The sequence below is a fragment of the Anopheles marshallii genome, chromosome 2 (genome assembly GCF_943734725.1).
Source record: "Anopheles marshallii chromosome 2, idAnoMarsDA_429_01, whole genome shotgun sequence".
Classification (NCBI taxonomy): Eukaryota; Metazoa; Arthropoda; class Insecta; order Diptera; family Culicidae; genus Anopheles; species Anopheles marshallii.
Window position 1 is genome coordinate 74,256,837 of NC_071326.1, and position 72,089 is coordinate 74,328,925.

Here is a 72,089-nt window from a genome sequence, read left to right on the forward strand (position 1 = left end):
TGATCAACCACACCATCCCGCAACGGGGTGGAATGTATTGAACATCTTCGACCCGACCTCGGAACTTTTGTTTTCGGGGGGGTTTGTGCAAGAGTTTTGGGTGGGTATTTTTTTTTTTGGCATCCCTGCACTGCTAATGCCGTACCGTACGTCAACTTCCCGGCGAACGAAAGGGTTACACAACGTCCACGTAGCTCGGTAATAAAAGCTTCCGGTAGGGATTTTGATGATGAATTAAAAATTTACCTACACCTCGGGGACACCTTGGCAACATCCATTACGGGCACTGGTTGAAGGATGCTCATTGGCTGCCGCACGGGCTAGTGACTCCTATCCATCAAAGTCCATTAAGAAAAGTCCGGGATCAGGGACCTTGCGGACGCTATCGACTGAGCGTTTTCGGGTCCGACAAAAGGCAAAGGCTTAATAGCAGAACCACTAATGGACAAACCGTTGGGCAGGGAGAGATGGATCCCGCTACTGATGCTCACCCCCAAATATCTATCACGATTATTTGCTGTGGAGGCTAATTCTATCGCTGCATTGGAGCGATACATTTACGGTTCACGGTCATGGAACTTCTTGATTACGGAAGGAGCGGAGGAGTATGGGGAGAGAAACGGGTGACATGAAACAAGTTCTATATGTACAGCTACGGAAATACTTGATTCTGCTCACGCATTACTTCCAGTTCTGCTAAGTGCTAAGGATCACCTTTGTATCTTGTTTTGAAAAAAAAACTTCTTCACTTGTTATAGACATTCGCTTAGTATATTAATTCACAAAAATGTTTGTTTTTTTTTTTGGTTTGTTTGTTTGCCTAAGGATACGTTGATTATTCAATTCGGGAAAGGATTTCGGTTTCGGTCCTGTCTCCTCTGTCTCTTCTGAACCATCTCACGATACTCTGTCACAGTTACTCACATAAAACACGATTCTTACCATTGTATACAGTTCATCCTACTTCTGGCGAGTAATATTTATACGAAGGTTACTAATGTAAGCCATTTACTCGGGGTCATTATTCGCTAGCTGGCGGGTGAGGGATTTTCAAAAACAACGAATTCAAATCACTGATACTATAGCTTCCTATCGACTATATCACCTTGTGTTTTTTCTCTCTTTTTCCCCCTCTCTCTCTCTTCCCTCGAACGACACACGACAGTTTGCCAATGACAGCTGAAATATTAGCTCACATTGGAGAGATTTCTCTATATTCAAAATGGCAATCGAATTCTAGCTGTGGGCTAATGACACATTCTTTACACACTTACGTTGAAATCTATTTTACAGTTGTTTTGAAGCTTACGGGGATGGGAAATTATTATAAATTGCTAAGCATTTCTTTTTTTTTCAAATTGCTACCCGAACCAACTTAACACCTTACCGCCGGCAGACTGAGAAACCCAAACGTAAGACAAGCGAGCAGCATTTGGACACTTGAAGCTCGGGAGAATGGTTTCCGGTGGCCACTGTTGGAGATTGAGCTCATGACGAACTCCAGCTCGTTTGGAGTAAGCTCAAAGTTACGCGTGTAGAACTGATGGATGTCACTAATCTGAAAGGAGGAACGTTTTTTAAGTGTTGTAATTGATTATTATTTTAGAAAAAAACAGTAAAACAATAGGTTGAAGGTTGGGAGTCTGTTTTGAATAATTGCATACACGCAGGCGTATAATTTGCGCTAGGGTTTAATCGTAGTTTCGTAGTTAGACTTAGTAAGGTTTAATTGATGGTGTTTCTACAATTGATCTTTCTTTTGTTTTTTGACATACAAGCAGATTTTAATTAGTTTTAAACAAACACAAAATAATCATAACAAAAATAAATATTTTTTCAACAAATAATTTAAACAATTGAACATAAATTTAAAGTAATAACTCACCTAACGCACATATGTGATGGCCATTAAAAATGTGCGAAGGAAAATGTATCAAGAGATAATACGGCAAATGCCGTCATTATGGAGTAAATAAATAAATAAAATGTATCAAGAGCGATTAGACCCTGACAAAATTTATCCGCCTAGATTTATGCAATCAAAATCACGGCCATATAGTGGAAGCTTTCCAATGACTTTCAATATAAAACCACATCGAAATGATTTCTAATTTAATTTGAGCTTAAATCGTTAACAAATAGAACCAGACGTCTGCCAGTCTTGACTGCATCTTATTGACAAACGCACTTTAATGGACGAATACAGAAGAAGAACGCAAAAAAAAACCGACACATACAAGCTTAACCCACATTCTCATCTGTTAAAGTCATACGTAATCAAGCGACTAATGGGGCACAAACGATGGCCAATGAATCAACGAGTTAAAGATTCGATTAAGCGCGAAGTGGATCACCAACGCCCGGGCCGGATCCAACCATACTTTGGCAGATCTATCAGCACGTGCCGAGCGCTGCACTGCAAATCCGATTGTCGCTCGCTAGTGGCACGTCGGAGGCGAAATCGAATTAATCAATCCAATATACATATCGTTTATAATAGATATTTCACGCCTGTCTGAGAAACCATTACGCTTCTTCCCACGAGCATCATCGTCACTATTCCGCCGTCGTGGAGACTCGTGTTCTCGCCTGCCGGAAGGTATCCCGCGTTTGCGCCACTGCCACTGCCACTACCCCACGCACCATCACGCTTTGGATTAATGCCAGCCATGGCCTACTCCGCTGGTGATGAACAGAAATAATTAATTCAAGAGGATACTATTTCCAGCCCCGGCCCAGCTGCTTCAGGCCCCGCGGCATCATCGGCCACCATTCGAACACATCGGGGGCGCTCTGTTCGAAGTTTGGTCCGGATCGGCAAAAGGCGTAACAGTGCCGAATTTGGGTGCTCGCAAACGCCGACAAAAGGAGGTCGAATCGGGCCCGCCTAATGATAATCGGTTTAATAGTTGTTTAGCAGTGAACAATACGATTTAATCTATTGTGATGATGGAACAAGTTGAAATTAATGATCAGACCCCGAAAATTAAGTCTATTGTCGGGCCCACGGGGCAAAATGGTGTCTTGCGATAAGGTATAGAGTTTCCCACCGGTGAAGCGTGCGTAAAACTTTCCGTTTAGTTTACGGGCGAAAATGCATTATGGATTATCTATTATTGGAGATGTTTACGCTGAAAGCTCTGAAGATCAAGAAGCTTTACACGGACTAACCCTGTCCGGGCAGGGAGAGCATATATGCCTGTGATCTTATATTTCATTCATAACAAAAGATAATCGGGGGGCTCTGAAGCAGCAGCAGCAAAACGCCCTGTAATTAGCTTTCAAAGCGATGGAATATGACAATGCTTGCGATAGAGAGTTTATTCAATGACTGGCAAAGCTTAAATTTTCATGGTTTTGGTGCCCCCGGAGCGCCATTTCTGCATTGGCGCATTAATCCATTAGGTGAACCTATCCCAACCATCGGGCCTACACTGGCACGGGGCTGCAAATGTTGTCCTGTTCATTATTCTGCACATTACTGAAGCTATATTTAGATGGAAATATCTTGTTTTTATTTATATATCGTCCCGTTTTTTGTCCGTCCCGCCCGGCACGTACAGCACTATGCCGGCAAATGCTCCGAATGTTTTGGCCTGTTTGGTATTCCGCTCATCTGCTCGTCCGCGTCTAACTGCGGCGCGATGTCGATGCGAACCGGGAAGGAAATTTGAATTTTCTGTGTTACAGTGAAAATTAATGAAACTTTGTTGTGTCTTAGCGAGCACAACCATTCGACCATTCGCAAATAGGATTGTTTTTGTTTTGGACAACAGCACGAAACGATGCCATGCGCGCGCGAAAACTTGTTGGCGGCTGCTGAACTTTCTTAAGCTGGCTGGCGGGTTGTTTCCGAACTTTGACATCGTCCTGCGTTTGGCGATTTTGCTTGTGGTTGTATCAATCGGAGGGTATGTTTATTATGATAATAAGCATTAGCAGCCAGAAGCTACGCTGACCGTCTTTCTCCCCCTCATGCGGGAAGATGGTGTTCGGTTTACATTTCTTGCCTTTTCTTCGATTGAAGTGATGTGAAAACAAGCTGGTCCGATGGGCGGCTGCTTTACGGGTGCTTAAATTATTTGTATTGCAATAAACAAGCGATGGAAGCCGCCATTTTTCCGACGAATTCATTATTGTAATTCATTTATATTTGAATGACACCAGACAAACGTAATTTCGAATCAATTTCTACACAACGGATCACACCGAGCGAATGTGGCAAATCAACACACTGACGCACACTCACACACAGCAACAGTCCATTTTGCTGACACCGATAACAAGTAAAAGGATAATCTTCCAGCGTGCAAGATTTATCGACCATCACGGGAAAGAATGTGAAAATCATGCTTATAAATCACGATGGCTGGAATTACTCGCTACAAATCTGTGAGAAACTGGTCGCAAAATTCGCTCTCCTGCCCTGCGGAGAAATGAGCAACAAATGACCGTGCGGAATTTCTGGCCACATTCGCTCGTGCCCGCCAGCACTGGCACGAATATAATTTATATCTTACGCCGAGTCAAAACCGGGACGGACTTTTCTGCTGTCCTTCGTATAATGGATGCTGACAAATGAAGCCGGCTGATGAATGAAATATAAGGCTGGCTTGGTGTGTTTGATTTGATGTGCATTAAAAACTAATTTGCCAAATGCATCACCATCCTTGCTGGGTGCGATTGGTAGAGGTTAGTGATCAGAGACCGTCGGGCACTGATGTTGCTGGGATGCTGGGTGCGCTGGGAAAAGGAGCAATCTACTGCGAGCGTCCTACCAGTGAGCTTGCTTATGAGCTCTGACTTAAAAAAAACCCTGTACTACTTAGGTTGAGTGTAGGGACAGGCATTCTCTTGAGTCTTGTTGAAATGTCAACGACACGACAACTTTCTAAAATACATTCATATTTTCCAGTCATTACTATTGCTTCAAAGATTCAGTAAACCTGGCTTTACAATTGACTAGCCTGAATTGTTTTGTCATTAAAGCAAATCTTTCACAACAAATGCTCTAGTCCAAGATCCCAATTTTAAGCAAATGCCTTTAGCTCTGCTAGTGTGCAGGACACTTCTTTAGATTTCAATTAATTATGTTAGTGTTATGAGGTAGATTCTTGCAATCCAACTGCAATCGTTCTTCGATTTTTGTTGTTTGTACAATGAATGCCTACATTTTTCGAACCATTCCTGGGGATGTAGCTTCGTTTCCCTATGCACCTTTATTCTCTTGTATGGCTCTATTAATTGAAAAGAAAAAGGTTATTACTCTAGAAACAGAGCCAGACGAGGCAGAGAAATAATAATATTGATGAAATATTTCCCAGTACAGACCCATTGTACTATTACAATTGTTCTCCATTATAAATAGGATATGTGGTGTACAATTGGGATCTGAGAACTGTTTTACTGATTGCACGCTACTGTTTGCGCCTAAAGTTAGACAACCAAAATATCGTTGCGCCTGAAGTTAGATTATTTTATATTTCTAAGAATTTAGCAGCTTTCGAAGAATAACTGAATGTACTATTTTAGGTATTCTAAACCTTTTCCCTAATCGATGCTTGCCAGGTACGACAGAGCTATCGAGAGCTAGCTTTACTCGTCCTATTTGACGCAGAGCCACGCACGACGACAGGTTTTATTTATACTCTGATGGCATTCTTCGGCACATAGTGTTTGAAATTAATTTTTAAAGCTTCCACCAAGAGTGTCGAGACGGCGGTTGCACATGCTAGCGCAATAAAACACATTTCTGCACTAATAGTTCTTCACATTGTTTTTCCCTCAGCACACCGGGCATGACGCACGGCGCTAGAGTGTAGCAATTTACTTCCCAGGTTGATGAAGTTCCAGCAAAAAAACAGGTATTACTTGCCTTCGCAACAGGAAGTACCTCAACTATCAGAAACCACAGAAAAGCTTTTTAGCCTTCAGACTTCAATGCCTTAATTTAACCACCAGTCACACACTCTTCCACCATCGCGCACACGCTCCTCGCTACTTGAGCGGAGATACCTTCCTGTCTTTTGTTGCGTTGAGCTACCGAGTATTTATATCCCAACTGCCTTTACCACCCGTGAAGCTGTTTTATCTTCTAGCAGGCAACATGAAGATTATGGAGTAAATGTGACATATCTGTAAGCCTGGTCGGAAACGGTACCCAACGGCAAGGACGTGGACCGTGGTGGAAACGTGTAATGAAACAATTCATCAAAACCAACCGGAAGGATGAGGCTTTCAGCTCGAGTCGTAAATCGCAAACCGAGATTCCGGACGAAGGGACGGAACGAAGAGACAGAGAGAGAGAGTGAAAAAAGTATTATAGCCATACGTATATATGTAGGAAGTCAACGAACAACAACAGGCTGCGCTCAGGAAGAGTGCCATCACTGTTCGGGTGGTTGCGTTTTCACGTGCAGTGCCATACCGACTGGCAACGCGCCAGTTTGTAATGGTTTGAAATAACGGATCAAAACGAGATGGGAGCAAACAAAAAAACACACACACACACCCCGTACAAAACACCGAAGAACGTGGATGGGGATGGCGAAACATTTTACATTGACAAAAGCGAAACACTTACCTCGTTCCAGCCGTGCACGTTCCGCGCCTGGATCATTACCTCGTAGACGGAGTTCGGCGAAAGCCCCCTTATCACATGCGACATAATAAAATGTGTAGGATCGGATCTGGTTAATGTTGGCACTAAAATGGTGTCCTCCCAGCTGCCCGGATGTTGATATGTTTCATTCATCTGCAATACCACGTGCCAACGGGTGGGAGAGGGATGCAGGCAGGGTTGTGAGGTTTTTTTTCGGGATGCAGTCGTTTGTTAGCGGTGTTGTACGTGCATTGTTGCCACATAAAAAGCGCACACACACACACATGTCATCAGTATCCCGTGCGCGCGTACCATCATCATTGTCGTCAGAGTCGGTAGTCGTCACATCATGATCATCATTCGGGCATCAACACCGCCCGACGAGTAAATGAACGGCAGGTCCAAATAAGACAAAAAAAACGGCCACAGGTTCAACATCACGTCCCGGTACCGAGCCACGAAGAATGAATGTTCAATGTCGTTTCGTGTGGTTTCACGGTGCAGGGGCAGGAATGCGGCGCCAGCAGGTTGAGATTTGCGTGATGATCCGTCCAAACATTGTCCGGCGAGGTTGGAGTTCCGCAACCGTGGCCCGTTTGTGTTGACCGATGATAAATGATTGCCCGTGATGGTTCGGTTGGACAGCATCCAGAGATGGAGTGAAAATTGAAGTGCAAATGGAACAAGAAAAAGAGACACCGTTAACCGTGTGGTAAGGCCCCGTCATGTATGTGTGTAAGATGTGATAATGGAAGTGGGAAATTTAATTTCAGTCTGTGTGTGTTTTTTTTTGTTGTTGCTCTGAGCACTGACGCAGATCAACATAATGCTGGACATAAATATGTCAGCAGGTGTATTATGTGTGTAAACATATAATGATAATTTTATATTTATTACAAACGATAAAGCTTCATGTGAAGAAGCAAGATTTATTATTACAGCAAATGAAAATAGTTATAAGGAGATTATTAAATTAAAAAAGAGTTTTGCTCAATGAATCTTTTCTGCTAGCAGCAAAAAAAACCATTAGAACATTGCTCACAAACTTAAAGACCTTTCAATTCGTATCAATAATAAACACTTATCGTTCATATATGCAACTTGAAGAGAATGGACAGCTTTTAAAATGTCACTTGCATTAAAAATGTATGGCCATGCAGTGGTGTTGTGTCGTGTACAGCTTTCATCGAGCCCCACACGATGGCGAAGGTTTGAAGTGCAAACACTACAGCCCCTCCTCTTCTTCCGGCCAAAGTTTCGCCCCACGACTGAGAGGGATGAAAATCGTTAAAAATTGATAAACTAATGTATCTTTTTCGTTTTTACTGGACGTACCAACCCTAAAACCCTTTCATACACATACACACAGACGAACAGAGAAAGCTTTATCGTAATCAACGGCAATGCGATTATGTTCGTCTGTCGTTTTAAGCTTTGAAAGGGCTGCCCACCAGGACAATCAACTAGGGGAGCTAGGGGAATACATTTTACTGCCCTTGCAGGGCTGCAAGTGTATCGAACAAAATAAGCCGATTTGTAGGTGGACTTGGAATCGGAATGTTATCATCGGAGAAAAAAGTTAACGTTCACTAACATGTTTTTGTGTTAGAGCTATCAATTCGTGTTGTGTAGCGTATTTTTGTTGTTTTTTCATTCTTTTCAAATAGTCAGGAACATTTGGTTAAGGATGTAGACAATTAAATATCATAAACAACTCACAATAGACGTGAGATGTTTTCTATAGTCCATATTCCAAGAGGATGTTCCTAATTCTAGAGCAGAAGTAACCCCTGTTTGATGTCGTTGTTTACATCCAATGGTTGTCCATCAATCTTTAGTTCGTCGGAAGACTCTAAGTCGCCTTTCCGTGATCACCTTTCCAAGGATGCATATATTTTTGCTTATGCTTTGTTCCTTTTTTTGATGCTTATGTTGATTTAGAGAATCTGCAGATGGTAACAATGTGTTATCATACCTACAGCTTCCAAATGGACCAAATGGAAATATAGAATGGACATGGAAGGTGGCAAAGGTCACACCAACTCGAATCATTTGAACTTCCTATATTAGATCAATAAGGAGGGTCCTGTCACTCCACATAGGTATACGTGCTTCAAGTAGAAAAGACCATTATCAGGAATATGTCCAGTCGATGGACCAAATGATTAGATGATTTGACCAAATGATTAGACCAATTTTTAGGCATCATTATTAAAAAAACGCGCGATCTCCAAGGATACCAAAGAACCTAGTAAAGAAAAAAAACAACATTCGTACAACAACGTACTTTGAAATACACTTCGGACATATTCCGATTAGAATATGTCAGTATACTGAACTGCCAGTGATATATTTGGTTATATCTGCCTACGAAGTATTTTTATTGGGTTTTGGTGTGGCTGTAGACATCATTTGGAGGGAGATTGTAAGGGTACAATGATACTGAAGCCGTTTCAGAGGGACAAAACGTGACTTAAATGACGAATGGCAAAATTAGAAACGTTATTCCAAAACAAACTTGTACATTTTAATACAACATAGATTCGCACCCCATCAGTAGTCTGACCAAATTAAATCTTCCTACACATTTATACTTCAACAGATAATAATTAATAGCAATAAAAATGTTTTAAAAAAAACTAGTGTTAATGTGCATCAGTGAACAATGCGAAAAGCAACTCAAACGGCACAACGCTACCCACCATCAACTTTCGATAAAGTAGCTTGATCTCGTCCAGCGGTGGGATAGACTCTATCGTATAGGTGAGATTGTACCGGTCTAGATAGTTGCTGTACGCCGGCGACAGGAACGCTGCCGGGCCGGGTCGGCCGGAAACTTCGATGTACTTTTTCGTCCTGCCCAAGGCATTGTCGGCAACGCAGCTGCAAAAGTAGAAAGGGGGAAAAAAAGTGGTAAAGAGACGAATAAAACAGAACGATCATCAGCGATGAGTAACTTTTGCGCAACTTTACCCGTCAGTGGAGTACGGATAAAGCTGGGCATGAGCTGGGGAATAAGCGAACGAGGGAGCCCGTGTACCTAAAACCCTGAAGGCGTCATTAACACGAGCCACGAGTTGTTGCGGCCTGTACGCAACCCGAGGATTCGTGGGGTGCTTGTGGGTGTCTTTAATTCCAATCCTCCTTCTCACACACTTTTTTAGTGTTACCAGCAAGGCATGGCAACCCACCTCGCGGGCGGGCCCGACCGAGTGAAACTCGGCTGAAGACTTCCTGCAATTTTCATGACCGTAAATCATAAAATTAAGACGAGATTTATTATCTACGAGCTGGTGTAACTGTCTGTCGTAGGGTGTAAACGGGACTCATCCGGATGCCGGTACCAGATTTAGGAGCAGTAATCGGCTGGAAGGAGTACGCGAGTATAATTTTGCCAAATTTTTAGCGGTTTTCTTATGCTGCTTTCCCACTCTTTTAGTACATCCACCAGTATTATCATCATATTTTGGTGGGATCGAATGTCTTAACCCACGGGGAGTTTGGTATTAAGGACTAAAGTTATAACCTTCCAATATTCCGCACCAGGGGTAAGGCACTAAATCAAATTTTCATTGTTTTCAGATGAGTTTTTGTTCCTTTTCTTCCGTGCCGGGGGTGCAGTCGACTTCCTTTCCGATAGCTTATCCTCCGTTTCGAACCGTGACATTAAGTCCTGAAAGGCTGCCGGATGGGAAAACGGGCCTCGAGGACAATCGTCCAATGGGAAAGAGGTATGAATTTGTCACGAACCAATTTTCGAGCCTAATTAATCCTATTATAAGAGTCAGATCCCAATTGCTTTTTGCAAGTTCAGGTCTACCACCCCCTAAAAAAAAACCAAATACTTTTTTGTTCTTTTGCTTCACAAAACAACCGAAAGGATTGCTCACATTTTGAGGCTGCACTCGGTTCAATTAGTTTTCCCCGTGTTCACCTCACCTGCTGTTGGGGTGAAATATTTCACATCCGTCTGTGCGCATCGGGACGCGTACCGGTGTACAACCCGTGCCAGTCGACGCTTAGCGGCGGGAGGAAATTAGTTTCGATTTCGAAAAGACGCAAACCGAAAACCAGCTTCGTCTTGCTGGCCGCACGGAACGCGTCGACCGGGGTCCGAGAATAAATGGCCTTGCTCATTTCCTAAATCGGCCCAAAAACCCCGAACGGCTCACACCGGAGAGGTCATGCACAATTTTCGGCACGGCACGGAAATTGGGTTTTCAAGCGGGGGGGGGGGGGGGGGGGGGGGTTTTGCTCACTCTCTGGGTGACCGGCTTATACAACCCGAGATAACGTTTTACCCGAAATCTCGACTGCAATAACCGTCTGTATCGGTTGCTATTAAATCGTACGATGAAACGTGTCATGTTCCTGGAGCGTGGGTTTGTTTTGCTTGGGACGAAATTGAAAGCACATCAGAAAGGTCGCCGGAATGGTGGTAATGGCTCGGAGGAGTTGTGGCGAAATTGTTTGTTAATACTCTAGTCCTTCTAAAGAAGAAGTGGTTTAAGGTAAAGGTTTCAAGTGGGAGGACTCTCCGCGGGGTACAACTTCATAATAGATTTTATCGACATTTTAAGAGATCATTATTAAGCAAGCAGGCTCCAGATGCAAAGATCTTTTCTCGAATTCGAAGTCAAAAACTGTATCTCTGTGACCGCTTGTTTGGTATACACTTTGTCATCAATGCTTTACATAAAACATTCCTAGAGATAAAGTAAGGATCAACTCGAAGTTGCTGTAATCCAAAGAGTCAACAACATTGCATGTGTTCCCTCCAGTGGTACATTCAGTTCGGTCTATTAGGAAGGGTTCCGGTATCATTGCTCAATTCGCTTTATTGCGGTTCCTGCTGATCGAAAACTCCACCAGTCAAAAGGGATCTCTCATGTAAACTGTGATACATATTCAGATATAATGATAACAGCATTGAAAAGAAAGCTTATGTCAACAATAGTACATCACCTCAAATCTCTTAAACGATTCATCAACGCCAATCGGATCATTCAATCAAGCGCTTTGCATCAATCTTTGTGAGTTTCACGTTCATTCACCACATAATAAATCCAGCCGTTCTAAACCAGATCCGAAACAAAACCGAATTCCTAAAAGACATTAGTGTTATCGTTATAGCCCATCGTTCAAAAGCGGAAATTCAAAATGAATTTCCCACCCTCCGTGAACACAAATACACATGCCGGACGGAGCCGAAACTTACTTCAACCGCATCCATCTTTGCCCGCGTAAATAGACGAGGCTGAGGTTGGCGTCTGTTCCGAGAAGGACGAAGAAGGCACAATGTTGGAAAGTTTGGAAAATGGTTTAACTTCATGAAGAAAGTGGCCTGGGCCGAGGTTTGCGAGGCAGGGAGGCAAAGCCATCGGCACCGAAAGTTAGCCACTCTGACAAAGTGATGTCCAACAGCAAGGCTGGCAAAGCTTTACCGAACTCGAACCCGATGTGAAGGATGATTAAAATGATTTAGATTTGAATTTTTAAACGCTCTTTATGGCCTCGGAAGGTGAAGGTTGTACCTTCGGGTACAGCAGGCTTCCCAGGGGGGTTTGTTGGAGGGGTTGTGAACAGAGCGGTTCCCGTTTTTCCAACCGAATGGATCATCTGGCTACCAAACGGGGCCAAAAGTCATTTATGGACGTGGTTTTCGGTCGGCAAACTGCCCTGGAATAGGCATAAAAGCTTAAAACTTTGATTATTTGAAGAGCACGACGAAGGTTTTGTGGTTTTGCACGGCGGGTAGAGAGGGCAAGAACTGTTTGCATGCTGGGGATATTTTGGGGAAATTAGTGCGGCTCCCCACCCCAACAGCGACCCCTGACGTTGGAGCACCACCGTGGGGTTTGACGGTTGGTACAGCCGGTTGACAGGATAACGATCACCGTGGAGCTCCCGCCACAAACTTTCGCCCCAAATCACATCCAAACAGCTCGGGCCATTCTCCGTCTGCCCACTCTGCAAGGAGTTTGTGTTTGATGTCTTATCGACCAACCACGCTGTGGCAACAGATGAAAGATGAAGTCATTCGGTTAATTGTTAACGAGCGTCTGTAGCGGGAGCCTTTTCACGGTTCAGTTCGCACGCTTTTGGAATGCCTTTTGCGGCCGTTTTCGTGATTATTTCGGGCGGAATGTGAAAACTTTCCACCGTCTTTTTGATAGCTAATCGGTACATAATTTGGTTTCGGTAACATTCGCCGCATTTTGCCGGATGGAGAAAGGTTTTACGTAACGGCATTAAAATGTTTCATAGGTGCCCACGTGCCGGTGCTCTGTAAACCTTGGGATTGGGGTAGATAAGTATGGTGCTGGAATGGAAGATGGCTTACCTGTAGTTGCCGAAATCGGATTGCTGAAAGTTTCTAATGTTCAGCGTGTACTTGTCACCCCGGGAGTACATCGAGCGGCGATCGGTCGGATCCAGCAGGAAGGAGTTCTGGTACCAAAGCATCTGGAAATGAGTAGGCAAAGGTAAAAATAACGAATTAAACATACCGACAGGAGCAAAACATTTGCATCTGCAAGCTAATGAATCGTTCATTTCTAAACGCAAGAGCTTCCCAAACGGCATTGCATTATTTTAACCCGCAGAGAGATAACATATTCATTACTTGTTATTAATTTTATTCCAACAATCAACGCGATACTTTCCGGGCTTCCACATACTTTGTGGGTGCTATTTCACATTTAATTTTAAACTGCAACGAGCGAGGAAAACGAGGAGCAAAAACAACACGAAGCGTAGCGTTAGAACTTTATCTCACCCCCTGCGAGGGTGCTGGCGCATGGGGCCGATGAACATTGTCATCATAATACCCCATCCATCGTTAGGAATGGGAGTCCTCCCGCGCCATTGTGAGGGTTAGTGGGCAAAAAAATGAACTGCCTGGCTAAAGTTTTAATTAATCTATGAAAGTTTCAAACTAATACGGCAGCAGCACGGGAATAAACTGCTGGTATTTCCTGTTCCCGAGTACTTCCGGACTTTCAAGACTCGGTGCTCGCTTATCGTGCGTTAGGATAAGCGAGGTGTAGCATTTTTTTCTCCTCCCTATTCAATCCTGATCCTTTCCTTTCTACTTCATTTCAGTTTTACTTCCTTTCATTTCCAGGTTCCCTCTAGGTGCCATTTCATCAACCAGCACTCGGTGCGCTTTGTTTCAAGGGTAGCATTATTTTAAGAACTAATACTATCTTAAGCAACGCAGGAGAGCTTCCGTTTTTATACCTTTTATCCGGCCACATGCCATTCCTTCTCAATTCGGATGCAAAGATGGTGGAAAGCTTCTTCACTCCGACCTGTCATCAGCTTGGCTAGTTTTGTGGTTCAAAGAAGAAGATGTGGGGAAAAAAACGACAAGATGTCTTTTGCCATTCTGTGTGCGCTTTTTTCCTTTCCCTCATTGTACTCACACTGCACGAGAGACGAAAGGATTAAAAGACAATTAAAAGCGAAGCTCTCAAGCTGAGACTGATCTATTTTAGAATCATTTCTTTCCATCTTTCTCCATTGGATATTTCCCTTCCAACTATCCTGAAACCAAGCGGCATGAAGTGCAAAAGAACCTTTTCAACGCTTTTCTTTTGACTTTGGTTGGGTTTTTTTTATCCGTTTCTCTCACCATGCAAAATTGTTCATTAGTGTTAGCGCGAAAGAACAGGTTCGCAAAATCGATTCTTGCTTGATGCCTTGTTTTATAAGGGCGCCAAAGATGGAGCGCCGAAGAAGCGAAAAAGCTAATGTGGAATTAAATTATCGATGTGAAAATGAGTTAAAGGGATTTCATGGGTTCACAGTTTGTTAATTAACAAGATAAGACTTTGCATCGGTAGTGCTTCATCCGTGGTTGGAAGCTTTACATCATTTTGCTTGAAGAGAATAATAATTTAATTCATCATATGGAAAGTTGGATTTATGAAATTTTTATTTATGAAGTGATGCAGGATTTTCTGGGATAATATTGAGATATTCACCGAGACCGTGTTTTGTTCGTGCAAACAATTGACCCTTTCCGTATGAATTGTACAGTAAATGGCGATGACTTGTTCAACATTACTAATGAGCAACTGTCAAATAATGTTCCTATCAACGCGGTTGCTATGTTTTGACTAAAGTAACGCTGATGTTCGCTGTACATTTTGCTTTTGGCAGTGTTGCCAGCAACCACATGCGACCGTATAGTTTTGTTAAATATGCCTACACCAGATTCTGTACAGTTCAATAACTCGCTGAAACAATCTCAAATTATTCGACCCAAACAACATTTCGCTGCACATGTCAATTTTTAATTCCTCAAAAACCCTGTAACAAATCAATTCAGTTCCTTTGTTCAAACTCAACTATCAGTATGCTAACTACACAATCATTCAAAATAAAGAAAAACTTCGAACAAAAAACATGCTGGTTCAGTTTCATTCAAACTAAACTCAATCAAACTATTTCACCACACAATCATAACTACTTTTAAACGTTCCATCAACGAATCAACCATTCGCTTCCACTTCTCTGGTACGAGTTTTAAAACACTCCAAAATCTACGGCAAACAACAAAAAAAAAACATCGTTTACAATTAACGTTTCCATTGCAATGTAAATAAATCGTTAGCATTCCACTCTAACAACTTCGGACGTTGATTTACATCGAGCCCCGGGTACGGGGCCAAAAGTTGATCGCAAATGAATTACCAAGTTTGACGGAAAAGTTGTCACTGTGTGCAACGCGCCATTCCAGCACTATTGCGGCCCGAGTTTTCGAAAATGTGCACCGACCGGGCCAAGGGGGAGAGTTAAAACCGGAAAGTATCACATGTTCTCGTCGGTAAAATGTCTTGTCCCGGACGACCAAGAAAGAAATTGTTGCGCAAATAGCACCGGCAGCACGAGCAGTAACGGTGACTCCTTCCCATTCCCTTTGGCAGAGAGATCCTAGATGGGTACTGCATTTTAAACGGCTGCTGTAACGTGATCCGTCCCGGTGGAGGGCAATTTCAAAGCAGCACTGCAATGTTGATTCGGTTCGCATTATTTTGACTTTACATTCGGTTGGAATCATCGTCCCGCGACGGTTAAAACTTATGTTGCGCTTCAGGGGAGCTTGCAGCATATTTCACTCACGGGATAGCTGCAACGGTGCAATCAGAGCCTGGGCGCGCTACACGACACGACAAAGTTTGTCCATGTCTTTGCGAAAACTGTCAGAAATCCTAACAATTAGTGGAAAATTTTTCCGAGTTTACTTTTCACTTTCCACCAAAGCATCGGAAGTTTCGCACGCGCAAGGGAAAGTGCAGGTGTAAAACGGTGTGCCCGGGAATTGGGAAGTTTTAATGAGTGCTTACCTCCGAGTTCACGTCACCGTGCACGATGCATACGAGATCGATGTCGAAGCCCTCGCTGGCATGAACCCATGTCTTCTCGACGGTTATATCTGGTGGTGCTGTGGAAGAGATGTAGAACAAGACGCATAGGATAATGAGAGTGGTTTAGTAGATGTAATCAGTTAGAAGAGCTTGTGCAGTTTTATCAACTATCAAAAGTAAATAATTGGAAGAATTTTAGATCTTTGAAAGAACGCTTAATATCAACCTTATTTTTTGTGAATTGAAGTTTTTTGTCTGCAATATTCAACACCTTTGAATTCTTGCACACATCCCATAAAGTGGGTTATTGTTGAAGATGCTTTCTACTACTGTTCCACCCCCCGAAAGAGACATTCTTCTCGAAAAGAAAAATTTCCCACAAATAAAACATTAAAAGAGCCGTACATCTGTATCGCGCATAACGTACGAATGCTTGAACAGAAATGCATATTTATTCTCGGGGATTCCTCGCGAACATCCGTACTCCGTAACTCCAATCTCACTCCTAGAAACATTTTTTCCTCCCTTCTATTCAAGGCAATAAAAAGCAACGCTTAAACATGGGAAATCCATACAAACACACCGGGCTAAGTGTTTATGCAATTTTCGTGATCCCATTCTTTGCGCTAAACATCCGACCGCTCGAGTCTCCGTGGGAGGTTCTTTTCCACCACTCGAAACGATCAGGCTCGTTACGGGTGCTTCGTGGAAACACGTGCACCACAATGGCACGTAGCAAGATTTGCCGAATGAGTCCGTCGTTAGCTCTGCCCCAGCATCCGCGCACCGTCACCATTTTGTATGCAACAAATTGAGGAATGCGGCAATGCACTGAAATTTGAATAAAGGTAAACACTTTCCCCGTGACTTCGACGAGTCCGTAGGACTCCTCCCTGCAGACGATAGACGCCCCATGCCGTATTGGGTATGGTACACCCGAAACGGAGTCAAATATTATTGGCATGTGCGATCGGCATCGGTACGGTTCCGGTCTTTGCCGGTGAGCATTTCTTATGCTGCACAATTCCCTTTTCCTTATTCATGCCATCAGGCTCTCTTGTGCATTCAATTTTGCCGCTTTATAGCAATAACAATATGGAAAATTTATCATTTCAGAATTCGTTGCACAATTGAGGGCATCGTTTCGGGCTACCGTAGAGCGTCGGCAGGAAAGGAATTTAACGCCCCGGAAACCTTAAACCCACGGTGCAACGGTGTGCGGAGAATGTTTCGATCGCATAATGATCTTCTTTTGCTGACGCTGTACGATGCATTGAAATCAAATCACTCGCAAAGCAAATATCAATACCACGTGTAAGAGAAATGAAACATAGTTGATGGAATTATTTGGCAAAGAAATCAATATCCAATTAGATCGATTCATGAAGCACATGTACTCTCGTAGCATTATTGATACCATTTAAAGTTGCTCCAATCAACGGCAAGCAGATCTTGTCGGTGCGAGTTCATCTAAAATTGGTATGTGAATATTTAACACCGCTAGAATGCGCTATCTGTCCCCGGTGGCAAACAGCAGCCCATCAACCATAATGATCTCTGACGGTACGGCTGTCCGATATGAATCAAACTCAATACGACAATGGTGCAGTCTTGTACCGGCAGCACGATCACGGGTGATGACAAGTCGGCAACATTCTTTTCCATCGAATCTTTAATTCATACTCCATCAAATTCCACTCTCACATACGGCTGCGGTTCATAATTACGTTTGCCGTGGTAATGAAACTAACGATCTCTTTGCGAAGCATTTGCCATCAACCTTGACCCGAATGAAGCTGCTCCAGAGACCAGCGGTCTGTAATTGCTACCCAGCCGATCATAAACGCAGTGCGCTGGTAGAAATGATTTAAAATTCCGCAATGTCAAAGTAAAGGAGGAAGCCACTCGCCAGAAACAAAGCGCAAAAAAAAAACCAGGGCGTTAACAATCTTTACCCTTCACTGAAAAAAAAAATGCTGGAGAACAATCTTGCCGTGCATGATGAATCTTATTGTTTTCATTGCATAAGACACGCAGCACGGTCGTACGAGCTTCTGTTTTTGTGTGTTTGTTTGTTTTGCGCGCCTATGTTCGGAACCTGTTCGAACCGCTTTCAAGTTCAATCCCCCATCGGAATCGGAAAGGGAAGCTTCGTAGCTCCGTCCAGAGACATCCCTTAACGCCGATCAGTTACGGTACGACCGCGAATCGGTCCAGTCGTTTGTCAGCTTTGGGCCTGGTTGTGGTTGCGGAAGCTTTCTTTCGTTTCTTTTTACCCCATTTCAGTTACCATGTTTCAAGGTTGACATGGTGATGGACACATGCTAGGTGTACCATAGCGTATAAGTGACCCCCCCCCCCCCCCCCCCCCCCCCCCCGTTCATTCGCTCACCTTGACCCGTGCCGAAAATGTCGAGTGCGTGCTGGCAAAAACTACAATAGCTCAAAAAAAAGCCGGTTCGGGGTGCAATTAAGGGTGGAGAAGAAATCGTGACGCCAAAGGGCGTTGTATGGTGTTGTTTTGTTGAGTGGTGTGGCGTTGCCGTTGTTTATGTCGCGCATACTCGGTCCACCAGCGAACGTCAAATCAATTAGTGCTGGCGAACAGAACATCAATTGAGCTAAATCTGATTCCATCACTTGCGTGCGTTGAAGTGCGACGTTGTGTCTTCTATTCTTGGCAGTATTTCCCGAATTCCAAAATCGGCACTGTGAGTGGAGCGTTGCGTTCAGTGGCTAATTTTAAAGTGGTGCTTTAAGGTGTGCCAAACTGGTGTGTGGTGTAGAACGTGAAGAAGTGAAAAGCTGCGTTGCAACGGTAAACATGGAAAAGGAACCGGTTCCGGAAGGTGTTGAACTGTTGCCAGTGAAATTGGACGGAAGGTAAACCAATTTGCAACAAAAAGTTCCTTCAACATAAATAAAGTGTCAACCGCAAGTTTTGAGTGCGATGAGTGATTAAAAATGAATGAAAGTCTACAGCAAAGTTTTCCAGGACAAGAAAAGGTTTTTTCCTTTTCTCAGTTTAACGACCTACTGGGCCATTCTTATCATTTACAAGGATTCCAAGTTCAATATGAAATTGATGCAAATCTTTCTCTACTAACACAATTTTAAAGTGAGAAAGCTTCGCAAAATGTATGAGTTTAGAAGACTCTTTTGTACAGTCATGGCATATGGATGTCAGTCTGTAAAAACATGAAAAAGAAGCAAAAATAGTTAATTTTCACCGTTAACTTTTCCACTTGAAAAGTGTCTAGAAATAGTCTCAGTTTTATCATTAGAATTCAAAAACCTTAATTTGCTGCAAGACTGCGTAATCTAAATATATTTTAGCTCATACACAGGAAAGTTAAGAAACAAGAGTCAAAAGAGATGTAGGTAAGATGAGACCCGAACTGCGACCTTTAACATACTAGACCAAAGGTCGGCCTTTCATTGTGGCTCTTCAACGTGAAATGATCCACTCCATCCACAGTTTGTTAAAAGATCACCACAAAACGTAGTTTTACCGATGATTCACGGAAATATTCCCATAAATTCAAAACATTGTTGTAACTTTCCCAGACCCTAATGAGACCCAAAAGAACAATGAAATTTTGGGAATCAGAACGCAGATGTTGTGAACACGTGGTATACAAAGTTACCTAAAATTTCGCAATAAAATATTTAAATATAATTTTATGTTTTGGCTCCTTTATATATTATTTATATTTATATTATTCGGCTCTTTGCTCCGAGAAGTTAGATGACGACTAGACTGAACTACACTCATGGACCTTTGACATTAGATTCTGGAATCGTCATAAATACCAGTGTTATATGGTTTTTGAGTAGTAATGAAAATTTTTAAATCGGTTTTGGATGATGGATCTGTGCCATTATCTGAACTTTTTGCAGGTTTGAAATCGATCAAAGAAAATTTCACATCAGCAGCATCATCAGCTCAAAAATTTTACTATTCTCATAAATCGAAAGCTCAGCAGAGAATGCTTCCTAAATATTCATTTTCAAAGTGTTCTCGAAAGGAATAGGAATAAAAAAAATCAATTAGAATCAATTATATTCCTGATATCCTCCTACATCAACAAGTTCCTATTCCAGTTCTATTGAGGCACACCATGAACAGTATGAAGAAATTGCTCTAATTTTGAAAATTCAAGCAGTGAAAGTGCAAAAAACACTTATAACAAATCCTGCAATATCTATGTTTTGATAAATCTGATTCAGATATTGCAGTAGATTTTAAGATCCTTGTCCATCGTATGCCTTGTAATAGAGATCCCTTGTTAAACATTCAGTCTAACAGTCTAACAGTCCGAAAATAGGTTAGGCTTAAATTAGCTTTTCATACGCATTTTTACGCCCGAATACATTACGAACAAACAGATCCATCTCATATCCAACCAAATTTCAATCCGTCCATGCGCTTCTTTCCCCCATTGCAGTCCAATCACAACGTCCGTTTATGATCCGCACAAGTACAGAGATGTACCGAATCCAACCTCGTAAGTAAAGCTTTCTTCACACGCTTCATCACACCTTCACGGTCGTTTTTCAACTCTTGCTCAAGCGATCATCCCTTCAAACCCGCAGCACGCTGGGCACGTTCGTGCACGTCATGAAGTCGGCCCTCGGCATCGGTATCCTTTCGGTGCCGTACGCGTTCCGGAACGGTGGTCTCGTGTTTGGCGTGTTCGGTGCGTTCTTCTTCGCGATGCTCTGCTCGCACAGTGCGCACATTCTGGTATGTTGATACAACCCGTACGTGGCATTCCCGCTCCTACCGCGCCATGCCGTGAGTATAATTGAACACTCACCAAAAACAATGGCAATAAGCGAAGGAACGAAAAAAAAGAATGGCACGAATCACACCACCAGCGAGCGCCAAATTCCGCAATCTCTCCATATTCCTGTGTTTCAGGTCAGCACGTCGTACAAGATTTGCAAAAAGGAGCGCATACCGGTGCTCGGATTTGCCGAAACGGTGGAAAAAGCTTGCGCCAACGGTTCGGCAAGCGTACGCGCGCTCGGCAGAGCGCTACGGTCAGTAGTTCTGCGGCAAGTCGTAACGTTAGCGATTTGTTAGCCTGATAGTTCACGTACATGTTCACACCCGCTTGGCTTTTTTTTTCCTCTCTTTTCCAAGGAACATCATCGATTGGTATCTGATGCTGACAACGGTCGTCGTGTTCATCGTGTTCGTTGGCACCACGCTCCGGGAGGTGGTCAACTACCGGACCGGATGGGACTGGAGCGAACGCACGTACATACTGCTCGTCGGCGTACCGATCCTGTTCATCACGCAGATACGCGAGATCAAGTATCTGGTCCCGTTTTCGGCCATCGCCGGGTTTCTTATCCTTGCCAACATCGTCATCTCGCTGATCTTTATCTTTCAAGAGCCGCTATCGCTGGATAACCGACGCATGTTTCCAACCGCCTCAACGGTCGCACCATACATGGGGTAAAGTGAACAGCTTTTTCGAGGCAACATCTGTCCAAAGCAGGCCGGAGGAGTTCTTTTTTTTGGACCGAGGTATAAAAAAACGTGCAGCCTAATGTCTGGTCTGTTTTTGATTGTCAAATTTCAGCATTGTCTACTTCGCGCTGGACGCAACGTGCCTCATATTTCCATTGGAAAATCAGATGCGTCACCCGCAGCACTACCTCGGGTGTCCCGGCATTGTCAACCTGAACTACATCTGTCTGGCCATCCTGTACAGCTTCTTCGGTGCCGTGGGCTACATCCGGTACGGTGATGACGTCGAAAGCTCCATCATACTCAACTTTCCCACCGAAAACGTGTAAGCAACTCACGGCCCCAGGAGAAATGGTGCCTGCATTTGATCGCCGTCTTATCTCCTCGGCTCGGTTTTCCATTTTTCTTTCCTTTTTCGTTCGGATAATATCTTCCCTACCTTTTCCTTTGTCCACATTCACCCTACAGGCTCGTTTCGTGCATACAAGTGCTATCCGCTGTTGCGGTACTGTTTTCCATTGGGTTGATTTTTTACGTGCCCACGGAGATTGCCTGGAAGAAATTGCACACTAAAGTGCCGAAGCAGTGGACCGGACTAGCCCAGAGTGGCCTACGGCTTGCGATGCTACTGGTGAACATTGCCGCAGCATGCGGTATCCCCCATCTAGGTACATTCATGGGACTACTCGGGGCAGTGCTGAATCCCATTTTGGCCCTCTGGATACCAATAATTGTTGATACGGTGTACCGTTGGCCGAACGATTTCGGCTGGCTACGGTGGCGTCTGCTGAAAAATGTGACACTCTGCTGCTTCGGGCTGTTCCTGCTCGTAACCGGCACCATTTCGAGCGTAAGGAACATTATTCAATTGTACAAGTGAACGATGACAGCAACACTACGAGCGTGGCAACCAGCGTGCTTCTGACAATTATCAGATAAAGGCAATACTTACACAGAACCGTAACTTCGATATCGACGTGGACGGCCTCCCGGACGCCATTATCCGCCGTGCATTGATACACCCCGGCATGATGTCGATCGACGCGTTCCAGTAGCAGCGTAGGACTCTCCGAGAGATGAGACGATCCGCTGAAAGTATCCTGTTCGTGCAATGAAACAAATAAAATCGAATTTACTATTTCGTAGGAATATTTGGAGCAATTTATCACACCTAGTGTAGAATGTTTTAGCCTGATTGCTCGGATTAAATCCAATTATATCTTTCTGTGCCGGATAAGATAACGAAGGTTTTGGAGCTTTAATGTACAGAGAGCTGACTTGTACAGTCCAACAAGCACATATTCTCTCAACAGGAAAATTAAATTTTTGTTGTCAATTATCGCTCTTGAGATCTTCTTTTACTTTCCACAAATGAATATTAATGATTATCTTTATACATTTTTTTTATTATTCTTTTCTTACAAGATTTTAACTAGTCACTTGAAGTCAAACTGAACTGAAAGTATTGAAACATTTAATTAACTAAATCCTTTTTCAATGTTTTCAATGTATCATTTAAACGACACCAATCTAATTTTGAAGCTTTTTCATATGTAGTCATCTAATAATTTATCATAGTAACCGTTGCCCATGTATGAAATGTAGACCGATTAGAGAACAATGCAAGCTGCAAAAATTCGAACTTAGTTCGTACTAATCGTACTTCTATACCTTGAGTACAATTAAGGCTTTAGGTTCAGAGTGAATTATTGAACTGAATGAATGAATCTGAATCTCTATTCCAAAGATTTGTGAATCCTAAAGATTAATGAATCATTCAAGATTAATGACCTCCTAGGAGCTTGTTCGCTATGGACCCGGGTCTTTAGTTTCCAAACTTCTTTTTCGTTTAGGGACTACAAAGAGATCGATTCGCCACAGGTTGGAAGATTCATGAATCTTTTGAGAGCCGATTCCTGATTTAAATAACTTCTCACTAAAGATTCCATAACAACAATGTTCAAACCCATATTCAAACAACTTTGCATAATTTTCGGAATTAAAACAACTCTATGACTTCATAAAGATACATTTAATGACCATTAAAATAGTCCACAAAAACGACTAATTGTTTAATTGCTGAATGTATCGATTTGCATTTGCGGCACTGTATGCAAGTCGGCGCTGCCTGCTAATTCTATTCATGTCAGTGCATTAGTTACCCCTGGAAGGAAACTCAATACGGCATCGATAAGAAAACCGATGCGATGGCGTAAGTTTTTCGCTTCCCTACCTACTGGCCCACAGCTACGACTGACTTGTGCAGCATAATTTACAGCACTACCAGGGCAACGGCAAACCGGATCTCGATAATACACTCTAATGCACAATATTTGCCCAGGCAGGACTGCGCACCGCTCGTTTGTTTTCGATCGCCTACGGGGGCCTTACTATGGTATAACAGAGAGAGAGAGAGCCATGTGCGAGTCGTACACACACACACACACCCACACAAACATAAACCGCAAGATTTGCAAGACGGAAACATCTTGACCTAACGTAAACTTACCTTCTTGTGCCAGTAGATGGCCGGCACCGGGTTACCGGATGCCTTGCATTCCAGCGTCACGGTGCTTCCCTTCCGGGCCGTGATTTGTCGATTCTGTGGCACCACCCGTATTGTTGGAGGTACTGAAAATATCATTATTCGATTAGTATGTTTCAAGCATCAACAAACAGCAGCTCAGCCGAGCAGCTGGACAGACGATGATTGGCGTGCCTCGACTGTCAAACGCCATTGCAAACGATGTTAGCAATCGGTATCGCTTTCAGCTGCCATGAAAACATGACACACTGGCTAGATGGTTTATTTGATACCGACTACGCACCAGAACTGTCAGCGATAGTGCAAAACGTGACGTGTTTGAGGGCGGCTGTTTGTTGCTTCCAATGCACTCGCATCCATCACTAAGATGACTTTTGTTGGGACAGTAAAACAGCAAACAGCAGCTCTTGTGCTTTGTTTTCGCCCGCACGCAGCATCACACGATTGATTTTCTTCTTTCGCTAATCGATTGCCAGCCAGCCAAACGCTCGGATGGATGCCAGCGCAAAAGGCGCCCGTTTCACGCTACTTACCCAATATTTCCAGCGTGTGGACCTGATCCCGGCTCTCGTTATCACCGATCTGACAAATATAATCACCGGCGTCCTGGATTTTCACGTTCGCTATCTGCAGGTTGTAGCCCTCGACCAGCTTGAATCTTGGATCACGTGTCACCATTAAATTAGCTGCCGTAAGCACGGAGGTCCCCCGGCGCCACAGCAGCACGTAAGAGCCTGCGAGGAAAAACGGTGAAGTGAGTGCGCACATGAACAAAACCAGCAATCGCAACGGTTGGTGCTTTTCGTTGGCCATCTGCTGGCGTGGAAAACCGCAGTGCCAAAACCACCCAGGGGACGCACCTGGGACCGTTTCCGTTTCCCCCCCCGCTTTTGCCGGTTTGCCTGTTTTCGCAGTTTTCATGCATGACGAAATAGAGAGCTCACGGGGTTTGCGAGCTTGCCGAGCTTGTCATGGGATCGTGGGACGGAGGGAGAAGGAGAAGAATGGGACACGAAGGGGGAGGGGAGGGGGGGCATTATAATAACAATAATGACAACGAGGCTCGAACGCTATCGGAAAATGGAAGCAAACGAAGGACCATTAGCATGCAACCGTATGTATGTGGCAACCGGGAAATGTCGGAACTGGCCCGGTTCGGTCCTGAACTCTGGGTCTAGAGGGGCCAATTGAAGGTAGATTATTAAAAACACAAAGTACAGCACAAATATTAAGCACATGCAAATACGCAAAAGACCATCCGCTTCGTCCTGCTGTTCGGAACGCATCGGTCGAACGGGAGCTCTAGTCGGTGCGGTTTGATACGATCGTGTGTGGCAGTACCGTCTGCTATTGAGTACTTATCGACGCAGCACCCTTCTGTTTGATGAATCGGAAAAGGAGCATACACTTTACTACCCTTAAATGATTATGTTCTCGTTAGCCCTCTGCTTATGTGGGAGTTTTGTTTTAAACGTAAAGTGGATCTAACTTAATTGCTTTTCAATTTTATGTCCTTCCTTCTGGTTTTGACGCTTTGACATGGCGCAATGCAAAATAGTGCTGAATGTTCTTTCTTTCAAATTAATTCGGAAATGAGAGATCAATTACAATTCCAAGATTTAAAAATGGCAATTACTCCTGTTTTATATGCTGTTTAAATATATCCAATGCCAAAAGGTGCCAGCTGAAAATCACCAAGAATGGCCATTGTCTAATTCGCAGCTTCCCGTCCTAATAACTAGCAACACCTCACGCGTCAGCTGCTTTGTGCGCTGGTACCGAATTAAAGCACGAATTGAAGGGTTAAAATAAGACCCGCCTCATTCAAACCGATGGTCTGCCATGCTTGTTTGCATATCTAGATTATGGTGCCACCGTCCAGGCAAGATTCATGCAAGAATTGCCAGCAAACCACCAACACTGGAACCGTGCGTCTGCAGTGTCTCTCGCTTGGGAACGGATGCACATTGTCCGGCACGGGCCACACAGCGGCCGTTTCGATCGAAACAGTGCTGACCGTAAACGACGAGAACCCGATAAACAGACGCTTGTGGTTCCGATGCCGTACAAAAAGCGGACTTCAGCTTCAGGCCCCAAAACCTTATTTACGTGCACGGGCACGTACACACACACACTAACATTTTACAAAATTCCCCACTGGGTGGTTTTACAGCGGAACGGGGTGGGTGTTGGGGAAAAGAGTGCCCTGTTGGTGCGCCGTACAGTACAAAACACAATACTTACCCAGATCCTTTACTTTGCACGGTAGCTCGATCGAGTCGCCGATGATAGCCTTGTAGAGATGCCCTCGAGTCATAAATTTCGGTGCGACGGTTGGTGCGTCAGTATCAATTGTTGAAATAAATGGCTCCGGGAAGCTGTGGCTTAATCCTATTATCGGGCCGCAAAACGGGGTAGATGGGGATGAGTCCGCACGGTCCACCGTATCCATTTATGAATGATATCGTGCGAACGAGGCAAGGCGTTGGAAAGAAAATTTACAAAGAAGCTGGTTAGTGGATATGAAGCAAACTTAATCACATGATAAATTCTTAAAGGGATGAAGAATGTTCTTGGGGCCTACAGGGGCTGTATTGAAAGATTCTATTAAAAGAAGTAACTGATTTGTTAGAATTGAAAGAAATTTATATATTAAAATACGCGCTCCATTACGAAACATTACAGTGACATGACACAACTACATGATCGCTTAGTTTAAGTGAATCAAACATAAAGTTGAGAAGGTAGATAGAAATGTGTTCTACAAAGTCAGAAAGGTTGAAAAATATGCACTTGGCAATAAATTTTGCATATTTTTGCACACAATTTAAATTATTTTATCATCAAGTCAAAAATGCTTTCCAACGTGGTCATGTGACCCTTTAACGCATTTGTTTAAATTTGTTTAAATTTGATGCAGCTAAATACAATAAAACGTCACTTATCCGAGAAACTTACGACCGGCCCCATGCCGGTTAATTGCCGGAAAAGTCAAAACTATTATTCTACTAGCTGTCATTTTTCAGCTCACGGATAATCCGCCCGCTTGTTAATAAGGCCCCGGATAATCCATGTTCTGCTGTATAATTGACACACGTTATTATTGTTAGTTTTATTATTGTAATTATGAATTTTAAAACTTTATTAAATGGGTCATTAACTCCAGATTATTAACAAAATCGTGTAATAAATCAAGTATAAAATCATCAAATATTCTTTTACATTTAATTGAACTATTTTCACACTTATGGCAATGGCAAAACCCATAAAAAGTCATATGATCATGCAACGAACTGTACCAATGTTTATTTATCAGTAAAACAGTTTGTTTGCCACCCATAAGGGCTTGAATTTGAACATAATTCACCACATAAACAACCAACTATGTAGCGCTATTCTACGCCACGGTAACATCCGAAAAGCAGGGTTTACTCGCAACCTCATTCAACCAGTGCTCCAAAGTAGTCTGGCCTGCCCTACCCATACGCGCAACCCGGCGCAAATCGCTGCAATACCATAACTCTTTACGAAAATGACACTTTTTATAATTGCATTTCACGTACACCCTTCAACTGGTTTAATAAAACTTTTGCACGATTCCGTCAGCAAACAATGGCCGACGCCCCACATACGCACACAAACACCCATAGACCCTGTCAGAAAGGTGTTACGGTGGTGATCCTTCTGTCGGGGGCGCTTTGTCCTATACGTCACACGGTGACGGTGCGTGCCAGCCATGATTGTTCCGTACATCCGCCCTGTACGCTCCTTTAGACGGGAAGCAACGGCTGTTGAGCGACTGTTGGAGGAAGTTTTTGACGCAACGCTGGTACGTGGTGCACGCGTGTGTTTCCGCAAACTCGATGCGAGTCACAAAAACTGGACAACGAGCGTGCTAAGCGCGGCATCAACAGTGTGTCTTGACGGCGGAGCTACAGGCCCCCTCCTCCCCACATGAACATGCATAAGACGCATCGAAACTGTTATGCACCTTGGTGCACCCGTGGAAACATTCCAGACTGTGTAGTGCTACCCTTATAAACACTACTTGCTACTAGCTACGTTTCCAGCGCCCAAACGGCTCACAACCATGCACCAACACGTCTGACGCCAGCTCATTGTTGGAAGCTTTGTTGGCACACCAACGGCCCCATACACACACAAAACACACGTCGCACCGCTTTAGGGGGTGCTAATAAGCATTCCAAAATGCACCCCTATTTGGCACGATGGGTTTGGATCACCGTACAGGTGAAGATGGAAATATAATTGATTAGTTGCGTGATTGGATTCAATTTGTGTATGAATTAATCACCATTTTCAGGATATAATAGTTGATTATTTTTCCATCCATGCAATCGGGCCGATGTAACGTTGTGGTAATGGTGTCGATCGCAACCCACACACACGCACACACACACACACACATTGGTGTCAGAATAGACCAACCGATAGCCATTTGTGATTATGTAACACCCATTGCATTGTCCATCGGCGCTCCATCGTGGATAAAGCAAACGGTTGGAAAACTTTTGGACAATGTCCTCCAAAATGTGTTCTGTTCATTTTGTTTTTCTCGCCCAACCCCAACGGGTTCCATATGGAACCGTAACCTCCGAAAAGGGGTCTTTTTTTTCTTTCCACTTTTTTCCCATTATATGTTTCCGTTTCCGCTTTGCGGGTACGCGGGTGGTGAAAATCATCAATTTCATCCCCATTTGATGCCGGCGTTCCCAATCGTTTTAATAAATGACGAAATTTACGACCGAACCGAGTTCTGGGTATCCATTCCCATCACAAACCGTCGCCCGACCCGTTATTAGATGGCGTCCCCAGATAAGAGGGCACAGAAATAATCACTCCCGGTCCATCTTGTGGCACCCGCGTACGGTGGCGCAAAACAAAACGGCTACACGGCGTTATTATTTGAAAGGAGCGAACAAAATTAGAGGCAAAAAAACGCACACACACACACACACAACACAACTGAATGGATTCGTATCAAGCGCTTGGTGGTCGGTTGCGGCAGAAACACATTATGTTGTTTTTTTTCCTTCTTTTGCCACAGATTCGGTTCGCGCTAGCCAGGGTGTAGAATTATTTATGGTACGGCGACCGCGTGGCGATAAATATCGGAAAAATGAGGCCTTTCCATGGCCCGCTGCCAGACAGCTCGAATGTCAGTCATTAGCGAGGCCGCTCCGGTTGATCATCGACAACAACACGACAACATGCTAAGGAAGGGGGAGTAGGTGATGGGGTGGATGGGCGGGGGGTGAAAAACGTGACAGGATGAAAACCGGGAAGATTTGGCCGGGAATTTGTAGCTTAGCTGTGGATAGAGCACCGCTTAAACGCCATCGCTATATTTTATTTGTTGTGCTTATTGAAACAGATTCCACTGAGATGATATAGTGTTTTTTATACTGCGATATATTGTTTCCTATGTAGCTTATATATGAGAAGCATAAACAAGTTCTCGGCGATTTTTATCGCTTTTGATGAATAATTGCTGTTTTAATAGTAAATCGAAATAATTTCGACGACTAAATCGCTTCATCAAGTGCGATTAGCGTAGCTCATAATGGAACACACCCTGCTGGTCCCACCAAAAAATATGTTACATTGGAAAAGGTTTGATTCACTTCAAACATCTCTGAAAGTTTTACTTGTTTATCGGCGTGATATTCATTTCAAAATTTTCTCTAGTTGTCAATTTTTTAACTTAAGCTACCTTGGCTCATACTTCTGTTAGGTTTCTGCAATAGGCACATTTTCATCACTAAAATACGATGGCTTTCGCAAGCCCTTTAATGCGCATAGAAATAAAAAACGCTAAATATGTGCAAAAATTCAATGCTCGGTGGAAATCTGGCCATTTTTCGAGCTCAAAGAACCTTCTAAATACTTCAACAAATCAATCAGTCGTGGAGAAGAAAGTCTAATGGTGCCAATGCAAAATGACAGTGTTGCCAAACCAACGCACTATCGAAATCTGACATGAAAATGCTACTCGATTCATTGCTGTCTGCAATCTAGTTTGTGAAATTTCTTTTTCAAATTAATTATCCCTCGATAGAAAACAAACTTAACCTTCGCATACACAAACCATCTACCCCATCCCAATTGTTCGCATTTGTTACGCTAGCAAGGCAAATAATTGACGCGTTTGCATTAACGTTCGTAACGCAGAACCCACTTCGATTCTAGCTCGGTGCAACATTCTCTCCCCCCCCCCCCCCCCCCCCCCCCCCGTACCCACCAGATCCAGTTTATTTTACCCGGAAAAGCTCTCGAGTGATAACTTCCTTCATTATTCAACCATAAACTTCTGCCCTAATGCACCGCGGGAATGCACTACTGCCGGGCGTAACCGCCGTCGGTTTCGCATGTGATTCACAGTTCAGTTTGAATTTATTTCCTTTTCAATTATAATGCTATCTTTATTTCATTCGCGTTTGCCGTCCGTATCCGCACGCGAACCATAAACTCCAGTACGGCGCTGGAACACCGATGGAGACGCCTGGTCGCCCGTGTAGCCGTGGCCGGAACTAGCTTAGCGACTGCATCCGGCTGCAGTCGGGTTGGAGTGTGCTTCGTTGCTTTTTTATTTATTAAATTCGTATCGTGAAGAGTGGCACCGGCTGGCACGGACCACTGCAGTTCGAACGGGAACGCTGGCCCGTGCGTTGGCGTGCACTAGCGGCATGGCGAATTGGGGTTTTTGGGGGCGGTTCGGACCGGTTTCGGACAAGGACAAAATTCACCCCTTAACGGGAGCGTAGCGTGCGAAAACTCTCAAACATAGCAAATTATTATTTATGACACGCTATCTGTATATAAATGTGGCGTTTATTGGAGTCCAACGGTGTGGTCCGACCCCCCCCCCCCCCCCCCCCCCCCCAACAACGCTTGTTTGTCTTGGCGTATTCCAACACGGGTGAAGGATCTGCAGTGTAAATATGGAAATTTGTGATGTATTTTCCGTACACTTAGATGCATTCCGTTTGCGTGGTTTGAGCAGGGAAAAAAAAAGTCTAAGCTTAACACATGCCACCGATGCGGAACGAATGCTCGGAAATAGAACGTTCTTCAGGGCACGTACACAGACGGATTGGCCTGGCGGTACATTAGTTCTTGGTTTAATGCTATTAAGTCTCGCACAAGCTCGCCTGTGTGGTGTTTTATTCGTTGGGGGTTTTCTCGGCCCCAAAACTACTAAGCCTTCCGTGCGAAGATTAGCGACGAACGTACTACACTCACCCGGCCCAATTTCCAGTCGCCGCTACACACTTTAATCCAACGTAAAACCCCAACATCAACAAACCATATCTCACTATCGAAACCCACGACGTTGCAGGCCGCACCGTGCCGATCCCACCCTCAATTCCAATCGCCCAGAGTGTAGTGTCGGTATCGTCTCCCGTTCCAGCGCTTTCCACCTCAGCAGGTCCGCCATATTTCGCAAAACCCATCGTGGTAAGTTTATTGGTGCGTATTGTGTACGGGATTCCGCCACGCATCGGTGAATACAAATTCGCACGAAATTCCGCTTCCGGAAGCTTTCCACAGCGTGACCGTGTGACGCAGACGCGTTCGCCGAAAAAGGGATTCTGTCTGGCCATGGCGAAAACCGAACGAAAAATCTTTATCACTCACTGGCAATGTTTATTCGCTACACGGCCAACGTTCGGCAGCACGCAAGGGAGAAGCAGTGCTGTGGTAGGAAACACCCGGCCAGGACGAGCGACCACCCACAGCCAACCGAGTGCGTAAATATTAGACCAATAAATTGCTCTCTGGTCGAAATTAGCAGGTTAGCGCGTCCAACCCACCACCGGTCGGGTGGGTTTGGAAATTATTCCCCCGGGAGCACTTCCGGCAAGGTGGTGGATTAGAATTAATGATTGAATTTATCGCTCGGCGCCTACGAAACTCGACGAGGGTGGCAAAGTGCCGCAATTACCGGTGAAGCAGCGCCGTCGAGACGTTCTTTCGGGCAGGGAGGCACGAAACATTCACCGCGCGAAAGCTGCTCTCGAATTGGTAGCCATTATTCTTCCGTATAGCCATCATTAGCACTTGGAGTTTTTGAAGATGCTCCCGGGCAGCAATGATGCATTGTATTGGGCTTGTCAGTTAATAATTCTTGCCGAACATTAACGGGATGGCAGAAACATTCGTTCGGGATTAAAATTAAAGTCGCGAGGCTCTTCTTATTTACTGTTCGCCACTAAGTGACACTTGTTTACTGCTTCGTCAGTTGGTTAATTCAATTGTTGGGAAGTTTATTCTAAAATACACACTTAAGGAACTTTTCGCTTCTTTTTAAGGAATCGTGTACATGATGCAATAAGTCTCGATACCAATATTCAAACCGTTGCTGGCTTAGGTGCGTCGATACGATACGATACAATTGCTTTTGTTAGAGTTCGAGGAACTCACCATCAACTTAAATAACACGTTGACTGCCATGTCACCCACTTTCTGGGTGACAGCAAATCCGTTCAGCCTCCCTCATACGAAAAACAGTAATACTACTGCCAATACTTGCTTATAAGCATTATGCTCAAAAACAAACTAATGCTTTAATTTTCAAGTTGATTACACTATCCTACCTTTGCAAAACTGACTATTTGTATTTTAAAAATAGATTCATTAACGAAAGGCATAGCTGATCAGCAGTATTATTTATGGTGTACAGTATTAAAGCATTCTTCATACATTTGTGGCTGTGGCAACACATTAAAAACACGTGACGAGCCGAAAAATGTCAATTTTTCATACTAGAACGAGCCATTGACCGGGGAATGTCCTTTTCTTCGTATAGAATAACATCATTGGCAATGATCATTGAATATATTATTATTAGAATATACTATTAATTAATATTTTCTGCTTTGAAAACGAATTTGATCAGATATTTTTTCAATTGAATTTTTGCAAAATAGAACGCATATAGCACGATATCGTGCAAAACGATTGAAAACATGTAAAAATCATCCTTGCAAATCTCAAACTTTGCAGGATTTGAGTCAAATTATAATTTTTTTTAAATCACTGATCATACGAGTTGCATTTGCTTTGTCCGGCACTGTAACCATATGCGAATCAATTTTTCCATCAATTTCACTCACTCTTATTGAATAATCTAACAAACCGACCCGAACAAGCACGCCATCGCCATTGTACCGAGCACATGCTCACACACTAGCGCACTAAAAATCACTAAAGCACCGGGCTGGAAACTAATATCGTTCCTGTGAAAATGGGCAACAGAGGAGCGTAATGTTATGAGTTATCCAGCAAAACTCGCATCACAAGTGCCGTTTCGTTGTACTATACGGCCAGGTTACCTACGGCAAGGTAGCATGAATTTTAATTAAACTCAAAAACCTAATAAAAACGGCATACAACGTGAAGCAATAAAAGCTAAACCCGTTCTGTGGCCTCTATGTGTGTGTGTGTGTCTATGTGTGCCTGCGAGTCCTTCACATTTCACCTTACACGGAATGGCCACGGGTGGGTTCGCTTGCTTGCAACGCGCGTACGTACCAAACTGGCCAAATGTGTGCCCTCTAAATAGAAGTCACCAACTTCCTGTTTTCGCTCATGCACATCACGAGTGCAGGGAGTTAGAAGAAGGAAGCAAACCATTAATATGCGCACCCGAAGTGGAAGTGCTTTTTGTGCACTGACGCCCAGCACCCGGCGCTAATGATACTGACGACGTTCTTAACACACTACCAGCCACCAACCAACCGATTGTAGCAGTTCATGTACCGTGCATGTAAAGCCTGCACGTTGCATTTTGCATTTCGTGAAGAAGGAAAAAAAAACGCAAGGTGTAAAGTGGAACTCAGGTCTGGCCTTATTAAGGACCCCTACCCCCCGGCTCGGTAATGTTTTACAATGGGCATGCAAACCTTCCCACCACACAAACAAACCCCCGTGCACGATTCGGTGTAAAACCAGTTAAGATTATGTGCAAACAAATCGTAGAAATATAAATTCTACACGCTGATAAGCAATTGTTTTATTCTGTTCTCGCATGTACTCTTGTCGGGGTGGATAGGAAAAAATAAAACACGAGCCATGTAAACATCCCTATTAGTATAATCTAGTTCGTCCTTACATGATTTCCTATTCGTACATTGAAATTCATGCTTGTTATTTGACCTCTGTGTGTGTGTTTTTTTTGTTTTGTGTACTCCCAAGAGAAATAAAGAACCTGTCAGCCTACCATCAAACCGACGCAAATACGCTTAACAAAACATGACGAAAAAATCTACTTATCGATAAACAAGTCACCAAACAAGGCAAGCGAACCGGGGCACAAAATTTCGCAAAAGGCAGACAACGAACCGGAAGAAGAAAACAAATACAACAAAAGCACAGAAAATGCTCTTAAAGACCGAACAAGCATGAGTGAGAAAACAGGACCCCATCGTACCGCTCAGCCTGGTACAAAGTCACACAGCAGAAGCCAGAATATGATTACTGCCTTTCGCTTCCATCTTCTGTGTATGGTCGTATTTTTTACAGTTTATGATTTCCCATGCACAGACACACACACACACACACACACACCCATACTTTCCGTCTGGTCCTCTGCGAGCAGCATTACGCTTTAGGCGGAACGTCGGATAGACAAGTTTTTACAAGGCACCAAGTCACCGCCGGAGTTCCTCCCGATCTTCAACTCCTGCCACAACAAGAAGGCAGCGGTAGGAAGGGGGGGGGGGGGAGCCATCACGGTTTGTTTTACTTTGTGACAAGTACAACGACTTCTACGCCGAGTTTTGATGTTTAACGCTTTTGCCCTACGGTAATGTGCCCTGTACCTTGACATTTCATCGTTTTTATTTTGGGCCTCCGTTTGCTTTCTTCGCCACGCTTCAGCTCCGCACGGTGCGTTGTGCTATCGTCTTGCTCCGTAGCAAACCAGCCACCCAGCCACCCAAGAGCCTAGATTTGTAGCCCGATCGAACCAAACCGTACAAACCAATCCTGTCAAATATTTGCGATAGATTCGTATTCCCCTGTTGACTGTGTTTGGGGCGTTTTTTTTCCTCGTTGTTGTTGAGGATGGAAGTGAAATGTTACGGTTAATATATTCCACTCCCGGGCGAATGATTCTTCTTTACTCTCTGCTGATTGGCTTGTGGAGGTTGTTCTTTCTCTTCCTCGCTATATTTTCTGTTATCACTCACTGCGAATGGCACCATGAGTGTGTCTCTAGCGGCTTCAGATGGCCTTTACGTAGGAACCGTAACTCTTAACTTTACGAACCGAAAACCCATCACCCCCAAAACTTTTGTTTACTACTCACAACTCGCAATGCCGAAGCGAGAGTACAAAAAAAAAAAGGTAAAGTGCATACGAACCCGATACCTAACACGTCTTCTACTCACAGCGTTATATTAGTCCATAAGGGCTTAATGCACTTTTTTATGAGTTTGAATGGAACGACAAACGTTTGCTACCCTGTTTGGGGTTGATTGAAAAATGAACTTTATTTAGTACGAAGACTTTTCCCTCCGCCTAGTCCCCTCCAAAAATGAAATAGCAAGGATGGGAAAACGTTATTAAAAGAAATTATCAAGAAAAACGGCCCCAGATGCATTACGTTGATTAATGGGTAAGGTGGCGGCTTTTTTTACGAGCGACATGTTTTATATATATGGACACCCCAAAAGCAACCCCACATGCACGGATGTGTGCGTAAGGTGTTCATGGGGTGAATATGAGGGTGAAAGGGGAGGTCTAATTTCGTACGGAAAATCATCATTTACTTTATTAGGTTCAGCTAATTTCATGCTTCTTCATTAACCGCGCTTTTTTTCTTGTTGCCCGATGCTATAATTGGGAGTGTAAAATGTAGACGGTAAAGTGTTGATAACGTCATAAACATTCGTGCATAAATATCAAAATTAATTAACACATTAGCGTACAACAACAGCGTAAAACACACAACTAATTCCTTTGAAACGATGCGGTTAATTGTGAAGCTGTTTAAAATTGCGTTCACCGTTGTCTTTTTGCAATACAAACCACAGTTCTCTGTGGTCTTCTGTGTTGAATTGTTAAAATAATACTAATTGTAGTATTTTTGCAATATCCAAAACCGATGAGATATAAATAATTAATGAATTAATTAATTAATTACTGAGAAATAAATCGAAAAATTATTTAAAGTCCTTTAAGTTTGAAAACCGAAAGAACCTTCTTTGAACTTTGTCCATAACTGACGAAACTCTCTAAGCTACATTCGAGAGGAAGATGCTCAGAAAATTTTTCAACCTCGTGTGTGAAGAAAGTTATTGGAGTAGTCATTATAATGACAAACTCTACTAGCTGTATGATAAACTCACAACGAACTCGCGATGAACTCGCTGTTTCGTGTTGCCTTTTATTCATTCCGCCTTAAGTTGTATCTGCAGCAGGTTGAGATAACATAACAAAGCAATACACATTTGCATCAACGAAAGACTCCAAACACGTTTATGCATACTTTGCTGCTTTCCTAAAGTGGGGTACACAATGCCCTTGAACCATTTAAATCACTGAGAACATTCAGTAAAGGTGCTTAACTACGTTAAATATAAAGTTATTGTAACTCTTCCAAACGAATCTATGAAGTCCACGTTGCAATGCTTTAAAGCTCGTCCACCGTGCAATGGTTTAAAGGGAAATCGTTCCCTTAAAATTAACCGTGCCATCTTTCCGGAACTAGATGAACTTTTTCCTGCTCATCAGCTCAAAAAACGCAGCCATTGGTGATGTTTTTAGTACGAATTTTTCTACGTTCAACGAATTGCTCATCTCGCACCAGCAACGCACAAGCCCACACGACACAAAACGCTCGGTTTTTTTTTCTATCCCGACACCTGAAATAGCGGGAAACGATGCTACATTTTCCGCCAAGTGACTGTTACATTTCAATTTTCTTCGTGCGCAAAGTATGGTTTGTAGAAGAAAAAATAACCAAAATATCATAAGAAACACACGACAATGCCATTGCCCGGGGAACCCATTGTATTTTGTTTTTGCCTTCTTTCACTTCGCCAGGATTTCAGTACAAAACGCTCCAGGTACGAAACCAACGGGCAGACAGCCCAAAATTAAAAAAGGCAATAGAATTATGTACGCTCGTCTGCACGGGAAAATCCACCGACCGTTCGTACAAGGGGAACATTCACCCAGCAGCAGCATCCAGCAGACACAGCAGATCACACCGGGAAACGTACGAAAGTACATGGTGTTTCTTTCCCAATTTTCCTTCCGGTTTGATGATGGCAAAATATGGATTTCATTGTACTTAGCTCGACGGCTTTCGGCGTCAAGCTTCTACCTTTGTGGCCTTGGTTCTTTTTTCTTCCTCCCACTTTAGCTCATTTTCGCGACGCGATTGTTACGTCTCTCTCTCTTTCTCTCGCACACACACCCTCTCTTTTCTGGGATTGAATTTTCCCTCTCTCCGTGCGTTATCCGTCTCGGAGTAGAGCGGAACGAAAATCTAATTTCAAAAGGACTTTCTCTTCCTTCTTTACCCGCGGTATGCGCCTTCCAGCGAGGTTCTGGTTATGATTGTTTCTTCTCCAAAAGGTACAAGTGATTTAATTTAATTCAAAACAACTTTATTCGCACCGAGTGGTTACTTCACTGGGCTGCGAGAGCTTTGAAGAATCTGGCTGGCGAAGTACCGATTAATGGGAATGGTGTAAGGAACTGGCTATACTCCACCAGGACGTTCTATGATTTTTTAAACAACACCAATAACGTGTTTATTGTTATTCAACTTGAAATATGAAGGAGGGATAGTAAAAATGTCGTTCTTTTGATGCACAGCAATCAGAAAAGTAAAGACGGAATTTTTATAGTCCAAGCAAGCTTTTTTTCACTAATTAGATATAAATTTTAAGTTAAAAGACAATTTACGAATTGAATCCCATCTGTAATATTTTATTAAATCCCTTATTAACGATATCCAGTTTGTAGGCTCAGTTTTACAGCACCCAACATAACTATACGGCCATTAGCTGGTGATTATTATAAACAATCCATTTGACAGTTTTCCACTCGGAACTACTAACAGAGGGCACTAAAAACAATTGCCAATCAGCGGTCCGAACGTCACGGCAAATGCTCGTGATCCATTGTTAAAAAACACTGTGAACTGTCAAAGTTGAAGCATGAACATGCATGATGTTTAACTTTCCTTTACGCAAACTGTTAGAACTGAAACTTAAAAAAAAACCTTTCTTCAAGATCACCCCATAAACACGTCTGAAATTGATAGATTTATACAATCAATGTTCAAAGTTCCAGGATCATTTATTGTTATATTGATTGCTCGCTTGCTATATTCCTGTACCTTTCATAGGTATTATATCACCAATTTGTTCCAATTCCACCAAAGAATTGCTTTCGATTCACCAACAAATTATGAAAACAAATTGTAAATAATTCTAATCAATTATTGCGCTTCGAAGCCTTAATAATTGCATGAATCATCTAACATTTACAAAATGTCTAACATTATGTCAAAAGTTTTGGATGTCTTTAAAAATTAATCGTGATTTTTGTGATCATCTATTCCTTTAAATTCTTTTTTATTATTCGAATAAAAAAACCAATCGCCCTCTAATTAAGTTACACACTGTATAACCTTACACAACATATTTCATGGATTTCCCAACGAGGTAAGTAAGGCTGAACGGGACGCAACAAGTATGGGCGGCTGTATTTACCCGCGGCAAAACGAAAACCACAATCGCCCGTTATCTTATCGCTCTTATTACACTTTACTGAACTTTTCTACATTAGCGTCAGCTTCGGCCATTCTCGAAGACACACCATAGGATTCGGAGATGGAAAATGAGCAAACAAACGCACAGTAACACACGAACGCGGTGGTGAAAATCCGAAAACCACACCGGCAAAAAGCAGAAGACTTGCCACCAGACTCACCATCCCGGTCTCCCCATCCCTGTCGGGTCCTTCTTCTACTCAACCCATAACACACCGCCCCAACAGTTCGTTCTCCTTCATTTCCCACGATCATAATTCATAATTTTTGTTGCCAAGTCATGGTTTCCCACGAGCGCACCACTTCAAGTGGCTTCAGCCAGGGTTTGGTTCTCTTCCGTCCACAGGGTGGGCGACTGGGGCGGCAGAACTGGGGAAAAACTTCGACCCAGTGTGACCTTTTCACCATGACAGATAGCGATGGGTGCCGGAGGGGCGGTGGACCGGGTAGAGCCCGAACACCACCGCGCCAAGTGAAGTCAAGTGTTTAATTCGCTCAACAAAGTACTTCGTTGATTTCGCGATTATGCTCGGGCACGCTATCGCTCTCCGCTTTCACCGATGATGACTTCCTTTTGATGGTGCGGGTTCATGTCCATTTTGCTGCCGCATCGCGCGGCCCATAATTGAATGCTCAACTCCGGCGAAGCCAGATGGGCTGCCCCTTCCCAAAAATAACGGGAAACGGGAAGGCTCCGATTTGGGGTCGGTAAGGAAATTACCGTTCGCTTTTTCCCCCCATTTGCCACCATCGCGGGTTCTTTTATGGGCCGATCGATGAAACCACGCGCTCCAACCACTTGTAGATTCGTGTTGCGATGGATTTCGTGTTTGCCGAAAACGGTTCCTTTTTTTTCGCACTTCGGACGCACTTTGGACCGACTCAGCAAACAGCACATACAGCCCATGCTCACCATTGTCACCATTGTTCGTGACGGTCGATTCCATTTATTGGTTCTTGATGCCGGGTACGGGCCAACTGCTTTGATCCCACGCATCATTCGATTGAACTCGGTGATCGGTGACTCGTAACGATCGTTGGGCTCTTAACAAAAGAACCTCGCCCCATATTGACCGAACACCTGCTGCATGGGCGGGCGGAATATTTTATCACAATCCTTTGATGCAGCTAATAATAGCCACCGTCCCGGCCATGTACGGTTGCAGAATCTAATCAGCTCGCGAAACGAAGGTCAAGAGCATGACGAACATGACGCGTTACAACTCAATTATCCCAACCGAACAGCCTTACCAGCGAACCCTCGCCCCGGGGGGTCAGATCGCGGTGACGGCACCTCGTTCGAAATCAATTTCCACTTACAGCGCGGAACAAACTGTGTGTCTGTGATTGGAAAATGATTACCAATCGGGCGGCAAATGATGGCGACCGGTTTGAATAATGATTATAATTGCAAATTAAGTGGCGCGAATGGTTCGTGTCGGCTAACGTACGATCGAAGATCCATTTCCCGAATGATGTGAACCAAATGCTGAAGAGAGCGATTATTTCCTGCACACGTTCAAAGCTGGCCACATTATGAATGCAAAATGGGTGTATGTGATCAAAAGAATGGTGTGAAGGGATTATGCAAGTGATTGGTGTTTAATGAAGACAAGGTTTCTCGTGTGAATTATTGCTTTTAAGTCGTGGAAGTGTCTAAGTCTACCTCCGGTATCAAAATTCCTAGAAATATTTCCTGGCACTTATCTTCAGATCTAGTTGAAAGCTTTGCGTATTAACACTCAACTGCCCGGAGCTGTGATTTCCACTGGTACGTTTCACTTTAATTTATTTTGAAATTTTGGTGAAATCAACTTCTTTCATAGTTGATACATGAATTTCACATATTTATCCTGTCGTACGAACTACAACAACATATTTAAACATATTTCAGGTTTTTGAGAAGAAGATTAACAATCAATGAAAAACGCAAAAAACACTAGTAGCGGCAAACGGTCAATTTAGTGCTAAAATAGTGGTTTATCAACAATAAAACTATCAAGCCTACAGTCAGCTGTATGAAAACGATTGTTTTATGAAAATAAGGAATTTGATGTGAATGGAAATTTGATATGTTGCCTGTCTAATAGCATATATCTTTTGGGATTTCTAAACCTGTTTCCAGTAGTTAGTCTTCAAACTTCACTGGTTAAGTCAAATTAATTTATCTACTGTTTAGACAGCTGTACTACTGCTACTGCTAGATATCTACCATGATTTTAGCTCATTTACACTTCATGCAATATTCGTACAAACGCGATCTGAAGCTGCCATTATGGATATCCTTAGGAACTTAATCCGAAAGAATCTGTTTTAATTGACTTAATTTTCGATTGTTTTATCCTCCTACGGATATCAATAGCGCAAAATTCAGGATCTCCAAACTCTGATGGTAATTTGTCGTTGATGTCTAGATTCAGGGTCTATAAGTTCTGAAAGTTGAGTCATAATGTGCTTAGATAATTCTAGAAACGAATTCAGTGTTCAAAGTTATCTTGACTGACATTCCGAAGGTGAGAAAACTTCGAGTTCAGCTTGTCAGTGACAGAGTGCAAATAGTCTATTACCATAAAAATACACCATGAAAGAGTTTCTAAAAGTCTCTATATGAATGAAAACGTTTGGTTGAAAGCTGTTTGCTGTAGATGCCTTAAAAAGCTTTAGCAGTAGTAACCGTTTTTTAAAGCAATCAAAACATACAATTCAATTAAATAATAAAATAGAAATAGCAGCATCGTAAGTAGTACGAATACACCCAAAACGTTATTTGAGTTTCCTTGCCTAAGAACTTACACCAATAAAAGTATAGCCCAAGGGAAAGCATCAAACTACCACACACAAATACAGACACTTTCCAGAAAGCTTCATCAAGCGTCATGTCACGCTGTAGCTTGATTAAATTAAAAGCTGCAAAAATGCACACTCTCTCTCTCTCACTCCTTCCAATCATGGGGAAAATACGTTTAACCAACCTGGTATACCTTTGGCAAAGAACAAACTCACATACAAGGTAAGTTTTCGGTTCTGCAAAATTCACTTCCTGCTCAAAAACTGATGCCGACACCGACAAAGTAGCTGCACTTAAGGGATTCCGGTGCAGTTTTCACTTAGTTCACAGTTTAGATGAGTTGAAAGGCACGGAGACGGAATAAAAAAAAAACCCCATAGATAGACTCACCACAGCGCACGTGGTACTTTGCGGAAGGCTAACTTACTGCTGTTCACCTTTTGAGGCGTCCCATGTTTGGTGCTGCAGTTTGCTATTGCTAGTTCCAATTCAATTTACCACTCAAAAGCTCACGAAAGCACCCGCTCGGATCGTACCCGCAAAAGTATGGCAGGAAAACTACTCCTGTCAGCAAAACATGCCAATTACGATACATCAACATTCTATCCTCTTGTTGTTGTTTGCTCGTCTTATCCGTGCTGCTGCTGATGGACACTCATCGGATGTGCCGGTTGCCGCGTTGCAGGAGCGCTCCGTACGCAGCCTATCGCTGCTTATGTACACCCTCAACCGGTCGAATCTGACCGAAGCACATCCGGCCCCAAAAGCGATATGTCGTTTTGTCGGTTAGTTGGTCACGAGCACGCAGTAAACAACAGGCTTCTGCTCACTGAAGGAGTCACACCGGAAGGAGTTGGAACTCCGCCGTGTTTCACGTGGGGGAGCAAATGGCTCACATAAGATAGTGCTAGTGCTGCCGATAAATCTCCAACCATTACCAAACCCGTCCATCCGGGGATTCGATTCTTGATTCTAGCTGACCGGTGGTCCTGTACCACCCACCGGACCGGGGGTTGTCTTGGGTTTGTCCCGACTTGAGTGTCTCAGCACTAACAGGGGAGAAGCCGTGGAGAAGTAATGTTTTGTCACCGATCACAGGCCGTGGTTGTGGCGTGTCGCGCTATTTCTGGGCAGGCCTTTACGTGTACACCGAAATGGTTGGCCATTAGTGCTTCCCAACAAATATTCTGGTTCCATCAGAACGATGAATACGAGAAAAAAAAACACACACGCAACAACAACTTGTACGTCGGATGGTAGCCGCCCCAGTTCTCCTGATTTGTAGCGGGAGTGTTTTTACGATCAACAAATGTATTTTCCCGCCTTTCTGACCTGCTCACCATCCCGTCCACTGTTTCAATGTCAAGGGGAAAGGCAAACAATCAACCGTCAAAGCGGAGGGAGAACTACCGGGAGTTTTCCTTATCGGTTTCGTTACTTTCGTACGAACGGGGGTGGATTGCCTTACTCTTACAACACAGGGCAACAACAATCGTCGTGTTTTTTTTTGTCTTCCTTTGTCTACCTTCCTTCTCCAACGAACTCGAGCAACAAAACCAAACACACAAAACTCCTTCACAATGACGCTTCTTCGCCCGTTTCGTGTTTGTTTCGTCGGACCGTAAATTTCACGGGGCTGTTTTCATTTAGCCTTTCACTTTTTTCTCTCCCTGTTTTCACCAGGAAATGTGCTGAACGGTGGGTGGAAATATCCGTCTGCCTGTTGTTGTTGCTACCATCCGATTGCCACAGACCCGCTGAATGGGGGTTGGAAACCAAACAAAAAAAAAAGCAGAATCAAACTCGTACGCGAAAGGGCTCAACACATACGCCTTCGGGCGGCCCTTCTTTTCGACGCGTGGGGTGCATTCAGCCGGATCCGTTTGAAGGACATCACCACAAATAATGGAAAAGGCTTTTATCATGATAATGAAATGGCGTATTTATACATTGTTTCATATTCATTTTCGTCCGTGCGTTGGTGTAGAACAGACAGAGAGAGAGAGAAAGAAAGAGTGGAAAAAAATAACAGTTCTACCCTCGCGGGTATGATCCGCCGGCGTATAAAGCGTGTTACATTATCGGTGGCATTCCTACCGCACCTTTGCTGCTGATTGACGATAGACAGCAAAACTCAAGCAATTGAATTGGAATGAATTGGGACGTTGGATAAAGAGACATTATTATTCACTGTCCGCAGTAAACATATTTTTACACGCAACGATTGTTTGAAGTCGGTGAAAAGCTACATTTAATGTTGTACTTTGGTTTCTTTTTTCCAAATTATTCCATGTTCAAGTCAAAGCGTAAACCACCGTCGTATTACATAGTTTGTTTTTCAATTTTGTTGAAACGGTGTTTGGATCCTCTTCTTTTCACAGTGTCGAAAATGTATTGAAAAGTTGATCCACGAAATTTTGCAGCATGCATTTATTCTCACAACATAAGGCATACGAGAATTGTTAACGTTTATCACGTTTAAGTATGGAATTTGTTCTTATGCCTCACTGCTAGCTATTAATAAGCGGATCTAGTCAAGACGTGATTAAAAGCGGATCTGGAGCAAGATTTGAACCCAGATCGGTCATATTTTTAAAACGTCTATTCCTATTCAACTCTTTTTTTAACAGAATTGTTCAATTTGTATGTATAAACTAATGAACAGTAGAAATTATTTGACATTTACTTGATGGAGACGCCCGGTAGTTCGGTGTAAAGAGTAAATGAATTGTTCAAAATAGGCATGCTCGGAAAAGAATAAACACGGGAAGCTATTTTTTTCGATTTTCAAAGTTATTGCAAAGATTTTTGGAACATTAATAGTAGGTTAAAATTCATGACGTCACAATGATAACTGAATTTATACTTTTAATTTTAATTGTTTGATGCATTTTGATACTTTAAATGTTCTAAGAATGATTTGAAATTCCATTTGTTTATTTCGCCATGTGTAATAAAAAGCTACTCCTTCTCTTCGCTACTTACGATCTCTGTTTAAAGAAAAATGGAAGATCTTTTTTATGTAAATTTATTACCTTTTATGTTGATAATACATTTTTATAATACAACCGAACTTGACCGAGATAAGGCAATAGACAAGGTGGAAATGATTTGAGGAATTTTTACTCTCCGCAGTCAATATATGACTGATAATACGGCGAAGAGCCATTATGGTTGTATTAAATAAACATCTTTATAATAGTGGAATCCCTCAAACGTCCTTAATCTTGTTTATGTAACGTTTTATTTTGTATGAATGATTGATGCAAGAACAACTTTTGCAAGAATAAAATGTGGTGGATATTAACCATTATGCTTAACACAAACTCAACATCCTGTTTGAGGTTGCTTCGATACAGACGATCATTTGTGCCGGTTATAAAATTGCTTTACATCCACAATACCACATTCATTTTATTACAAATCTCACTTTCCCTCCATTACGTCCATTGATGGATGCACTGTGAAATCACCATCATCTTCTTCGCCGTTCATTATATGCCTGTATTGGTCATAAAAAAAATATTGCCATAACCCTCGGCAAATGATATCTAGAAATCCTCTCAACCATCGGTCGCCTCACACTTAGCAATTTTCCGTTGAAAATCGTTGCGAGTGTAGTTTATGGTCGCATTGTTCGTGATAAATTTGACTCCATTTAAATTGAAATTGATAAATTGTTCACTGGTGCTATTTTTCACACTACGGCGCATTGGTCGGTGAAAGTGTTACGCGAAAGAAGGACAACGTCACGCCAAAATAGGGCCACGAAGGTCACCCTCCCGGCCAGCCTTATCGAACCCCAGCGGGGCGGTATGTTTGGTTCATTTCACGCGGGACCAGTTTACCGAGCGACCGACATCGGCGTGCCACGCAGAAGGAGATGTTCTTAGTGCCCTGAAGTAGTTCCAATAAAAACATCCGTGCGACATGATGATGGTGATGATGACGATGATAAAAACGACAACAGTGAATAGCCTGCAAACGGGGGAAGAAAAATGTTGTCCCCCCAAGAACGATCGCCCCACCGGCTCTTGGCTCACGCAGAACTATCAACTTCACAATCTGACGTTTATTTATGCTATGCGGGGAAAGTGATTTCCGCACCCGTATCGTTTGGCCGGCACCCATTTTATGCAGCTATGTCAACGCCTGTGCCCCTGCTTCGTTCCCGTCGACCGTCCCGTGCCCTTGTTCAGAACTGTCCAAACATCTGATGGAGCACGTCTTGGCTAGCAAACGAGTGCAGAAATAGGAAGTCGCAAACGGAAAGGCAAAGAAAAACATCGCTACGGATGACTTAAAAGGGTTGAAACCGGCTACCTTTTTCGTTCTTTTGAGTGAGAAATAATCTTTGACAGTGAAATGAGACACCGACGACGTCTACGACGAACACGATGTGATGCGAGTGTCTTGGGGTGAAATACAGACACAAAAAAATATCAAATGGTACAAATGGAAGTGGTTTTGATGATGATTGATGTAGATCAGAAGCTGCATTCAGTGCCGGCATGCACTCGACACGTTGACGGTTTAATGACGCTCGAGAAAACCGTCTTAAGAAAAAGAAAAGAAAACCAAAATGATCTTGTCATTATGAGGGTAAATGGGTGGAAAAATGTGTCAGGAGATTATTTGAGAATATCATTTTTGTAAGGGTTTTGAATATCTTGCTGCATTAAGTTCTATCTAACCGAACAAAATAACATAAAGAACACCCAGTAGATATCTTTAATTAAAGCAAAAGATCGTTCGTTCAATCGCCCACATTCCTCAGCATTTTCTGCCGAGGAAAGAAAATCAATTTAAGGGCCACAAATCAATCCCTTCAATTAGTGACAATAGATAAAGCTAATTGAAATCCAGTTCCTGCACCAAAAGCGTAGAACTGGAGCCCTCAAGACATTACAGGGGGAAAAAAACACAAAGACACACAGCGAAAAGAAATATCCATTCCGGTAGCACATTCTTACGCCCCAGCATGGCCATCACTTTTATTAGCGGCGTCACCGCGTTTGCCTTTGCCTGGTTGGGAAGGCAGTCTCATTTTTCACCTGCCCATAAATATTAGCCCACCCTTTAGAGCAAAACTGGCGACGGAGCGAGCAGCGGGAAAATGGGTGCCGCTCGTTAGACATGCCATTCGACCGGAGCCAGGTCACAGAAGCGCAATGCCATTTACGTTCGTTAACGTCGATGAAAAGCGGGGACCCATTTACTTGCAGGCGATTGAAACAGCAAGAAAAAAAAACTACGGCACGGAATAGAAGAAAACAGAGTGGTGAAGGAAAACCCACTCCGGAAAAAGCGAACACTTCCTTAAAAAGCGAGGACATAAATGCCAACACGTTGTTCCCCGCGGTACCGTATCGAATGCAGAAGCAAAACCTGCTTAGTTCCCCGTTTGTTTTCTTTTTCTTGCTGTTGGTGGTGTAGGGCTCTTCATTGGGAGGGTGCGAAAGCCCTTTCTTGTGCATTAAGGGACTACCTTACGGCAGCCAGGTAAGCCTTCAGTCTGTTACATATAGTTAATAAATTTTTACGATTATTATTTGTGCAGTAGGTGCCACAGAGCACGAGGGGCCCCCGTGCACTGTTATCAATTCTTTATTCTTCATTTAAAGCGTCTCGAGCATTGCTCACGGAACATGGAAACAGAGCGAAGCACAACAAGCTGCGATCGTTCGCTTAATGATGATGTAGTGTACAAAAGGCTGCGTATGACATTTCCGTCAATGGGAACTGTTGTGGGTACTGCATTATTTCTCAATATCGGTGCGGTTTGGCACAAGAAAGGGTAGCAAACATTTGAAACCATTTTACAGACAAGACTGTGCCACCTCTTTTCGACCCATCATAATGCGGCAGAAAGCTTAATATTTCAGCAGATGTACAAAGCCCGAAAAAGGGAATTCTCAGCTCGGGTTATTTAAGTGTCAACATAGAAACACTAAAATGTTACCACTACTACTTACACGGTGAAAAGAAAAGCATATAGTGCTACCACTCGGTGATGGGTTTTCTCGGGTTTAAAACCCACGTTCATACCCCACTTCAATACACAAGGGGAGAGATCATTACAAAACTGCTCCGGACCATTGCCAGTGTGTCATCGTTTAAAGTGCCCCCCAAGGGGGCCAAACGCTTCACTTTCTTTTACCCATTCATTGCCACCGGAAGCCATGGGAGGGGGGGGGTGGTGTAAGGATGGGAAATCGATTTTTCCCACCGAATCGAAACGAAACCTTTCCAAGAGCCCAACCAAAACCAAAACAAGCAGCAGGAAGCAGCAAAGGTGGAAGAAAAAACATTAGAAACATCTTAGTTTTGCTCGTGTTTATTTTCCTCTCCCGGCAAACACGGATCAATTGGGCTGCCAAGCGGGCACTCGGGTGATTTCACAATTTTATTTATCCAAATCGGACACTTTTCCCTTACGACTGTGAACATATTCGATTTAATTTTATGTCTGCCAGCCCCAGGAGGCGTTTTTTTCGACGGTAAAGGAGGGATCCCATCGCTAGTTCCCGGTACCTTTTCTTTTTGCTTCTTGTCCAACATCTGAACGGTTCGGAACGAAGTGCTCTCGGTCTCTCTGTCCTTCTTTTCCACCTCATTTCATCTCCATCGCTCAAATAGTCTTGGATGGTTTTTGGCAGCCGTATCAAAAAGTGTCTCGATACCCATTTGCGCCACTCGATGCTATTGAAGTTTGTGTTGCCGATCTGAACAAGGCACAGAACCGTGTGATGGACCTTCTGGATACAGCAGTACTGTTGCGACAGTTTTGAGAAAATCTTATGCCCTAGGTTTTTCCAACACCGTTCCACCTTCGGCAAATTGGTTCGATAATGGACTATCGACTCTCGGATGTAAAGGTCGAGAATTTATGAAAGCAAATTGACTGTTTGGTTGTTCGATTTTGTTGCTCACCAGTACGGTCGTTGTGAAGGATATCAACTACAAGGATTGGCAATAGTTAGCCATTCGAGACGTGAAGGGATCCTTGAAACCCTTAGATATCGGGACGATTACAATGTACATTGAGCACTTTCAGAAATGAAAGCCCAAACATCTACTTGGGTATTTCATTTACAAGTTTCTAATAAGAAAAAAAACTGTAAGCATATACTGTTTCTGAGTACGAGGCTCTCGATGTCAATATTATAAGAATTTTGCACAACAAAATCCTTTCGGTTTCTTAGTTTAACATTAATGTATCAATTCGAATTAAGAGTTGCTTTTCCGTTTTTTCCAACGAAATCGGGCTAAACTGAATGTTGGAAATTTGTAGTTATTTGAGTGGATAACTTTGGTACAATATTTGGGAAGCTCAAGGATAATAACACGCTTTCAAGCATCGTCCTAATGGGATCATGCAAGTGCCGTAGAGTGGTCTCAAGGCAACGTGAAAAACCCCCAGAAGATGTTTCTAGTCCTACGTTCTGCTAAACCAGAATTAAAAAAAAACCTTTATTTTAAATTTACAAAACTGTAAATAATTTTCATTATATTGCAAAAGCTTTGTTCAGAGCATTTATATCAAATTTCTTAAGGATATGATAGGGCTCTAAGTTGTTCAAACCGACCCAAAATCAGTGATTTCAGTATCGTACTTTTCATAATGATTCTCCTTATCGCTTGAACACATTGAAGTTCTTCAGAATTTCTTCAAAATTTCTTTGAATTCCTAATACTTCTAAAATCAGTTAAGTTCATTACTAAACTTAATAATAATGTAACTTTAAAAAATCAAAACAAGAGATTTTTCGGTACATATTTCTACTCTAACAAATGTTTGAAACGACCCACTGTACCATAAGTTATTACGCTTTAAATTTAGGCCATTCGTCGGAAGTATTATGTACATCTAACTTCAGTTACACTTCCCTAACTTCGAAACCTGTTGTGTCCAATTCGTTATTGGTGCTAAATATTTGAGACGATTTATCATCTACATTCCTTCTCCACCAACTTCCAAATTCTGGTCACTGCAAACGATATAATCTTCCCAATCCTTCCCCAGTGAATAATTAATAACAATGTCAGTTTCAATTGCATGTTTCATTTTTCTATCTTAAAACAAAAAAAAAGAATATACCTTCGGGCCGGTATTCTTCGCCTTAATCGCATTTTTCACACGAACCAGAAACAGATCGCTTATCAATAGTTCAATTTAAGAATAGACTTACCGCAGCTTAAAAGCAAAACGAAAAGCATCCATGTCCAGCTGGCCGTCGACCTTGCACCGTCCCCCATTGCGATGGCTTTCACTTCCGTGCACGTCCAAGCTGGTACCGTTTTCCTGCAATGGCGAACGGCACGGTGTATCTGTAAGGAAGGAAACAAAAAACACACATACACATACAGTAAGCAATGGCAAACAAGACACGGTATGACGCAATAGTTGTACGGCAAAGCACTCAGTTCTGCAGATGGAAAATCGGATATGATACAAACATACTATCGTGTACAAAAAAAAAAAAGTGGGAATGAGTCGCGAACCTAAAGAATGCAAAGAAAACCCCTCTCTAAATACCAACGGAAATAGGAAAGCCTTTGCAGAATGTGCTCAAAGCTCAAAACTGGGCACCATTTTCCGTGGCCGTAAGAAAACATGGGGCATGGTACGGACGATGGCGGCGACCACCACCTGAACCTAAGCTAAGCTGTCGCCCGGAGTAATCATGTAAGGAATCGTAATTAATTAATGAGCCAAATAATGCCCCCGGGGCGGTAATATGCCGTGGTGTTTGTTTACGCTTCATTGTCGACCGACGCCATAGGATTGCGCTCGTGCGCCTGCCATGGAATGCTCTCTTACCACGCTGCTACCCTTTTCTTACCGCTTTCCTCCCAACCTACGCCGCCATGTGCGAAAGGGATTTGGCAACAATTTTGAAGATTTTCATTTATTTTGCCCAGCAGGCTTCTCCGTTTTTTGGTTTCGGGTAACCTTCAGAACCCTTCAGAACCCGCTTGACAAACGATATCGAAGGTTTCAGCACCCGTTCGCATGTCCCTTCGCGGCCCTTTGCGCTTGCATTTGCCAGGAAGTGTTTCTGGGGGGGAGAATAAGAAGGGAAAAGAAGAACGCTTCACTTCTCCAAACGCTTCCGGGACTGTCCCGGGGTGGCCGAAACCGTTCAAATTCATTCCCATTTTATTTTGCCTCTGCGTGAGGTAGGCATCATTAATTAGAAGAAAACTTTGCACACTCCCCCAGGAGCCGGGGTCTCTAAGCTTCGGCAAACTTTCTGGCGACTAAATTTTCATATTGAAAAAGTTTCGTACGGATTTTTCGGCAGGATACGGTGGCGAAATTGCAGCCGGGTAAAAGTTTATAAACCAGAGCAAAACGAAAGCTGAATCCTAATCGTTAAACGCTAATTATTGGAGTAACAAGGCTTAAATTAGTGGGCGATGTATGGCTTCGGTTGGTTGTGGGTTAAAAATATTCACTGGTTGAAATAGAGGGGAGAATTGCTTTAAACCCAAGAAAACCTTTAATTCCAGTAACCTCTGTACAAGAAAAAAAGACTTTCTACGGTCACACCGCTAAGTTGCTGGTATTATTCTAGGTGAGGGTGTTTGAGAATCAAGTGTAATTTAAAAGCCAACACCAACATCAGCACTGATGTTGGAACACGCGTCAATGTGCTGGCTGACTATCGGTCATTTTACAGTCTCAGGGCACTTGGCCATATAAAACACCTGTCACGACATTGGTCGAAACTGGAAATGTATGTAACTTCTACAGCTTCTAAGCTTCTGTCCAAAGCTGACGATTCCATTTTTTTCCGTGAAGGAAAATGGTCAGAACATTTTTTGGTTCCGAATATGTGAATGGATGGAAATGAAACCTACAACGAATAAGAGTTGAAAGCCTCCGGTGGGCTGGTCATGTGATTGGATACCTACCCCACATCGCACTCCCAAACTCGCAATCATGCATGCCCATTCAGCAATTCGATGTTCATTTCAATAAAACAGCCTTTTGCAGTAATAACTTCTGTGAATACGTTTATTGTGTTCCAGAAAAAACAATATTTTTCAATGTTATCTGAATTAAAATGGAACATATCGAATCGGACAAAAGTCTCTACCGTTCATCCGCTTGTCACGCAGATTATATTCACACACATAGGTATGAAAGATTGCAGTACACAGTCATCCCTCACTGGTTGGGTATATTTTTGTTGAGTGGGTGGTATAGTTGGTAAATCAAAAGTTGGGTGGCTTTCCCAACATTTGAGGTTGGCGTTTTCAATTAATATGGCCTATTAAGCATGATATGATTGGCCACCCAACTATTGAAGTTTCAACTATCGAGAAACACTAAACTAAAATAAACCCAACCAGTGAGGGATGACTGTACTAGTTTGGTCGCTTTTCAGGTGACAATAATGCTTTAAAAAAATCTTATAATCATATCCCAAAACTAAAGTCCCGATAGAACGTTCTTGTGAAAGTGAGCGTCGAAACATATTCCATACATCTCTTCTATGGAATACGAATTAATTCGTAGAATTCGTACAACCAATCAGATATCATAGATATTTTGACAGGTTGCTTTCAGTTGAATACGATCGTATTTTAACCATTTACATTATACAACATTTCTCAATAAAATTTTCAATTGCTTCGCGTACCATTACTCGTCCACATCAAAGATTTTTCCCTATAAATCATTGTTTAATTTTAGATCTTACTTATTTGCTCAGTATTGAGTATTGCTCAAAGGCGGGTGGAAAAGTTTGTGAATAGTTTGTAAGCATTGTGTTAAGAAAAGAGTCGCATATTTGTCAGTAAAATATAGTGAAATTTAAGGTAAATTTAGAACTCTTGAAGAAAATTTCAATGAAACACCCCATGCAGTTAGTAAACACCTAAAGTTTGTACAAAATCTGTAATAATACTGGCTGCAACTAGTTAGACACTTCTAGCTTGAGAAAACGTATGTAAACAATGAAATATCTCATCAAATAGATAATGGATAATGCTCTTTCGTTTGATGTCTTTATCATTGCAACACAAACTCTTCGTTAAACCACTGTATTAATGTCATTATGCACTAGCTTCACCCACGTGTTTATAATGTATTGAGGTTCTTACATTAAACACAAAACAATTGATATCCGGCATAATAAACCAACCATCCACATTGTTCTGTGCTGTTCATTTAATTAATTCTTCGCCAAATGTCAAAAACCACCAAGCATTTGGAAATAATGCCTTGTGACGCACATCCGTGGGAGTATTTGCACGGCCAATGCTGCCAGATCGTATTTGTAAACCTTCAATAGCTATTGTCACTGTTCGGTACACCCCGTTGCCATCCTATTTATGGCTATGCTGTAGGTCGGTAATAATTTGAACCCAAATGAAAGAACACTGACAGCATCTTCATTCATGCGTCTGCAAAGAAAGCAAATGGTTGGAATGTTTCCTGCTTTGCCTGCTGTGCTTTATTCACCCGCAGGGCCCCATGGTAGGTAACGCCAGCGCCAGTTTACACCACGCTCTCTATTAGAGACATCGATGGTAACACTCACCGCAACCGCGCGTCAATAAGCCACACCCGTGCGGCGCAAAGTGTGTGCGTGTGTGAGGTAAGGAATTTCTGCAATGAGATTATGTGATTCAATTCACTAATGAAATTACTATTCCGAATAAATTCCACACAATTCGCCGGGCGTGCACTACACTACTCATGCCACGCGGGCGATACGGTCGGGTTTACACGCCCATCAGGATAAGGATGAGATAAGTTCGCGTAGCTGGCTCGTTTCCATCAAGCGAGGTACGCAAGCGAAAGGCAGCAATAGCCGGGGCCCATCGGGCGGATGGAAAATTAAGGCACCTTGCCACCTGGAATCTGGTTGGCCTTTAACCGTAAGGGCTTTTTGTAAAGTCTGGCCCCTTGTTGTAACCAACGCTGGAGGCAGGAGCGAGCGAAAACAGGCAAACCAAGGCAAGGGCACTCAGTGGCTGCCTGGTAGATATTATTCATGACTTTCACCGCCCGCTATCAGGCGGCTCAATTTTGTGCGCATTCCGGGAGTCACTGTTTGGACGAACGCTGGAGGCATCCTTTTTCCGGGATGGAACGAACTTCATCATCCAGCGCTGCTCGGACCGTAGCATTTTGCTCGCTAAGACGTTCTAGCATTTTCTCCCTTTACCAATCTTGCCAGTTCGTCCGAAGTGGTTCGGTGAGGATTTGGACACGTGCAAGGACGTACGCAGCATCCTCTAGAAGGTGGGGCCAGCCTTTTCCCGAAGAAAGGTTAATCATTGCACTGGATAGGCTAGACTATGCGGACCTTTGGGTTCGCTCGGGTCCTGTCTTGCTCTGTCATAATCGTCGTCAGCATTCAGGGTTTCCGTGCGAGTGTGCAGCTGGCAGAGATCACAGAAGTGAAAGATTGTTAATTAACTTCTCAAAACGTTCATTTCTGGTGAGCCGTAAAGATAATTTCGTAGTGTATGAATAAATTAAGCTTATTCAATTTTCGGTCCTAATTCACAACTTCAAAGTTTGAGTGCCCAAAGACGCCAAAGTTCTTGCCTTGGCTCCTGTTTCCCAGCACCAACGAGCCGCTTTTCTTACCGCGACCGGCACCAAGGTTGAAATTGCGCGCCTCAATATGGAGTTCGACGGGACTACCCGCGAACTGGCAGTTAAAATGTAATTTAACGGTTGCTTTGATTTGAACTGAAATTATAATTTCATTGTCTGGCACCAAATGGTACTGATAAGTGCAGCGGTATATGTGGCGCCCCGTGCGCGAGAACACAATGGTATGGTGCTGAATATTTATAGCTTATGAAATATGCTAAAAGAATTGCTGGAGCACGTTTTTTCAACGCAACAGACAAATAATAAGTAAAATAGCAAGAGGATTTCAGTAGATTTTTCTCATGTACTTTTGAAATAGCCCATGGGGTTGAGCTACCTGTTGTCGAGGCAACTCATGAGTCGTGTGTGCTGTAGCTTATGGTTTTTAAGATTAAAAGTTAATTATTTGGCAAAAAACTCATTAAAACAATCTAATTATTTCAACACTTTGGCAAATGCAATAATTGACTATATCTTTCGTTTTCTATATGATTCTGAATAATGAATTTCCACATGGTTATGTTAAGCATTGTTTCAGCTTCCCGACTATGCAACAAAATGGTTTGGCAAAGCTTTGAAACACGTGATTTGATACTTTTAACAAATTAAAATAAAAAAAAAACAAATTAAGCTCACATAAAAGCTCATATAATAACACAACGCGAGTAAAACTACTTAAAGGATTATCCTCAGTCATTAACCACTCTCAAAGCATTACAAAACGAAAATCATGTTGTCTTGCATCGTTGCGTAACATTCGTTTCCATTCTCCACATCAATCTTGCTACAAACAACAAACCAAGGTTTTTCAAATGCTGCACACATAGTTCTTAACATATCTGACAATGTTGCAAATTGTTGCAAAGAGCTCACATGAATACGTTCCAAAGACGCAACCATGTTTTCCATTCAACTACAACCCGTGTATTATTCCCTTAGCCAGGACAAAACTTGTCTAAGCACCGTGCACCAACAGCTTAAGCGTTGCTTTTGTTAACGGTACGAACGACACTGTAAGCGGAAATCCTCCAAGACCTGATAAGCCTTATCCCCTCGTTTAGCAGATTCTTGTTTATTATGTAACGCACGTTATTAAAATGATAACGTACAGTGTACCGAAGGGAACCACCGACAGCGTGGCAATCTTTGCCCGTTAGTACGGGCTCTGCCGGCAGACAGCTTCAGGGCCTTGACTGGTCGGTGCAAATAGCCATGGGTGGTTAACATTTCTTGTTCTTAAAATGACATGAAAACTTTAACGATTTAAGCATGGCACTGTAATTCTTACTGGAAAAACCCCCCAATAGAGCTACCGAAGGATCCGGTTGAGAAAATTTATTCGAGATACGTACTACACGGCACAAACAACTGGAGTTCTATTTTTGAGTAGTTACGTTGAATTCTATGAATTCTTGGAAAAAGATTTTTAAAAAATGTTTCATGATCCATCATTCAACCTACTTTCGCAACACAAAATCAAATGTAAAGGTAAAGGTAAACATACATCCGTGAAACAGTAAGAACGGATGGAAATGCATGTCGGACATCTTGAATCTCCTTTTTTACATCCACTCGTTTACATCAGGCACCATTTACTAGTAACTTCAGTCAATTTTTTAATTACAGTCCGATCTGTCGCAACCACTGCTTTGGCCCTGAAATAAGCCACATGCAAATTATGCCATACAAACTTATGCACAATTACTTCCCTACCAGTTGGTGTGCCGTTCCGGACCGATCTTATCCACTCATTTGCCGACTGCACCGGGGGCCTTATTTTGCACTCACCCATTTGCACCAATAACACGCCTTTTGCACATGGAGCAGCTTAAGGAGAAGGGAAAAGGTTCTTGCTGTGCCTCGAAAGAGTCGGATATGAAGGGAATTCCTTTTTTTTTCTTCGCTCTTTGTACTACCCTTCACTACAGAACTGCACTGTGGTTGTAACAAAGTACCATGTGATGTCTGCGTAGTAGATGCAGTGCCACTAGAACCAATACACTCCTCGCCGGTGCCATACACCGGGAGAGCATTAACAGTACGCTTTGGGAACGGGCACACCGACGACTCATCGCCGTTTGTTGATGTCGTCGTCAGTGTTTTTGCCAACGGGTACAAAATTAAACACTCGTATCACCACCCGGCCACCCGAGACATGCATCGACCGGGGCACCCCCGTCTTCTCACCTAAGGTTTCTATCATAATTTTGCACTAACGCTGTCGTTTGGGACTCGTTCGTGGAACAACCCCAGCCCATGGTGTGTGGAGAAAAGCACAGCCGACGCTGGTGCTGTTGGTGCTCATTTGAACCGAAATGCCACACCGGCGTTTGGGCGAACCGCTTTTAAGGAAACGTTCCGCTACCGGATGCTGCTTGAAATTATGGCTTCCGGATAAAGGATTAAAGCCGATTATAACTTTCCACCGTCGTGAGAGTATTTTTAATTTCGGGCTTGAATCTCTCTCATTCTGTCCCCCGTTGAATGTGTTTCTATTTCCCCAGCAGTCTAAAAAACTTAAAAATATTTCATTCCTACTTACAGGTAAATCCTTTCCATTCACCAACACGCAAAAAAATTCCATCCTTAAAAGGATTAATCTACGTTTAATTTGTCAGCCAGCATGTGCCGGGTTGCTACGTGCACAAGATTTCAATTTAATTAGCCGAAATTACATTCCACAGCCACTGAATGCAGAAAATTACAGGTATTACCGTACATTCTCGCTGTTTCCCCGCATTACGAAAACATCCATAATGTCTTTTTGTTGTAAAAAAAAAGTGTTATACGTTACAAAACAAACCCTTTTTACATTTTATTGTCCAAAAACATACTTAATGCTAAGCTAACAATGCGCAGCAAAGCGTTAAACACAGCATTCCGTATTGCACTTAGTATGTCGATTAAACACTTGAACATTTTAAAATTGGTTTTATATCGAATTTCAACACATTCACTGGAATCCATTTTTGTTTTGAGTACCTTGTGGTTCGATGAAAATGATAGAGCATGTTACGAATTCGAAGAGCTAGTAAAAGCTTTCAACCATTACACAATCCAGAACATTCGATAATGCTTATTCTCTCATCAGTTTTTACGACTATGCCGTGTATGTTCCATTCTGAACTTCGAGGATATATTTTATTACTAGACAAACAAAAATATTGAGATTTTTAATGGCTTTTGTGCACATTATTACGGGGAAACTCAATGTTTGTATTGAATAAGTGAGATCTGTTGATGGTTTCAATAGTATCCTTTTAAACATAAAGTGTGTTTAAAGTACATAAAGTGTGTTTAAGTGTACAAAAAATGATAAAAAAAAGCTAATAAATAATAAAGTAAGACCTCGAACACAATCTGATGGAAACGACCTTAGAATTCAAATTTGAATTTTCTATTAATGTTCCAAACATAATGCCAATCATAACTATTACCAATCAAGCAAATGAAAACTATTATTGCAGACTGTGGAATATTCAATTTTTTAAAACCGAAAAGTAACGAAAACGTCCATTGGATAAAATAAACTGAGGAAAACTAATAGTCACAGTCATAACTTGAACCCAAGTTCTTTTTGTGTTCTGTTAGATTGAATTTGATTGCAGCTTTCCCACCTGCAACCCATCCCCAACGATTGATCACAGTTCTTTAACGATGCCTTTTTAAAATCCCAAGAAGCAGCACAATTTAAAATTCTTCCTCCACAATTCGGGACGGGGTCGCACCACGTGCGATCTTCAAACGGCCCAACAACCTCGAACGCTTTCATGTCAAACGAAACCCAAACCCCGTGCCAACGCGAAAGATCCGGTTTTTGGTGAATAAAATTCCATCTTTTTCTGTGTTTTTGTGAAAAACCATCGAGCATCGAGCTGGTTGAGCGCGAAACACGAGATGCCACTCACCTGTGACATTTATTTGATGTTCCGCTGCTTTGAAGCAATAAGACTCAGAGCCGTGAAGCTTGTTGCCGCCCGAAAACAAAACGCTTTCCCCTGTAGCTGCTTCCGTGGAAGTTTGAACCGTCTGTTCTTTTTTGTTGCTCCTTCCCAAGCCCGATGAGCGCCATCCTTTCGAGATTTCGCCTTCTTTTCAGCCCGGTTCGTGTTCAGTTCCACTGCGTACAATACCATCCCCTGTTACGCACACGGAAACGCTTAAATTCTGCACCCACATTCCCGACCGCACCGGAAAAGCAGAAGCAGCAAAAAAAACGGCCTCCCCCAAAACAATTCCAAAGCTGGTAAAGTTGGGTACGCTGTGCCTGACACATACTTGGCCGTCGGTGGTTTTTGGAAAGCGTACCGTCTGTATGACTTCTCATACTCGAGATGTGATTAGCATAAGAGATCTCCCCGTGACGTGGAGCGCCCTTTTTATTTGGCAAGAATTTAAAGAGCTGAAAGGTAAACAGTGTCCTAAGGTGATTACATACCTGGCTGTGAATAGGATGGGAGGCGCGAGTTTTTAATTACTTTTTTGGTGCCTGTGTATTTTTTTCCAACACGTCACTTTACGCTTGCAAATTACCCCGTTTCGAAAGGAACGCATTACGAAATCATGAAGTATTATCAGCTGCAATACACACCACTCTGCGCTTTACGTTCGTATTTCATTTAAATAATGAAATTTCTACTAGCTATCTTTAATTACTGTTACCTTCTATTTTAATTTGCATAATTTTTAAAAAAAATTTGACAGTGCTTATGCCGTTTCTACGGGAAGGAATGACAATGGTTTTTACAAAAAAACCGCATCATAACTAAATGGAAATCAAATAGATTTATGTAATCTATTTCAAACTCGTTAAATAGATACGTTCTAGTTAACTTAGTAAACTATATTAGATAATTTTCGAATAATTTAATAAACGACTTGTAAATCCATTGTTTATTGTAATTAATGCACTTTTTACATTTAAATTTAAAAATTTAAAATTTAAAAAAGTGGTGAAAAACATAAAATTCTGTTTCAGACAAGTTAATCTAATACTATTCTTATCCATATCTTCAGTGTATACGGTTAATCGCAAAAGGACAGCGTCTATATATTTACGATAAGCACTGAAATACTATTACAAACCCCTTAAAGTATGCAATTTACATTCAAATATTTCCTATTAAATATTTGATGGTTTGAATATGATCTTTTTATTGCTATAGTAGAGTGGAAGTACTCGTTACAATCATGTCAAATAAGAAGGATAATTTTACATAATTAAATAGCAAAGAAATTCTTCTCCAAATCAGTAAAAATGACAACCAACATTTAAACGAATTACAATGTTAACACACTAGCGTTTTTTCATCAATCAGAAAATTAATCAGAATTTAAATCATTCTCCATTACACAGATGACGCTCCATGCAATACGGTACAAGTGATGCAAAGATTACCCGGATAAATAGCGGTGTAGTCGCTTTCCATTAGAATACTTTCCCCTAATCCGATTTCAGCCACAATCCAAATGAGTCTGTCATCTCAACTGTTCAGAATGGCATGATTTGTGCTGCTGCTGCTGCTGCTACCGCTGGTGATGTTGTCTACGATACCACGCTGGCGCACCGAGGCATACATATGTGCAATCGATGTTTTTGTCAGTTCGACACGTGTAATTACATTCATAGGACGGAATGTACCTACCGCCAACGCAACGGGCACAACACTAACTCGGTGTGGCGATCACACCTGCATGACTGCCACCGGTGTCCGACCGACATCCAACAGTCAGCGTTGTTCCGGCCAGAATCAAGATCAAAGTGTCCCATAACTGCCAGAAAAATTCTTCAACCACGCAGGCACGCACGCACTGGACCGGATCCCACCTCATCTTACTTACCGTTACCGAAACCTACTGCGAGCCCCGGGAAATGAGTTCCAGTTGTGTGGCTTCCGCTGGAGGAAATGAAATTGAGCTAACTTTTGCCCCCGTTTCCCACTCCGTGGCGGAATTGTAAGGGTCGTGTGCAATTTTCGTGGGTAGTGTTGCTCGAATCGTACAACGCCCTGCATGTTAAAACTTTACGTTCGAGTTTTACCCAGTGTTTCCGTGTGCTGCGAAGCGCACGTACACACACACATACACCTTACTGAAGAAGCGAAAACCACCACCCTTCCTTCGCAAGGAAATGTGTGATTTTCGTACCGGAGTTTCCGGTGTCATTCTTTCACCCGGATTGCGAACGTAAAGGGAGTGGGAATGTGAAGTGGATTTTCGGCATCAGCTTAAGTTCTGGTGGCATCTTGCTTTTTGATTCGGCGTGGCTGATTTGTCGTGAATTTCGTGAGGGGTGATGGGACGACCAAGAAACACCTAGTTTTGAAGGTGACTGTAAAGCTGTCACTCACTGTGCCAACGAGAAGCAAGGTGGTAAGCAATCGATAAGAAATAGGTAAAAGCTTTTAAAAACACTAGTGAAAAAGTTTCTTACGCAGAAGAACGGGGACAAAACTTCCCTTTCTGGCCACATTCCGTTCGAATCAAGCTAATGGAATGTGTGTGAGGTGTTTTGAGAAAAAAAGACTGCCTTTAAGCAACCGAAATATATGTGAACTGTTAGGATTAGGATTAAGTTAAGGTTTTATTAAAGTTGCTGAAGCTTTTTAGATACTTTACACAAGGGGAGGTGCAGAGTTAAAAGCTGTTTACATTTCTTATGCGTTTTTCTTTTCCACCGAAGAATATTATGAACGCACCTGGAAATATTTCTACCCAGCCCTACCAACTGCCTTCCACTACCAGGTTCATGAATCAATTTTTCAGCATCGGTGACTCCTTCCGCAAAGCATGAAATACCTCGCTGTCAGGCTCTCCACAACACAACTCCCAACAACCGGTACGTGCCCACAGCTCTATCACAATCTTCCAAATGACACCCACCGTGTCTAAAAGTGTTTGGACGAATTATTTTGACATGCAGGAGTGTTTGAAAGATTCATTTCGAAAAACGGTACCACTGCACCGTACGGGAGACGTTTAGCTAAAAGCAAACGCTCGTCTACACGTCCTGCACTCGTGTGCTGTGAAGCGCACACGCACGCACGTATGAAAGGGCTCGGTACACAGCATACGCGCCCGGGCATATGTGCGTTAATAGAGGTGAAAATATCACCATCCAATCTATGCGGTCGGCATCACCCCGATGCCAGACGGTGAAAGGATGAAAATGTTTTCTCCATTTTAGCTCCGATAACAATAACGTCCCGCAGTCTGGCACGACCGTGTACCAGCCCGGCATCCTCACGTTCTCGGCAAGAGGTGAGTAATGCGTGTACACCTGTCGACCCGGTACCGAAGCGCTTGTGCTCTATGGAATACTTCAGCCAAACAGCAGATGGGTGGGATGGTTGATTTCTGCACTGCACGTGACCAGCTTTGGTTTGCTGCCGGAGATTTTAATTTCTTTCATAAACATATTTGCAGCCCTTCACCGGAAGCGCAGTATGGCTTTTTAGTAAAATTATGATGCAAAAAAGTGCCGACTGCAAGGTGGTTTTGCTATACGATGTTGAATAACCTATCGAGCAAGTCAAGTCGGTTCACCAAAAAGGTTATTATTCTACAGGAATTATAAACAAAGCTGCTTACTTGACAAGGTAAGTAGTGTGGCGTACTTACTCACTATGCGCCTAACAGTATACAATGATAGACCTTAGTCGATAAATAGATAATAGATAACGAAAAAAAGATTGATGAGACGATATCAAAGATCACGATATCTAACAAAAAAAATTAAAAAACAAACCAAAAAATATGTAAAAAAAAATAATTTCACTGAATTGTTGAAATCTGAAAACTTACGCTTATCAACGAGAGATGCAACCCTGGAATATGTTGTACGCCAACTGTTGCAACCGTATTTCGAATCGAGCAGAACAAAATAATCTTCAAAAGTTGTCTTCATATTTCAAATCAAAATGCCTTTAACACTAGTGCCATCTCTATAACGAAAATGGCTTACTATTCTAATTTGACACAGACGCATGATGACAAAATGATTTTCTTCGGACACATTTTTAACGCAAGTGTCAGATCGGTTCGTCGGTGGTAATAGTAGGTCTCCGTTTACTGTTTAAACGATATTGTTTTTTTTTTTCATGAGCTTTTTCGTTAATGTATGATACCGACAAAGGACAAATGTTTCAGGAATGAAATACTTTCTCACTTTTAATCTCTTTCCTGTTACTTAAGCAACATATAACTAACCGGAACAGCTTAGACGTGTGTTTCCATTTGCGTCATTTTAAGTTCCTGACAACTAACCATGATGCATCATCACCATCCATCCACACGCGCAGAACACTCTTAGGGTTGTTCGACCAGGAAGTTCCATCGCTTCACAAGAATAAATGTTTGGTTTGAATTGGCTTCACTCGTGGTACACGAATCTTAAAGGGAAAACAACCACGTAACAAAAAAAAAACAACAACCATCAAATGCATCCTTCCATCCCCGCAAGAGATGGACACCGTGTGCCGTTCCGAAACCTTCATTTTTCAACCGTTTGCCGTGTCTAAAATACGGACATGCTTGTTATGACATCGAGGACCGTTGTTTATTTCATCGCCTTCAACATCCTTTCTAAAACACTTCACCACAATATCATTCATCACATGCTCCAAGTAGTAGCAGTGGCGAAGGGAGGAATGGAATGGGGGAAGATAGGAGGTAAAAGGAAAACCATGGGCCACTCTTGTTGATCCTTCGGCAATGGATCGTGTTGCTTGAGGCAAAATGGTTTAGAGGGCCGGGTAACTTTCACTTGTTTGAAGATAAATTGCACTTTTATTGCCACTGCCGTTCCGTGTTCCGTGTGCTGCACACCGATCACGGATACACGGACGGACGGAAGGACGGTAAAACCAAAACAAAACACCAACCGAGGGGAGGAAATCAGCAGGAGGGACGAGAGAAAGGAAAAGAAGTCCCACCAACTTGCGCAAAAAAGACCGTACCTGGCTCGACGGGCGGAACACAACAGGAAAGGGCACCAGCAAAGAAAAACAATGTTCACCAAACAGATTTTTCTCTGTCACTTTGCACTTTCGTAACGTTTCGGCATGGAACCGGAAAGCCGGAGGTAACCATGGTACGAAAAGGACCGCCAGCAGGAAAACTGATTGCTTTGAGGCAGGGGGAATGGGAGGGGGGGGCCCGTTTGCCGCGAAACGCTGCAACTAAAGATGGAGTAGACTGGGCAAAGTTTTCGAATAAAATTTAACGAATCATCGAATTTACGAAATAATGATCCGCACGACAAGCGGCAAAAGATAAACTCTACCTGGGAGGACTTTTTCCCAGCAAATAACATAAACGTTATCTTGTACTGCACAGAAACGCGAGAGAACACCATTTTGTCGTGATTAAGTGGTCAGCAAACGGGGGAGAAAACAAAGCAGAACATAAGAAAAACAGTTACCAGAATCCATAACAAACACGGTGCTTAAGCTATCACGGGAGTAGCACACCGAACATGATGAAGCATTAAGTGTTTCTAAAATACTACGTAAATAAAACACGAAACATAGCAAGTGAAACCAAACGCGGGCGGTAGATGCTTTAATGCTTTGGCGGATTAAAGTGTACCGATCCATTATTTATGCCGTGGATGGAAAATCACAAACCGCTACGACAGTGCTAATTTCCATCACCTTTACCCCGTACGACGATGACGTGCGAAACGAAAGAAAATCAACGCTCAACCGGGGTTGCCGCAAAACCACGCAAGATTGATTAATAAATCAATAGTCGGGCGCGAAAGCGCACCTTGGGCGGAGCTTTTGAAGTGGTTAGCGTGCTGCTTTCGGATCCATCTCGTGGACCGTAAACGCACACACACACATTGCGCCAAGCATTAGTGAGCTAAAGAAGGTGGTGGTAATGTAATGTATCGAGCACTGTATGGTTGTGTTACAAATAAAGTGCTTCTACTACCATAAGCTAGTGTCAATAAGTAGGAAATAACGTTTGGAAAAATGCTCAAGAAGAACTTTTCACACTTTTACCACACCGAAACGGTCGTTTGTAGCTTTCAATTGGTTTTGTAAAATTGCATTCACACCCACTTCCTTCCAATTCCACTTCAAAACCACTAATTAGTTTGCATAAGATTTCAACACTCTCTCGCTTCTATCACTCTTCCCAAGCCCAAACCGGCCGGGACCGTGTTGAAGTGTATCAGTGGTTACGCATTCTTTTGTACCGCCATCCTTTCCGAACGGCGGTCGGTGTCGAAATTCCCTCCAGAATGCATCCAAAACCACAAAACCGACCGCAAACACCTTTGAAATCGGAAACCGCCAGCTTCCGCCCCAGCTCCGTTCCGTGATTCCAAGCACCGGGGTTTTGCGGTTCCGAGTCCGACGACGTACTTGACGCTTAACACATTTTCCAACAATTGCTCCCCGGAGCACTGAGCTCCACCCCCATCCCCATCCCCATCAGTTTTCCCCTCACTAGCACGATTGCAACGGTGGCCCTACATACAGCGACAGGAACGCTTCATTCCCCCAGACCGGACGGCACGATAAAAAGAAAGCATTACGATGTAGCGCTGAAAGATGGTGCCCGATGGGTATCCTCCGGTGTAGCGTGCGATAAGGATACCGCTTCCCGCTTGCTGCAAAACCGTTTACGTAGCCTTGGGAATTTTGAAATCTAGCATGCAATTAACAAAGACCGGTGGCTTACGCGTCAAACCGGCCAGCCCGGGCGTACCAGGGAGTGGCGGTTTTTGTTGATGTTGCGCTTGGGTTTCGGTTGCGTTACGCAGTCCCAAACCCCTATCTGGAAATGAACACCGACCGGTGGCGGCGATGATGATGATGACGATGGTGTGGTTGTATATCTTTCCATCGCATTCATTGTTGTTTATCCGGTAGCATGTTTATGCTGCAAAGGCATCGTTCACAGCCAGACCGGCGGGCGAATAATGGGTGCATCTTAAAATGTATTATGTTCGTAGCCATGTACGTACTTCAGCATGTTCAGACCTGCTTTAACCTGCTCTTTTGACTTGCTAAAGTATTCATGGATCTCTTCAGAACAAAGAGAACTTGAACTCCAAAATGGGTAGTGAAAAGTATTGCGTCCAATACTTGTTAACAGAAAATGCTTTCGACGTGTATTTGTAGTATCGATAGAAATTAGTAGAATAGTAGTATACTAGGACCCATTCAGCTTATTATCTTACATATGAGGCGTCTATACAGTCAAAATTCTTTCACACCCTAACAGATAAAAATGATTCGAACCGAGAGAGTTCAATAAGTACAAGAAGAATTAATCGAATTCATTTGCAAAACAGTATCTTTCCATTCTGACAAGATGGTTAAACCGCTTGTATTTTTTTTTATTTTAATACCATTGTTGCAAACTTTCTGATTTTCTGACTCAGTGTTTGAACTTTTTTGTATTGGCGAAACGCATCGCGGAACTTGTTTAGACCATATTTGTATAATGATTTTTTATGTATCTTTTAGAAAAACTTTTTGGGGTTACAAACTGAAAGTATTTATTTTAACAAAATTAAATACTATCCATTAAATTAGCCGGTTTTAGATGAGAACTACCGATCACAAAGAATGGTTCTTGACACACAGTTTTGCAAGTTGTTCTCATATATTTTAACATGATTTTAATATGGCTGCAGAAAAATGATATAAAACATTATTTTTTCTGCTCTCCACCGACTATATTGCAGTCATTCAAACCGCATTTCCCTTCCAAAGATATCGGACAAATATGTAGAGGCTTTTCAACAAGATAATTCCGCAACTAAAAATTGTTTCACTGAAAGGAAATGTGCTGTAGGGAGGAAGATCCACCCTTAATCTGGATCTGATGTTAGCAGAAGACATCATTGACAATATGGCAATGGCATCTCTTGGCACCAAATCTACATGCGTGGGAATTATAAATGAATGAACTTCTCGAAGGTATTCTAAAGATTTGACGAAATAGCACTTCAATAATTATTGAAGATTAAGTAAGCAAGAAAGAATTACAAATCAGTTAAGAAACTTAACAAATGAATAAACACTTCCTGTTTTTTTCTTAATTTTTATTAAATAAGTACAAGAGTATAAACACACTTCAACAATTACATGAATGCATTAAGTACACAGTACAGTACCCAAAAAATTGGTTTGCCATTTAGCTGTACAACAACTGTACAACTGTGCAATAAATTTAAAATTACTCAAATGTTATTGTTCGCAGCGACCGTTTTTCATAAACACACTGCACAAATTAATTCAAATCTATTGTTTTTTCTAGCATTTCTGCCAGCACCCACACACTGCGCAACTCTTTCCGAAGCGCATTCCTGTGCCTTCATGCAAGCGCTAGCGAACGTTTCCGCCTGCCAGAAACCAACCAGAAAACTGACATCTGTCGTGCTACGGTACGATACGAAGCGGAAAGAATATGGCGCTAGACAAAGGATGGAAATAGATAAGTATACAGCCTTAAAGGCACAAGAACGTATCCGACACTGCTTGAAAACACAAATCCCGGGGTAGACGTCTCAAAAACAATCATATTCAATGGATGTACAGCGGTACCGTATGCCAGGCGGACGGGTAAGCTGCTATCTCGTTCATGGCAGTTGTTGTTTTTAGCGTTTAAAACCTCACCAACTCTCCCCGTCTGAATTAATGCCCTAAAGTTTTACCCATAAATGTAGGAATGCTTTTCTCGAACGGACCGGTTGACATTTGAAATAACAAACAAAGCGATTTAATACAACAAAAAAAAGGATAACAACTACTGTCCCGACTTGTACGGGGGTTCAATGGGTGCCAGTTTAGGTGGTGTCCTGTGTGACGAAAATACAAACTAGTTTTTAAATAATTTGCCATTGTGGAACATTTATCGAATAAAATAAACGCATTGTTGCTTATTCTTTACTGAGTGCTAGTATTTGAAGAAACATTTTTGTTTCACGAAACATATCGAACATTTTCACAAACAGTCAATTGAAAGGCATCCCTATATGGCCTTATGGTCGTGACAAGTAAATTGAAAATTTCCTATCCCTCTGCACTGGCCTGTCAGTTTGACCATGTGGCAATCACTTAATAAACTCGGCAAGGCGCACTCCGGTAGCCAAACAATTGATTAGACTGTATTCTTGTGACAATTTTGACAGGTTGTTTTTTTCGGATTTCTTTTTTTTTTTGTGCAGCACAAAACTAACATTTCACAGCATTTTGATATTTTTTTCCCGTTTATACCAGGAGGATTTTTTTGCTTCGCTTCTCCCCACTCTTTCTATGCCCGTCAGCACTAGCAAACATTTCGTCGAGACATCAGCTGGTGGAGAAATCAGAGAAAATCAAATTAAAGGCAAAAAATCGCACATATCGTCACCGGCACTCGAGCATACCGGCACGTGGGACTGGTACGATACGTTGCCATGGCCGAGAAGCAATAAAGTGTACTTCTCGCTGTTAAATTCGTTTCCAGATTGGAGTAGATTCTACGCTTTTCGACGTTTTTTTTTTTTACACCCAACCAACTCACAAGCGAACCGATACATCTCAGGCGTCTATTATATTTGAATCATGCTCTGGAGGACTGTTTTTGAATCTTTTCCCTCTTGCTTTTCAATTCTACCATGTTTTTCCCTTCTTCTTTCTCGCTATATCGTCCATTTTGCGCAACAATAAAAAAAAAACCCCCCACCTGCGATACGTGTTTCGGTAACCGATCTACCGATGGAGCCCGGGAAGCGAACAAACGAACACGAACACGGGTTTGCTCAAATCAATTAACCCTGCATTTCACTCGAGTAGCAACGCATTGCGACAATGTCATGTTGTGGAGGTTTCCGCTTCATGTTTTCGGAAGGTAATTCTTTCGCCACGATCCTTGTAGCAGACACACAACCGCAAATCGGAGTCGGGTGAAGGTGGGGAGTTTGATGACGAGCTGCACTCAAAAACAAAAAAAATTCACTCGTGAAGATCGCAGAATCGCTTTTCAAGTTGATGCATTCCGGGAGATCCAACGAGGGAAGAAAAAAAATGCTGTAGCTTCATTGCATTCACACGGGTAAAACGCAGACGAACGCTTCGTAACGCAAACAGTTTGTCAGTTTTTACTTCTGCACGGTCCAGCAGTACCAGTAGAGCAGTGGTAGTAGTACGTTTCACCAAATTGCCAACCTGCCCGACATGTTCCATGGCTTGCGGTCTATTTCCGAAAGCCCTCAAGGACCGCATTCGTTCGCATGTCGAACCCACTCGTATTCGCTTTCATGTTTTTGGTCGCTCGAATCGAGATTCCGCAGTAGTGGAATGTGTCATATTTCATCTCGATATGCATCAGAGTACTTCGAGTACAATTTCAAGAGCACTGTACGGGGGGGGGGGCGTGCATTTTCCGCACGCAATATTTTCCAATATTCTGACGCAAATTTATTCCCCAAAAGCTTATTGTGATACGTACAGATGAATATAAAAATTCCACGCATTCGAATATGGATGTGTTGCATGTAAAGGCACGATAAGCACCTATCGACTCCCGTTCGAATTTGTACTTGAAATACTTTTTCACGCAGTGACAGACAACTCAACTCAATAAATTTTGTTACCTTTTTCAACATTCCCAAACTACCGTTATTTTTTTCTTGCTTTTGGCTCGCACCACACCAAACTCACAGCAGATCAAACGTATGCTAAATGCAAGATCCATTATCAATTTCTTAATAGCACTCGCACTCGAAGAAACCGGTACAGTCGGTCAGGTACGGGACAGAGCCACGAAGAAGAAGGATTAAATTTCCATTAACACTGCACTCATCGCCATCTGTGCTCTGTAATTGGATTATGATGGCATTAGGCGCTGCTCTTCGGTATCCGGTACCGAAAATTGCTCTTTGATGAGGTACGCTTGTTTGTCGGAATCCTTGCGTACGAATCAACGTACCGCGTGTTTGTGTGTGTGTGTACGTGTGCCTGTCAACAAGTTTCAGCCAACTTTGGGCGAAGCGAAGTGCCGGGCCCGAACCTAATTGCATCGTCTTCCATTAGCTGCGTCAGGAAGATATGGGCAGAAAACTGTAACCGGGGGGCTCGGTTATGACCCGACCCGTGCCGTTGAAGGCTATATTTTACCAATAAGTGTTGATTGCCGAGCTTCATCAACAAATGATTATTTTAAATCCTTTTAAGCTACGCATGCAACACTCAACGATCGGCAATTAATTGTCGATCTTTCACACTCACGGAGCTAACATTCCATTACGGAATGAGGCACAATTTTTGCACAGCTGGTTCCGTTGCACCGATGTGCTTTACATCCTGGCAAAAATCTTCAACTCAAGTGCACGGAGAAGCAAGACGACGCTGATGTTCATCATCAAAGCACAACCGCACGAACAATACCGATTCGTCATAATGAAAATGCTTAACCGATCATAACAAGCACCAGCTGACTTTGGTGTCCAATTAGAAGCTGCCCAGATTTAGAAACCGTGTCATCGTTGTAGTGCATCCGTATCGAATCGTACGGTACACCATTTTCCAGTCGACTTGATAAACGTACAAAGCGATTACGGAAGATGTCGTTCCAACGGGTTACCGTGTCGCAGCAAGCCTTCCCCCACGTACCGGTGCTACCGCACCTTTGAAGTGATAGGTCGTGAGGCATAATTAAAACCTCTTCACGTGGCTAACGAAGACTTCAGCTTCATCGTCATGGTTGCGACCGCAGCAGCGCAATGCAGGCGCCTCCATGCCTTCTCAAGTAGGATGCGGATGCGAACTACCCGTGGTTGTGGCAGCAGCGAAGCGCACAGAAGATGCAGAACACAACCGGAACAAGCACACGCACACATACAATTCAGCCAATCAGTCATCAAAGCAGAAGGAATGTGAAACATGGCAGCAATTCCCGTCACGTTCTGCTTTCGACTTTGGATGCTTTCGTAAGAAGGAATCTTATCAATTATTGCACAGCAGCGGTGCTTCACTGCTCAACCGGCCAGCTCAATGGTTGAATGGGTTGGAAAATGGTCCGCTAGTGGGGGTCAGCAATGTGACATGAGCTGACACGTTTATCGTGGGAGCACAGTGAACCACACGTCATGCATCACCTATTGCATCGGTGAAACTTATTTTTTGTTACTATTTTCCATTCCTAATTGGAATGTGAAAAATCCCACATAATAGCAGGTCACATAACATCAACGATTTCTCGAGATTTGTTTGACTTACAAAAGCTCAGATGAAAGGGATTTTATTTATATTTTATTAAATTGCATTTTCTCACCTCTTAGTGATTATTTTTATCAACCTCAGTCCAACTACTCTACGTGTCCGCTTAGAAATATTCCTCATAATAATTTTCCTCTTTATAAACACCAACCAGTTGCTTCCTATTCGTTTGATTCTTCCCTTGAAGTAGGTGGTAGATTCTGGAATACACTCCATACCCATGTCTGCAACTCCCGAAGGAAACAGAACATCACCTCCTCGCTTATCTTAAAGCACGTAAGCACCTCCTTTGGAAACATTCTGTAGAAGTGTTCAATGCTTTGTGTTCGATAGGTCCACGCTAGTTTTTATCATCGAATGTTTAGTAGGTTTTATCGTCCATTTAGGCTGCGATTTCGTGTCTTGTTGGAGAAATGTTTTTCATCAACACCATTGTGAATCTTGTACAGGTAGTCCTGCGCTGTTTAGATCCGATCTTCTGATCTTGAATCTAGATCTTTATATTTAAAATCTGCTCCTCTTTACGTTCACCTTTGGATCCTCAGAGTTGGGGTTCTGTGCCACATTTTGGTCTCTCTCCAGTAGAGAAGAGTTAATATCATTTCTAGATTATATATAAATATTCGCTATATTAGATGGACGCAAAGTGCTTTGACCTGTCGGATGTCGGATTATTTTAGTTCATTTTTATGCATAATTTAGTCTTTTGGTAAAATTTACGATTACGCCCATTCGAAACACTTCCCAGCGTATTATCCGGGTGATATTAGTTATTTCCAAGGTATTATTTTAATACTCAGAGATACTTAACTACCAAAAAACATTCTACAAACATAATCATCTCATGGTTGTAGCGGTGGATGCAAATCTCAATCGGACAATCTAGAATTACTGCGAATAGCTTTTGAAGATTTTTGAGGTGTATGCTCTTACATACTCGTCTGATCTTTTACACCAAAAAGCGTGAAAATGTAATCAAAGTTTGATATCCTTGTTGTACTACTTTCAACAAACGCTTTTTCAATGAATATTTCTCCTGCAATTTTCTAAAACTTGTTATCCAAAGATTTTAAAAATCACCAATCCCTGCCATAAGGAAAGCTGTGCAGGCTTTCGTAAATAAATAAACAGTTGATTAATCTTTCTTCATACAATCGACATTGTTGCTATATGAATGTCTCATCAATCCTTTACATTGATAGCATTTTTTCTTAGTGTAACGGGCCATCGCTGTCAAATTAACGAGATAAGACACGCAGGATTATCGGCCTGGAATCTCATCGAACAAATAATCCCTTTCGAATTTCTCAATCGTGCCGAACCGCGTCCTTTCACCGTCCAGCAAACATCAAGCGCCTTGTTTTGGGGGGGACGATGATAGAAATCGTTAGATTTATAACGATTCCGATCCTAACCTTGAAAAGGCCTTAATCTTCACGCACAATCGTTCCCCGCATCCCTCGGCATGGACACTCCTCCAGCTCGTTGGTGGAATGCTCTCTTTCGCCTTGGTGGAATGCCGGTTTGTTTGCTTCCTTCACGAAGGCAGACTTTTGATTTGATTGCATTAGATGGTTTGGACGAATGGAAGAACAACAAAACCGGCAGCACGGCCATTCCGCCTACCATTGTCCGATTGCTC

General features: G+C 42.7%; 2 protein-coding genes across 2 annotated transcripts; one reads left to right on the forward strand and one right to left on the reverse strand.

Annotated features, from left to right (window-relative positions):
• Window positions 1-1,375: 1,375 nt before the first annotated feature.
• Window positions 1,376-49,861, reverse strand: LOC128710261 (limbic system-associated membrane protein). The gene is made up of 10 exons (XM_053805307.1): window positions 49,795-49,861; window positions 26,247-26,393; window positions 24,536-24,736; window positions 23,967-24,088; window positions 22,410-22,557; window positions 15,955-16,052; window positions 12,945-13,066; window positions 9,304-9,484; window positions 6,584-6,754; window positions 1,376-1,558 (listed from the first exon to the last, which is right to left on the reverse strand). Exons 1-10 carry the CDS (start codon window positions 49,859-49,861, stop codon window positions 1,376-1,378), a joined length of 1,440 nt encoding a protein of 479 aa, XP_053661282.1.
• On the forward strand, window positions 18,800-22,337 carry LOC128710262 (proton-coupled amino acid transporter-like protein pathetic). Its single transcript, XM_053805308.1, has 7 exons — window positions 18,800-18,858; window positions 20,424-20,483; window positions 20,572-20,722; window positions 20,900-21,021; window positions 21,125-21,442; window positions 21,570-21,782; window positions 21,926-22,337. Exons 1-7 carry the CDS (start codon window positions 18,800-18,802, stop codon window positions 22,335-22,337), a joined length of 1,335 nt encoding a protein of 444 aa, XP_053661283.1.
• Window positions 49,862-72,089: the final 22,228 nt, after the last annotated feature.

Coding starts and splice junctions, on each gene's coding strand:
- LOC128710262 (XM_053805308.1), top strand. CDS start 18,800: ATGGAAAAGGAACCGGTTCCGGAAGGTGTTGAACTGTTGCCAGTGAAA. Junction 20,484..20,571: donor GATGTACCGAATCCAACCTC/GTAAGTAAAGCT, acceptor TCAAACCCGCAG/CACGCTGGGCACGTTCGTGC. Junction 21,783..21,925: donor AACTTTCCCACCGAAAACGT/GTAAGCAACTCA, acceptor TTCACCCTACAG/GCTCGTTTCGTGCATACAAG.
- LOC128710261 (XM_053805307.1), bottom strand. CDS start 49,861: ATGGGGGACGGTGCAAGGTCGACGGCCAGCTGGACATGGATGCTTTTC. Junction 24,089..24,535: donor CCACACGCTGGAAATATTGG/GTAAGTAGCGTG, acceptor TGATATTTTCAG/TACCTCCAACAATACGGGTG. Junction 22,558..23,966: donor CCATCTACTGGCACAAGAAG/GTAAGTTTACGT, acceptor TTGCACGAACAG/GATACTTTCAGCGGATCGTC.